This window comes from Mus caroli, unplaced genomic scaffold (assembly GCF_978045245.1).
Source record: "Mus caroli unplaced genomic scaffold, Mus_caroli_1 scaffold_3, whole genome shotgun sequence".
Taxonomy (NCBI): domain Eukaryota; kingdom Metazoa; phylum Chordata; class Mammalia; order Rodentia; family Muridae; genus Mus; species Mus caroli.
This window is the reverse complement of record NW_028227258.1, coordinates 92593327-92665415: the sequence shown is the minus strand read 5'-3', so window position 1 is coordinate 92665415 and position 72089 is coordinate 92593327. Positions and strand designations below refer to the sequence as shown.

At 42.6% G+C, this 72089-nt stretch overlaps 2 protein-coding genes and 1 pseudogene across 4 annotated transcripts; all 3 read right to left on the bottom strand.

Moving 5' to 3' along the window:
- Nucleotides 1–3812, bottom strand: part of LOC110291837 (serine/arginine-rich splicing factor 10-like) — a 7839-nt pseudogene extending 4027 nt beyond the window's left edge.
- Nucleotides 3813–19289: 15477 nt separating this feature from the next.
- On the bottom strand, nt 19290–20897 carry LOC110291437 (splicing factor 3A subunit 2). Its single transcript, XM_085835829.1, has one exon. It carries the CDS (start codon nt 20845–20847, stop codon nt 19390–19392), a length of 1458 nt encoding a protein of 485 aa, XP_085691955.1. The 5' UTR covers nt 20848–20897; the 3' UTR covers nt 19290–19389.
- Nucleotides 20898–35490: 14593 nt separating this feature from the next.
- Sptssb (serine palmitoyltransferase small subunit B) lies at nt 35491–69702 on the bottom strand. Of its 3 annotated transcripts, none has more exons than XM_029474912.2 (4): nt 68850–69702; nt 53748–53842; nt 46896–47081; nt 35491–37008 (listed from the first exon to the last, which is right to left on the bottom strand). In XM_029474912.2, exon 4 carries the CDS (start codon nt 36977–36979, stop codon nt 36749–36751), a length of 231 nt encoding a protein of 76 aa, XP_029330772.1. In that variant the 5' UTR covers nt 36980–37008; nt 46896–47081; nt 53748–53842; nt 68850–69702; the 3' UTR covers nt 35491–36748. The 3 variants fall into 3 exon arrangements, with proteins under 3 accessions (XP_029330772.1, XP_029330773.1, XP_021014549.1); XM_029474913.2 differs by having other exon boundaries at nt 46896–47066; XM_021158890.3 differs by lacking the exon at nt 46896–47081.
- Nucleotides 69703–72089: the final 2387 nt, after the last annotated feature.

Below are 72089 nucleotides of genomic sequence, written 5' to 3'. Positions count from 1 at the left end.
ATGATGGATAGTGCTACCCCTTGGCAAGTAGTCCTGTCCTACTAGGTGGTATTAGAAAATGTTTAAGGGGCTTGGGAGATGGCTCAGAGAACTGGCTGATCTTAACCCCCAGGTTTAGTTCCCATCACCCACATGAGGGCTCACTGTCATCCATAAGTCTAGTTCCTGAGGATCTAATACTCACTTCTGACCTCCATGGGTACTGCCACATGTGATGCATGACATATAATGAAGGTAAAACATCCATACTCATAAAATAAAATTAAATCTTTAAAAGAAAAAAATTAAGAGAGCAAGCCAGTGAGAAAAATTCTTCCATGGTCTTGGTTTGAAGTTTGCCCTCTAGGCTCCTCCATTGACTTCTTCCCGTGACGGTCTATAATTTGGAAGTGTAGGATGCTCTAAGCCCTTTTCTCCCCACGTTGCTTTTCACCAATAGAAAGCAAACTAAGACAGCTGGATTCCGATACTCACAACTTCTCAGGATGGAGCACACCTCTCCCCCCACCCCCCCACCCCCCCCCCGGCAACCCAGCAAACACACACAATAAATAAATAACAGGTAAAGCCCAAATCAGAATGGTTGGTTTTGTTATTAAAAACTTGATATATTTTAGGTCTTAACAGAGAATGTCACTTAATAAATTGTGCTGTATTTTATTTCACATTGCATTTTATTTATGCATGTGTACACACACATTCGAGCATACACCCGTGGAGCTCAGAGGACAACTTTTAGAAGTCAGCTCTCTGCTTTCATTATGTGGGTTCTGGGGATGTTGGCAAGTACTCAGCCATCTCCTTGGCTCTCCAGACTTACATTCTACGTGTTACTTTTTCAACTAGAAAAAGTATCAAATGTAAATAGTACAGTGGAAAACTGGATGGGTGTACATAGTTACCCTGTGCCAATTAGTGAGTCATATTGTTGAACTTCACGTTCTTTAGGCAGGACAGGCTGTGGAATGTCGACATCTGCCATAGATTGCTTTAGTAATGGCTTCATCCACCACATTAGGAGTGGTATTTGGAAAGGCATTAACTGGCCACACAAACAAGTAAAGCTATGGGGACATTTAATCCCCAGTAGGTCTGGGAGTACTTTGGGAACACAGGGGCAGCCCCTACCCTGTGCACATTGTGTCACTCTCAGTTGACACCTTGGAGCTGCAGTGGCAGCTTAACCTTAGGTGACTGCACTGGGCTTTGCCTGTGGTTGTGGTTGTTTGCTTTCGTGGCTATCTATTTTTCATTATGCAAACTTGCCACAATTTACTGTTGGTGAATAGTGAAGCAGTGTTATTTTTTTCCACTGGTCTGTGACTTCATTGGTTGTTTGAAATATTTGTGTTGAGTGAACTGTTATGGAGTAGGGCTAATAAAAGCATTGCATTCAAGAGAATGCTTAAAAAGCAATTGGGTCCATATTGTAGAATATCAAGTGCCATTTTTTTCCCCCAGCAGAGATGTGACACAAATGCATTCTCATCTCAGACTGGGAAAAGATCATAAAGCAAAATAAAGATACTTGGTGATCCAATTAGTTTATTGGGGTCGCTTAAACAGGAGTGTCGGGTGAGAGGTTACTTAGAGAAACATAGATGATCCAAAGGCAACTACATCACTGGAAGCCCCTTCCTGCATGGGTGACAACTCATAAAAGGTAGAATCCTGAATTCATTGCATTGTTTAAAGTCAGCTAGACAGCTCTGAGAGTCTCTTCTAAGCAGCTTAAATGATCCCAGTCTCCTTAGCAGTCCTTATTGCTTACCTAACACTGGGGAGAGAGGAGCCTATGGTTTCTTCAGTTTCAGGGACATCCTGGGACTTCTGAGTTGTTGACTTCCTAAATCTTACCAGCCTCCTTATAGAACTTCTTGAGTTCTAATGAGCTGCTCTCCAGAGTTTGTGTGCTCCCTAAGCTGGGGAAATGAGAACCCCTAGTGAGAACTTAGCAATAATCAGTCAGGAAGTGAAATGTTAGAGTGAAGGGGCCAACACTATGTGGGTTTCAATCACTGCTTCCACTTTCTAGTGGTGTCACCTGGGTTTGATTCATTTAACCTCCCCGTGTTTCTCTTCAACAACCAAAAGAATCAAGATTTGTAAATGTCTTAGAACAGAACCCGATGTTCTCCAGCAGTAGTTGTTAAATCCAGTAGATATCCACAATAGGATTTTGGACAGAAAAGTGGCATTTGGAGGAGAGGTTGTCATCAAGGTGGGGTTGGTGGGTCTGGTCTAGTCTTGTAGCCTGTCCTTCCTGAGCCAAGGGGGTACTGCCCTGTCAGCTGCTGCACAACTTACAGAAACACCCATGAGAAACTGACACCTTTGGAGACCCCCACAGTCTTGAATGGCCACTTTGAAATTATTCCCCACAATTAGAAAACTTTTATCATTAAAACAACGGGCAAGGGCCGGGCGTGGTGGCGCACGCCTTTAATCCCAGCACTTGGGAGGCAGAGGCAGGCAGATTTCTGAGTTCGAGACCAGCCTGGTCTACAGAGTGAGTTCCAGGATAGCCAGGGCTATACAGAGAAACCCTGTCTCGAAAAAAAACCAAAAACCAACCAACCAACCAACCAACCAACCAACCAACCAAACAAACAAACAAACAAAACCCCACGGGCGAATCAGCCATCGTTTTATCTGCGGTAGACTTTTATTTAGGCCAACAGGAGAAAAGGTTTTCTCCATGTCCCTCGGATGACACAACATTACATTCTCACCATGTTGCTGAAACACTCACGAGTCTGTTGAGCTTTGCAGCAAATCCTTGCACTGAGTTGTCACTGCAGAGCTGGTGGTCTTTGTTGGTCCAGTGCTAGTGAACTGTGAGTACTGGGGAGAGACAAATGAGAACTTCAGCTGGGGAACTGGGAGAGTTTGGGAGAATATTCTCGAGTGGGGAGAGATAAGGGTCAGCGCAGAACCCTGAAGCTAGCAACTCTGAGGAGGCCGGGTAACCTAAAGGGGTGACGGGAGGAAGAACTTCCGGAACCCGACAGGATGGTGGACCCAAGCTGTGAGTCTGTTCCAGGGTCAGCCAAGCAGCTGTTTGCTGGTGAGTAGGGAGTTCTGAGAATGCTCACTGACCTTTCTCTTACCCCACCTCTCTTCTTCCTGTGGGCTCACCGGCTCTTTGGCAAGAACAATCTCAAAACAGGGAGTCCCAAGAGCCCGTTTATATCGGTCATCACTGCTCCATTCCCAAGGCATAGATGTAAAGGAGGCTTGAACCTAAGGGAAAAAACACCTTATGATATAAATAGTCATGTGGTAGTGAACACTTGTAATTCCAGGATTACAGAGATGGAGGCCAGAGATGTATGTAGCAAGATCTTTTTATTTTTCTTCAGAAATTTTAAAAAAAGCAAAATAAAAACAAAACCTTATGTACTGGATGTGCCTCTGAAGATGGGGATTACAGTACTTTATTTTATTTTTTTTCCACAGCTACAATCACAACTATCTTTTGCTTGAAAAACCAACATGTGAGAATGTGATGTTTCCAAGGTCTCACAGTGCACAGGAAGCCTGGGAATCAAGAGTCTAGTCTCAAATTCCAGAGGCCACGATGTCATTTCCGCTATTTGAGCAACCTACTGACTTTCCATTTCTTTTCCCTCTTTTTTCTTTCTTTTGTCTTCCTTCCTTCTTTCCCTCCCTCCCTCCTTCCTTCCCTCCCTCCCTCTCTTCTTTCTTTTGTTCTTTTGTGCCAGGGATTGAACCCTGAGCCTTTCAACCCTCAGAAGACTTCTCTACGACTGAGCCACAAACAGCCTCACCTCTCTGATCTCTTTATTCATGCAATCTCCTTAATATTTTACTTTATTAGATAAGTATATTTACATGAAGAGTCAAATAGTTACAGAAAGTAATGGAGTCTAAAGTTCCACTCTGTCCGCCCAGTCTTTGTCTCCCAACACTCCCTTCCTCAGGAGTGGGCTATGGAGTCACCTCTCAGCCTGCAGGCTAGCTTGAGAGGAAGACTCAGCACTCCACAGTGGTGTGAGCCTCCCAGCCTACTCTTCCCTCTGCGTTTACAGACTTACATGTAAAGATGCCCATCCATCCATCTCCTTACAGAAGAGGAACACGAAGGCCCACAGAGGTAACTGATGTTCAAGGCCTGATTCTGCTGGGTATTAATTTAGAGCAGGGTCACAACCTTATAAAATTTCCCTGACTTGCTTTTTTTTTTGTACTTTTTCTTTTACTTTGAACCACTCCTTTTGGAAGAATGTGTATTATTTTATGACCTGCTAGTTTAAATACATGCAGACATGCATAATGCTTCTTGTTTTTTCAGATGGTATACACCCCTAAAACTAAAATAAGTTGTAGGCTACAAAATATCAAAATCAAAACTTAAATTGCTGGTCCTAATGAAAGACAAAGTGTAACTTAAGTAAAATCATCGAGCATTTGGTTTAGTGATAGGAAAGCATTTTATTTTTTACTTGTTGATTTGGTCATAATAAGTTGGAGCACAACAGATCTTCTTGAAGAGAATGCTATTTTTTTCTTTAAAATAATATGCTCATTTAGGGGCCTGTGGTCAATCAATGTAATATGGCACTATATGACAAAATCATATTGAAACAGTTGGAAAAGATCATTTACCAACAACAATGATAACAACAGCCCATTTTCACTGTACATTTATACTTATAGTAACATTCTAGTAATGAACGTTTATGACATGTTTACTGCATAGGTGGATCCACAGCACACATCCACATCTTTCCTGGAAGGTACTATTACATCGTTATATCTGAATTACCATATAGTATAATGACGCACACCTCTTGCAGTCATTTCCTCTTTCTAACTGCTGCTGGACTTTTGTTTGAACAGTCCTAGATGGATGAATTTGTCCTTCTGGTGACTTTGGTGCCTTATTGCTGTTTGAGGTTTGCCCCAATCCTTCTTTCCCTCCTTTGAGTTAGAGCACATGGTCACCAACCAATGACTTCATGATTCCATTTCTAAACTTCTCAGTCAGTTCATTCAACAAATTGAGAAGTGACAGGTTTAGTCCATGAAAATGCCTTTCAGTTCTGTCATTGCAAATCATATTTATTACCATGATTGGTTAAAATGAAACACTTAAACACAGTAGCACACACAACATTTTTGTCATTTGGATTAATAAATAGCTCAAGCCGCTCTAATTAGACTCATTAACATGTAGACATTAAATACCATCCTTTCAAATATTACAATCTAATTACTAGCCACAGTGAAAAAACACTCAGGCACTAGAATTAATGACTATCTGTCAATTACAGATTGGCCAAGAACATGCCTTATATATTTTTCACAAGTACCAATTGTGTGAAAATAAATAATTAAAATAATTCTGAAGATTCTCAAGGTTTTTGTAATATCATCACCCTCATATCCACACCCACCAGACAGGAGTCTAGGTTCAAACCTTTCCAAATATGAAGAGCTGAGGGCACTGTTCTTGCTCAGGGTTGGGCGCAGGCTGGAGGTGCTGTGAGAGAAAGCAGCCTCTCCTTAGCCTTGTGGCAGGGTTTTAATTCATGGCTGGATGCCAAGCATAACTGCGGTCTGCACCTGTTTCTATCTTCCCACTCCCAAGGCAGGAAAAAACCTTCCCCTTCTCAGGCAGGATCATACTAAGTCATTCCTATGGATATCGAGGCCTTGTCTGACTGAAGCCAACCTTCCCTAGTTTGTACTGTGGCCCCTTCTCCTGTTGTAACATGTGCTCCCTGGACAATGTGAGATGGTCACAAAGATGACTGAATTATCCTTCCTCTCATTCTCAGATCTTCACCAAACCCTAGAATTCCTTCCATAGGATTGAAGCTGTTCAAGCTCCTTCCTCTCAGACCCATTGTCTGAACCTTGGAGTCAAATCACAAATGTTCAATAAAACTTTACCATCTCTGTCTAGGCCTGGGAGCTCTGAAGGACATCTTGGCCCTTCCCATTTCTTGGTTATGTGCCTGGGCAGAATCCAAAGATAAATTTCACTCATTTGTCTATAAACAAAGCTTCCTGGCCACTCTTATTGACCCTTTCTTCAGGGTTGCTGGGAGCCTTCCCAAACAAACAGAAAAGGACCCTGGAAGTCATCCAGGTCTCTTATATGATATAACTACCAGACTTAGACTCCTTTCGTCTCTGGATGATGGTCCAGCCTTTGTCTCCCAAATAACTCAAGCATAGGGTGTCACCTTTAAATTCTACTCTATTGTAAATCTTCAGAAAGAAGTAGAAAAGGCTGTTGCACCTTAAAACAACATCCCAGAGAGCTATGCTTTGACTTTCAGCAAGGTTGGTCCCAACTTGTTCCTTTAAGAGCCCCTCCCTAGGTGCCTTTGTATCATGCCCCTTCGAAGTAATGTATACAAGCCTATTCTCTTCTATCCTGGCATCCCTAGTGAAGCTCCTTCTTTGGGAAACTATCTTCCCACTTTAGAGCTTTCTAGAAACCTGGACAGGGAGTGTGCCAATCAGTAAATTCTGTTAACATTCCCATACATAGCCCTAGATCTCTGTGGTTCTTCACTGGGTAGCCATCTTGAAACAGGTCAGAGAGTATATATAAATGGAATGTGTTTCTGTTGGAACTCACCACGATGTGGCATCTTCTCCCCCATATACTCATGGCATTGCCAGCTCATTGCTTTTGATGTCTTGGAATCTGAAACTCTTCTCTGTGACAAGAACCTATTGCTCTCACTCTCTCTTGCACTGAAATAACCATTCCTTTCCTAAACAAGAAATTTCAGGTCACAGTTGTAGCTCAGAGGTAGAGGACATGTTTCACAGGCCCAAGGCACTGTTTCTAGGCCATTTATATTTGTATTAGAAAGCTCCTATTTGGATCCGGCCGGACCAGCACTGGGGTAGCTAGGGCGCAGGGTCGGCTGACACCCGCCAGCTACCCACGACCCCCGCCACAGGATTTTGAGACTGCTGGTGAGTGGAACACAGCTTCTGCTCCAGTCCAATCACGCGTGACCTGAGACTGCTTTGGTTGGGGAGGCAGAAATCCGCCCTCAGTAGGGCCACAAGCCTCTTCCGGTCAGAAAAAGCACCAGGGTAGCTAGGGCGCAGGGTCGGCTAACACCTGCCAGCTACCCACAACACCCGCCACAGGATCTTAAGACTTCTGGAGAGTGGAACACAGCTTCTGCTCCAATCCAATTGCTCGCGGGACCTGAGACTGCATTAGTTAGGGAAGCAGAAAACCGGCCTGAGTAGGACCACAGGCCTCTTCCGGCTGGACCAGCACCGGGGTACCACCAGCTACCCACGAACCCCGCCACAGGATTTTGAGACTGCTGGTGAGTGGAACACAGCTTTTGCTCCAATCTTTAAACAGTGACAACGACAACAACTAACCCCAGAGATTACCAGATGGCGAAAGGTAAACTTAATAATCTTACTAACAGAAACCAAGACCACTCACCATCATCAGAACCCAGCACTCCCACTTTGCCCAGTCCAGGGCACCCCAACACACTGGAAAATCTAGAAACAGATCTAAAAGCATATCTCCTGATGATGGTAGAGGACTTCAAGAAGGACTTTAATAACACACTTAAAGAAATACAAAGGAACACTGGTAAACAGGTAGAAGACAGTAAAGAGGAAGCACAAAAAATCCCTTAAAGAATTGCAGGAGAACAATGCTAAAGAGTTACAAATCCTTAAAGAAAAATAGGATAACATAATCAAACAGGTAGAAGTCCTTAATGAAAAACAGGAAAACACATTCAAACAGATGATGGAAATGAACAAAACCACACTAGACCTAAAAAGGGAAGTAGATACAATAAAGAAAACCCAAAATGAGGCAACACTGGAGATAGAAACCCTAGGAAAGAAATCTGGAACCATAGATACGAGCATCAGCAACAGAATACAAGAGATGGAAGAGAGAATCTCAGGTGCAGAAGATTCCATAGAGAACATCGGCACAACAATCAAGGAAAATGTAAAATGCAAAAAGATCCTAACTCAAAACATCCAAGAAATACAGGACACAATGAGAAGACCAAACCTACGGATAATAGGAGTGGATGAGAATGAAGATTTTCAACTCAAAGGACCAGCAAACATCTTCAACAAAATTATAGAAGAAAACTTCCCAAATCTAAAGAAAGAGATGCCCATGAACATACAAGAAGCCTACAGAACTCCAAATAGGCTGGACCAGAAAAGAAATACCTTCTGACACATAATAATCAGAACAACAAATGCTCTAAATAAAGATAGAATACTAAAAGCAGTAAGAGAAAAAGGCCAAGTAACATATAAAGGCAAGCCTATCAGAATTACACCAGATTTTTCACCAGAGACTATGAAAGCCAGAAGATCCTGGACGGATGTTATACAGACACTAAAAGAACACAAACTCCAGCCCAGGCTACTATACCCAGCCAAACTCTCAATTAACATAGATGGAGAAACCAAAGTATTCCACGACAAAACCAAATTCACACATTATCTCTCCACGAATCCAGCCCTTCAAAGGATAATAACAGAAAAAAAACAATACCAGGACAGGAACCACGCCCTAGAAACAACAAGAAGGTAATCCCTCAACAAACCTAAAAGAAGACAGCCACAAGAACAGAATGCCAACTTTAACAACAAAAATAACAGGAAACAACAAATACTATTCCTTATTATCTCTTAATATCAATGGACTCAACTCCCCGATAAAAAGACATAGACTAACAAACTGGCTACACAAACAAGACCCAACATTTTGCTGCTCACAGGAAACTCATCTCAGAGAAAAAGATAGACACTTCCTCAGAATGAAAGGTTGGAAAACAATTTTCCAAGCAAATGGTATGAAGAAACAAGCTGGAGTAGCCATTCTAATATCTGATAAGATTGACTTCCAACCCAAAGTCATTAAAAAAGACAGGGAGGGACACTTCATACTCATCAAAGGTAAAATCCTCCAAGAGGAACTATCAATCCTGAATATCTATGCTCCAAATACAAAGGCAGCCACATTCATTAAAGAAACTTTAGTAAATCTCAAAGTAAACATTGCACCTCATACAATAATAGTGGGAGACTTCAACACACCACTTTCACCAATGGACAGATCATGGAAGCAGAAACTAAACAGGGACACAGAGAAACTAAGAGAAATAATGAATCAAATGGATCTGGCAGATATCTACAGAACATTCTATCCTAAAACAAAAGGATATACCTTCTTCTCAGCACCTCATAGTACCTTCTCCAAAATTGACCACATAATTGGTCACAAAACAGGCCTCAACAGATACAAAAATATTGAAATTGTCCCATGCATCCTATCAGATCACCTTGGACTAAGGCTGATCTTCAATAACAAAATAAATAATAGAAAGCCAACCTTCACGTGGAAACTGAACAACACTCTTCTCAATGATACCTTGGTCAAGGAAGGAATAAAGAAAGAAATTAAGGACTTTTTAGAGTTCAATGAAAATGAAGCCACAACATACCCAAACTTATGGGACGCAATGAAAGCATTTCTAAGAGGAAAACTCATAGCTCTGAGTGCCTCCAAAAGGAAACTAGAGAGAGCACACATTAGCAGCTTGACAACATACCTAAAAGCACTAGAACAAAAGGAAGCAAATTCACCCAAGAGGAGTAGACGGCAGGAAATAATCAAACTCAGGGGCGAAATCAACCAAGTGGAAACAAGAAGAACTATTCAAAGAATCAACCAATCAAGGAGCTGGTTCTTTGAGAAAATCAACAAGATAGATAAACCCTTAGCCAGACTCACTAGAGGGCACAGGGAAAGCATCCTAATTAACAAAATCAGAAATTAAAAAGGAGACATAACAACAGATCCTGAAGACATCCAAAACACCATCAGATCCTTCTACCAAAGGCTATACTCAACAAAACTGGAGAACCTGGATGAAATGGAGAAGTTCCTAGACAGATACCAGGTACCAAAGTTGAATCAAGATCAGGTTAATGATCTAAACAGCCCTATATCCCCCAAAGAAATAGAAGCAGTCATTAATAGTCTCCCAACTAAAAAAAGCCCAGGACCAGATGGGTTTAGTGCAGAGTTCTATCAGACCTTCAAAGAAGATCTAATCCCAGTTCTTCACAAACTATTCCACAAAATAGAAACAGAAGGTACTCTACCCAACTCATTCTATGAAGCCACAATTACTCTGATACCTAAACCACAAAAAGACCCAACAAAGATAGAAAACTTCAGACCAATATCCCTTATGAATATTGATGCAAAAATCCTCAATAAAGTTCTTGCTAACCGAATCCAAGAACACATCAAAACAATCATCCATCCTGACCAAGTAGGTTTCATCCCAGGGATGCAGGGATGGTTCAATATACGGAAATCCATCAACGTAATCCAGTATATAAACAAACTCAAAGACAAAAACCACATGGTCATCTCATTAGATGCGGAAAAAACATTTGACAAGATCCAACACCCATTCATGATAAAAGTCTTGGAAAGATCAGGAATTCAAGGCCCATACCTAAACATGATAAAAGCAATCTACAGCAAACCAGTAGCCAACATCAAAGTAAATGGTCAGAAGCTTGAAGCAATCCCTCTAAAATCAGGGACTAGACAAGGCTGTCCACTTTCTCCATACCTATTCAACATTGTACTTGAAGTCCTAGCCAGAGCAATTCGACAACAAAAGGAGATCAAAGGGATACAAATTGGAAAAGATGAAGTCAAAATATCACTTTTTGCAGATGATATGATAGTATATATAAGTGACCCTAAAAATTCCACCAGAGAACTCCTAAGCCTGATAAACAGCTTCGGTGAAGTAGCTGGATATAAAATTAACTCAAACAAATCAATGGCCTTTCTCTACACAAAGAATAAACAGGCTGAGAAAGAAATTAGGGAAACAACACCCTTCTCAATAGTCACAAATAATATAAAATATCTTGGCATGACTCTAACTAAGGAAGTGAAAGATCTGTATAATAAAAACTTCAAGTCTCTGAAGAAAGAAATTATAGAAGATCTCAGAAGATGGAAAGATTTCCCATGCTCATGGATTGGCAGGATCAACATTGTAAAAATGGCTATCTTGCCAAAAGCAATCTACAGATTCAATGCAATCCCCATCAAAATTCCAAATCAATTCTTCAACGAATTAGAAAGTGCAATCTGCAAATTCATCTGGAATAACAGAAAACCTAGGATAGCAAAAACTCTTCTCAAGGATAAAAGAACCTCTGGTGGAATCACCATGCCCGACCTAAAGCTCTACTACAGAGCAATTGTGATAAAAACTGCATGGTACTGATATGGTGACAGACAAATAGACCAATGGAATAGAATTGAAGACCCAGAAATGAACCCACACACCTACGGTCACTTGATCTTCGACAAGGGAGCTAAAAACATCCAGTGGAAGAAAGACAGCATTTTCAACAAATGGTGCTGGCACAACTGGTTGTTAACATGTAGAAGAATGCGAATCGATCCATTCCTATCTCCTTGTACTAAGGTCAAGTCTAAGTGGATCAAGGAACTTCACATAAAACCAGAGACACTGAAACTTATAGAGGAGAAAGTGGGGAAAAGCCTTGAAGATATGGGCACAGGGGAAAAATTCCTGAATAGAACAGTAATGGCTTGTGCTGTAAGATCGAGAATTGACAAGTGGGACCTCATGAAACTGCAAAGCTTCTGCAAGGCTAAAGATACCATCAATAAGACAAAAAAACCACCAACAGATTGGGAAAGGATCTTCACCTATCCTAAATCAGATAAGGGACTAATATCCAATATATATAAAGAACTCAAGAAGGTGGACTCTAGAAAGTCAAATAACCCCATTAAAAAATGGGGCTCAGAACTGAACAAAGAATTCTCACCTAAGTAATACCGAATGGCAGAGAAGCACCTGAAAAAATGTTCAACATCCTTAATCATCAGGGAAATGCAAATCAAAACAACCCTGAGATTCCACCTCACACCAGTCAGAATGGCTAAGATCAAAAATTCAGGTGACAGCAGATGCTGGTGAGGATGTGGAGAAAGAGGAACACTCCTCCATTGTTGGTGGGATTGCAAGCTTGTACAACCACTCTGGAAATCAGTCTGGCGGTTCCTCAGAAAATTGGACATAGTACTACCGGAGGATCCAGCAATACCTCTCCTGGGTATATATCCAGAAGATGTCCCAACCGGTAAAAAGGACACATGCTCCACTATGTTCATAGCAGCCCTATTTATAATAGCCAGAAGCTGGAAAGTACCCAGATGTCCCTCAACAGAGGAATGGATACAGAAATTATGGTACATTTACACAATGGAGTACTACTCAGCTATTAAAAAGAATGAATTTATGAAATTCCTAGGCAAATGGATGGACCTGGAGGGCATCATCTTGAGTGAAGTAACACAATCACAAAAGAACTCACACAATATGTATTCACTGATAAGTGGATATTAGCCCAAAACTTAGGAAACCCAAGATATAAGATACAATTTGCTAAACGCATGAAACTCAAGAAGAATGAAGACCAAAGTGTGGACACTGTGCCCCTTCTTAGAATTGGGAACAAAACACCCAGGGAAGGACTTACAGAGACAAAGTTCGTAGCTGTGATGAAAGGATGGACCATTTAGAGACTGCCGTATCCAGGGATCCATCCCTTAATCAGCTTCTAAACGCTGACACCATTGCATACACTAGCAAGATTTTGCTGAAAGGACCCAGATATAGCTGTCTCTTGTGAGACGATGCTGGGGCCTAGCAAACACAGGAGTGGATGTTCACAGTCAGATATTGGATGTATCACAGGGCTCCCAATGGAGAAGCTAGAGAAAGTACCCAAGGAGCTAAAGGGATCTGCAACCCTATTGTCAGAACAACATGATGTACTAACCAGAACCCCGGAGCTCTTGTCTCTAGCTGCATATGTATCGAAAGATGGCCTAGTCGGCCATCAATGGAAAGAGAGGCCCATTGGACTTGCAAACTTTATATGCCCCAATATAGGGGAATGCCAGGGCCAAAAGAATGGGAATGGGTGGGTAGGGAAGTGGGGGGCGCTATGGGGGACTTTTGGGATAGCATTGGAAATGTAATTGAGGAAAATATGTAATAAAAATATTAAAAATTAAAAAAAAGAAAGCTCCTATTTGCATTGACAATAAAATACCTGTTTCATGTGTGTGAAGATCTGTGTCTCCTGTTGACATTAAGTAAATGTCAAACAGGGCCTGATGTGTGGTAGGGACCACATGAATTTTAGGTGTGTATTGCTTTGGCACGTGGCCAGGTGGAAGAAGAAGGATCCAAGCTGAGGCTGATGTGCAAGAGTGACTGGGTGGATGGAGACAAGCTGATAGTAGGCACAGAAGGCATTTTACGTGGCTGTGAGGAGAATCTGGAGCACAGAGAAGAGAAGTGACTGTGTCCAGGACACACAGCTCACCAGAATAAGTTGGTCATACCATTCCCTGGTTCTTACCTTTTCTGTCAGGCACATTATTTGTTCATCTATTAGAATGCGTTTGTCACAAATTACATTGGTACATCTGAACCTATTAAAATGCATGTGTATGTGCCTATGTACACTATACTATACTATACCGTACTATATGTATGTCCATACATATCATGTCAAAGATATCTAGCTACAATGATATATACATAGAAAGGAAACAACATGCCTTCATCCTTCATCCCCAAGGTGCCTATGACAGATTCCTTTTTTCTTTCTTTTCTTTCTTTCTTTCTTTCTTTCTTTCTTTCTTTCTTTCTTTCTTTCTTTCTTTCTTTCTTTCTTTCTTTCTTTTTTTGACAGGGTTTCTCTGTATAGCCCTGGCTGTCCTGGAACTCACTCTGTAGACCAGGCTGGCCTCAAACTCAGAAATCTTCCTGTCTCTGCCTCCCAAGTGCTAGGATTAAAGGTGTGCGCCACCACTGCCCAGTCTATGACAGATTCTTTTATTTTATTTATTTATTTTTTTATTAGGTATTTTCCTCAATTACATTTCCAATGCTATCCAAAAAGTCCCCAATACACCCCCCCCAGTCCCCCACCCACCCACCCCCACCCCTTGGCCCTGGCATTCTCCTGTACTGGGGCATATAAAGTTGGCAAGTCCAATGGGCCTCTCTTTCCAGTGATGGCCGACTAGGCCATCTTTTGATACAAATGCAGCTAGAGTCAAGAGCTCTGGGGTACTGGTTAGTTCATAATAATGTTCCACCTATGGGGTTGCAGTTCCCTTTAGCTCCTTGGGTACTTTCTCTAGCTCCTCCATTGGGGGCCCTGTGATCCATCCAATAGCTGACTGTGAGCATCCACTTCTGTGTTTGCTAGGCCCCGGCATAGTCTCACAAGAGACAGCTATATCTGGGTCCTTTCAGCAAAATCTTGCTAGTGTATGCAATCGTGTCAGCGTTTGGAAGCTGATTATGGGATGGATCCCTGGATATGGCAGTCTTTAGATGGTCCATCCTTTTGTCACAGCTCCAAACTTTATCTCTGTAACTCTTTCCATGGGTGTTTTGTTCCCAATTCTAAGAAGGGGCACAGTGTCCACACTTTGGTCTTCGTTCTTCTTGAGTTTCATGCGTTTAACAAATTGTATCTTATATCTTGGGTATCCTAAGTTTTTGGGCTAATATCCACTTATCAGTGAGTACATATTGTGTGAGTTCCTTTACAGATTCTTAAACCGTGGATCATGACCTCACTTGGGGTCATGTAACTGAATGTGGGATTCATGAAAAATTTGATCAGAGTGAACAGTTTTCAATGTCCATCAAGTAAAGGTTATTTCAATATGAAATGCATAATGAATGTGAGGTGTTCTTGGTAAGCCAACCTGTGTTACATCTTCCAACTTCACAGTAGCCTTGGTTCCAAATAAGTGATGGACACAGTTTGCAGTGTGTATACTGGCTCCCTCCCAGCATCACTGAACCTCACCTGCAGTATCCTGGCTCAGCCTGGAGACCACCACATCATGAACTGAACTGGTTTCTGTTTTCTGCACAAGCAGAGCTTCCACTCTTTTTTTTTTAGAGCTTCCACTCTTACTGAACCATAATAGTTTAATTATGAAGACAAGGGCTTTTAATTTCCAATGGTCAGTCTTTAGTATGTAAGTATCAGATTAACATATTTTTGGATCCTATTGTCGGTAGACTACTTAAATTTAAAAGTTACTTTTTGAGAAGCTGACTTGAATTTCATTTAAAAAAAACTGGTAAAATAATTTTGTCTTGGGCTTAGGATGGAATTTCCAAAGATTTCTGAAATGGCCCCAAATGTACTTCTGCCATTTTGCCCTACATATTCATGCAGAATGACACAGTCGGCGCTAATAGTTGCAGAATGAAGATATCCATCGACTCCAAAAAATGATGAAATGCTGTGTGCCTTGCAGTATCAAATGCTGAGACAATATATAATTCCCCGTGTAAAAGAAATAATATCTATCTCACTGGCATGCAGATTTGTTTTTATCTTTAGTAAATGACAAGACTATTTCTACACTAAAATTTGTTTAAAAGACGTTTCTTCATGGTTTATTGTTAGTAGATGTTTGGTTTTCAGCCCTGCTATATATTTGAGATAGAGCAAAGATTAATTGCACAGAGGTGAAAAAGGTTCAAGAAACCTAGCCCTCGCTGTGAGATGCATGGGGCTTCTCCTTCTCCCAGTCCTAATGGCTCCATCTATCTACTTAACGGAATTATTGTGGCATGATCTTGTTCTCATGCTGCAAGTGAAAAGCCCCTTGAAGCTCAGCAGGAGCAGGCTGAGTGTATGTAACTGCTTCATGCCTGTAAGCATAAAGTGTGGCGTTTTATTACTCTTAAATGATCTGTGATCAAATGATTGAAGACACCATTATGTGGGACATAAACAATCCAGCGAGAGTGTGAGGCCAACATTCTAGAGCTTCAGGCTCTGAGGCAGTGCTGAGAGCATCCTTGACTAACATCAGCTGGCACTGGGCTTCCCAGGTGGCAACGCATGCGTTCTGCGGGGAGCAGCATTCCCTGTGTAGGATAACTCCAAATAAATTTTTAAGTGAAAAAAAAATATTTATTTAGAAGTCTTATAAAATAGTAGTTTTCCATATGGCTTTTCCCATATCTCTTTGGTGTAAGTAATCGCTTTGCCATATCACTTTAATAAAAGAAAGAAAAAATTATTTTAAAACACAAAGCATAGAATCTCAAATGAATCTTATTTTTATGGTTTTTGGAGTTGAAGGGGTTTGCAACCCCTGAGGAAGAACAAGAATATCAACCAACCAGACCCCTCCAGAGCTCCCAGGGACTAAACCATCAACCAAGGAGTACACATGGAGGGACCCATGGTTCCAGCTGCACATGAAGCAGAGGATGGCCTTGTCAAGAACCAATAAGAGGAGAGGTCCTTGGTCCTATGAAGGCTCAATAGATGCCCCAGTGTAGGGGAATCGAAGACAGAAAGGTAGAAGTGGGAGGGTCAGTGGAAGAACAGCCTCATAGAAGCAGGAGGAGGGAGGATGGAATAGGGGGATTCCAGGAGGCGGGGGAGCTGGGAAAGGGGAAAACATTTGCAACATAAATAAAGAAAATATCCAATAAAAAGAAAAAAAGTATTATTCTTTAATCTTTTTCTTTTTTTTTTTTTTACAGTCCAGGCATTATCCCCCTCCCAGTACACCCTCTAACTGTTTCTCATTCCATTCCTCCCTCATCTCCAAGAGGATGTCCCTACACCACCCCCATCCCACTATACCTCTCCACTCCCTGGGGCCTCAAGTCTCTTATGGTTAGGTGCATCTTCTCTCACTGAGGCCAGACCAGGCAGTCCTCTGCTGTATATGTGTCAGGGGCCTCATATCAGCTGGTGTATGTTGCTTAGTTGATGGCTCAGTGTCTGAGAGATCTTGGAGGTCCAGGTTAGACATTGATCTTCATATGGGGTCACCCTCCTCCTCAGCTTCTTTCAGCCTTTCCCTAATTTAACCACAGGGGTCCCTGGCTTCTGTCCATTGGTTGGGTGTACGTATTTGCATCTGACTCTTTCAGCAGCTTGTTGGGCCTCGCAGAGGGCAGTCATGCTAGGCTCCTATCTGTAAGTACACCATAGCATCAGTAATAGTGTCAAGCCTTGGATTGTCCCCTTGAGCTGGATCCCAATTTGGGCTTGTCACTGGACCTCCATTCTCTCAGTTTCTTCTCCATTTTTGCCCCTGAAGTTCTTTTAGATAGGGACTGTTCTAGGTCAGAGATTTTGACTGTGGGATGGGAACCCCATCCCTCCACTTGATGTCCTCTATTTCTACTGGAGGTGGACTCTACAAGTTCTCTCTCCCCACTGTTGGACACTTCATCTAAGGTCCTCCCTCTAAGTCCTGAGCTTCTCTTACCTCCAAGGTCTCTGGTGCATTCTAGAGGGTGCCCCCACTTCCTATCTTCCGAGGTTGCCTTTTTCCATTCTTTCTGCTGGCTCTTAGGGCTTCACTCTTGTTCACCTCTAATACCTGATCATGTTTCCCCCTTCCCCTCCCTGTCCCCTCTCTCATCCAGCCCCCTCCCTCCCTCTCCCCTGCATGATTGCTTTCTTCTCCTTCCTAAGTGGGATTGAGGCATGTTCACTTGGGGCCTTCAGCTTGTTAAAACCTTCTTGAGTTCTGTGGATTGTATCCTGGGTATTCTGTACTTGTTTTTGGCTAATGTCCATCTACTAGTGAGTACATACCATGCATGTCCTTTTGGGTCTGAGTTACCTCACTCAGAATGATATTTTCTACTTCCATCCTCAAATGAATCTTTTAATGAGTAGGCTTTTTGGCAAAATAATAGGACCAAAATGTAAAGATCAAGTTGTAGGTGCAGACTGGGATCTGGCGAAGTATTTCCAGGTTGTTCATATTTGAGTGCAGATAAATCCCTGGATACATATGCTGCTTCTTCTTTTCATGGCTGTACTCCAATTTTTGTTGAGTATGTGACAGGGACCCCAGAAGACAAAGAGTAGGTAGATTCTTGGACCTTATTCTACAGCCTGCTCCCCATCTACTAAAAGTGTGATACCCATCTGTCCCCACACTCCTACTCTTCCAGCATGTGTGGCGTCTTCCCTTCCTGTAATAGCATCTGTATCTTTTCTTAGTTCAACTCTTATAACAGGGACCAGATCAACTACAGAGATTAGAGCAGCCATAATGACCAGGTTTACTTGTGCTTTGAAGATCACAGTGGTTCCACAGTGTCCTAAAGAATAAACCACCCCCTGATTCGTATCTTACACAAAGCATATGGCTTCTTACAAAATAGCATACTTATGACCAGTGAGAAATTACCATTCCCTGTTTGTACCCCAGCAATCCCAATACAACTTCCTCTCTATATGCATTCATAACTATGTATAACTATAACTAACTAACTATATACTATATATTACATATATACATACATATGCATATGCCATGTGAATATATATTTACACTATATATAATATAATGATTTAACACAGTAATATAATATACTGTATAATATATGTAGTATATATTCACATGGGACAATCATATGCATATGTACATGTATGTGCCCATAGAGTCCAGAAGAGGGTGTCTGAGACCCTGTGGGCTGCCTGATCTGGGTTCTGGGAAGGAAACTTGGGTCCTCTGGAAGAGTATTATGTACTCTTAAGCACTAAGCCATCATCTTATCACCCCTCTTCCCTTTTGTGTCAAGGGACAGCCTAACAGCTATCAGTGCAGCAACCCTGCTGTCCCTGAAGAAAAGCTCCCCCGACCCCCATTGTAGCTCTCCTGTGTGTTTAGACTCCCTGGCTCTATTTCTTTTCTGTTGTCATTGTCAGAACTTCCTGTGTTTTGCATCACCTTAAACATTTGTTTTTAATTTAAATAATATCCATGATTTGGGAGAGGTTTTATTTTTTCCATTATCATCACCCAAGTAAAGAGAAGAGTTTGGGCATGAGATTTTATATCAGTGGTATATGCTATACCAGGACCCAACAGTATAGGCAAGAAGCTTATTTAAAACATTACTGTTCCCAAGAATATGTGACAAACTCGGCTAGTGAGACGGTTAGTGGGTAAAGGCACTTATTACATGAATCTGATAACCTGATGATAACCAGGTGTTTGTTCCCAAGAATTCACTCAAAAGGGGAAGGAGAGAGATGGCTCCAGGGTTGTCCTCTGACTTCCACACACATTAGATATTCACAGGTCCACAAAACTTTGCACATACTAAATTTAAAGTGTTTTTTTTTTTTTTCCACGGGGGAGGCTGTTTAATAGGCTCAAGGCAGGACAAATAGAAAACCTTCCAAGGACTGGCCATGCGAAAAGACCACACAGACAACAGAGACTGCTCAGTTGCCTGGGGGAGGGGGAGGCATATTCCCAGGGCCATCTGAGGGGAGTGGGGGCCTCAGCATGGGGGGCATAGGAGCAGGGTGCACCCCAGGATTTGAGGGATGAACCCCTGGAGGCTGAGGGTGGACCCCCGGGGCAGCAGGGTGGACTCCAGGAGGCGGCTGAGGGTGAACCCCTGGTGCCTGAGGGTGGATCCCAGGGGCTGGGGGGTGTACCCCAGGGGCTTGAGGGTGAACTGCAGGAGCAGGTGGGTGTACCCCTGGAGCCTGAGGATGAACTCCAGCTGATGGAGGAGGGTGTACCCCTGGAGCTGGTGGGTGCACCCCTGGAGCTGGTGGGTGTACTCCTGGAGCTGGTGGGTGGACCCCTGGAGTTGGGGGGTGGACACCTGGAGCTGGTGGGTGGACACCTGGAGCTGGTGGGTGCACTCCTGGGGCTGGTGGGTGCACTCCAGGGGTGGGTGGGTGCACTCCAGGGGCTGGGGGATGGACCCCAGATGTTGGTGGGTGTACCACTGGTGCTGGGGGGTGTACCCCAGGAGCTGGGGGATGGACTCCAGATGTTGGTGGGTGTACTACTGGGGCTGGGGGGTGCACCCCAGGAGCTGGTGGGGGCATCTGGGGAGGTCCAGGGGGCCCAGAGGGAGCAGGCCCAGTGGGGGGCATAGGAGGAAGAGGCAGGCCACCAGGTGGAGGTGGGGGCAAGGCATCAGGGAGTGGTGGGCGAGGAGGCAGTCCATTCATGAGTGGGGGCGGTGGCCGCTTGACACCTGGGGGTCCTGCTGGGAGGCTGGGAGGTGCTGGGGGCTTCTCCATCTTAAAGTGGAACTGAAGAAAAAACTGCTTGGTTTCTCTGTTCCAGTGGGTCCAAAACTTGCCCTCAGCCTTGTCAATCTCCCGGCTTGGCACCTTGAAAGCAATGGTCTCATAGGGCTCAGCAGCCATGAGCAGGTACTGCCAGCGGCGGTCTGGGGGCTCAATCCTCTGCTCATAGGCAGACATGAAGCGGTGGCGTGGCATGATGCCCTCTGCGATCTCAGGGTAGTCAATCTGGAAAAGCAGGCTCTGCTGGCCCATCTCTGTGTCCCTCTGCTTGGTCACTTTGTACCCAGGGCGGCCAATCTTCACAAACTTCTTCACCTCCACCTTGACCTTCTCTGGTGCAGGCTGGGCGGGGGCTTCTTTGGCCTCCTTGGCAGCTCGCCGGGCCAAGTTAGTCTGATGTTTCTTCCCTTGGGTATGGGCCAGGTAGCTCCCCTCATTGTTATGCAGAGTCAGGCAGAGTTTGCACTCATAGGATCCCAGGTGGTTCTTCATAAAATACGGGTCCTTGTTGATGTCGATGGTTTCCAGTGCCAGTTGGCGCAGGCGCTCTCTCCGGTCCCGGTTGCTCTCAGAGGAGGAGGCTACGCCACCACTCCCGGTCTTGCCTCCAGGTCTGTGCTGAAAGTCCATGATGCAGGCCTGGGTGCTTCAGGGGACAGGAAGAAACCGTGCAACTCCTCACCAACCCAATTTAAAGTGTTATACGTGAGAACAATCTGTAGTGTAACAGAGAACCACTCCCAGGGAGCTGTGAGAGACTGGCCCCAGTCACCACCATCACAACAAATCATGAGCAGTGAGGTTGGGACCCATTAGTTGCTGTCTGTCCTCAGTACCTACACCACCAAGTCTGGCTCGAGGGGCAGCAGTGAGGTCACTGGCAACCCCCTGCGGCCTCACCAATTCAGTGCTCCACCATTACCTCACTGAGGGGGCAAAAAGGTCATCATGAGGACTGACCGGGGAGCAGTGCAATGGTTCAGAGTAAGGAACAGAATGACACAAAGGAAGATGTATTTGCACACTAGGCTGCCATAAAGAAGAATAATACCAGAAAGTACCATCGTAGAGTAGGGGAGAGAGAGACAGAGGAGTCTGATAATGCAGGAGAAAGGGGTGCTAAGACAGCAGATGTTACAGGCTCTGTGGAGTTCCAGTTAAAGCCAGTATATGTGCAATAGACCATAACCATTATAGATGCTATTCATGTCTGTAGAGGGTGGTTCAGGGGAAGATTTAGAAGTGCCCAGGCACTGAGTTAACAAAGGCATTTTAAGAATAACTGGAGTGTGTGTGTGTGTTTCCTATTCAAGGATCTGAGATCCGGAGTAGGTACGCACATGCGACTCGCAGGGAACTTAAAGCGGTGTAGACAAAACAACATGCTACGCATGTTGTTACAGTCCTCCATGCAATTACAAACAAAATGACCAGAATAGTGAGAGTGGGGAAAAGAATAGGGTATCAGAGAGGGCTCCTGAAGGCCAGTCCCTACTACAGGAAGCAAGCCTTACTACATGCAGAGACTCTAGGGGCGTTAACTACACTGTTCCAACCCTTCTTTTCAAGGAAGATGCTGACAAACAGGGTGCAGGAGAGCAAGGCAGATCATCGAGACAAAATGTACATTGGGATTACAGACGACTTCGTAGGGGCCTTCCTTGTAGACAGTACCGCAATGAAGAGGACAAGAAAAGTCAAGAAGAGGAGACCCAGAGTCAGCATCCTTCTCAGCACTGTGTCATTGGTATCAACACACAGAGAACCCTAAACCACAAAGATGGCAGAGAGCAAAGCAATCCACCCACTAGGGGAGAATTCATCTGCTTCTGGAGATCAGTAGGGCAAAGGTAGTAGATGCTAGTTTACCATCTCAACCATCATCCGATTTGTTCATCCAACAAGAACCCAGCCACTAGGCAGATGCCAACAAGAGCCTGCTGACAGGATTCTGATATAGCTGTCTCCTGCGAGGCTCTGCCAGTGCCGGGCAAATACAGACGTGGATGCTCACAGTCATCTATTGGACGGAGCACAAGGTCCCCAATGCAGGAGCCAGAGAAATACCCAGGGAGCTGAAGGGGTCTGAAGCCCCATAGGAGGAAACATCAATATGAACTAACCAGTACCCCCAGGGCTCCTTGGAACTATACCACCAATCAAAGAAAACACATGGTGGAACTTGTGGCTCTAGCTATATATGTAGCAGAGGATGGCCTAGTCAGTCATCAATGGGAGGAGAGGCCCTTGGTCCTATGAAGGCTCTAGGCCCCAGTATAGGGGAAGGCCAGGACCAGGAATGGTAGTGGGTGGATTGGGGAGCAGGGGGAGGGGGAGAGGATAGGGGATTTTTGGAGGGGAAACTAGGAAAGGGGATAACATTTGAAATGTAAATAATGAAAATGTCTAATAAAAAAAAGGAAGAAATAAAAGATTCCACTAAGAAGAAATCTCTTATGAAAGACGAGAAAGGATTGTGGGCCCTAAAGGGGATAGAAATTCCTCAGGAAGACCAACAGAGTCCACTAACCTGGACTCTTGGGGCTCTCAGAGACTGAGCCACCAACCAGAGAACATACACCGGCTGGCCCTAGGCCTTCCTGTAAATATGGAGCAGATGTGCAGCTTGATCTTCATGTGGGTCCCGAACAACTGGAGTGGGAGCTTGCCTGTACGTGGGTCTTCTAGCTGGGCTGTCTTGTCTGGCCTCAGTGGGAGAGGAAGCGCCTAGCATTGCAGAGACTTGAAGTGCCAGGGTTGGTGGAGGATACTCAGGGGGACCCCACCCTCTCAGAGGAGAAGAGGAGTGGGGATGGAGGGAAGGATTATAAGGGCCGGTGACCTGGAAGGGGGTCAGTGAGTGAGATGTAAAGTGAATAAGTTAAAATTTATAAATTAAATTAAAAAAGAAAAATAGCCAAAGATTGGTGCTGGAGACCATGCTTTTTGTCCTTTTTCCAGATACATTAGAGCTATCTGTATTGTCTACACAGCATGGATTTTTATTATTTTGTTATTTTTACCTAAAGTTATTTCTCTAGGGTAATGACAAACATGTTTAAAAACCTTTAAAGGTTTTTAAATTGTTCTATTACTGATCAAGTTGAGATTTCTTAAAATGCTATTTTTAATTTGAAATAAAAAAAAAGTCAACAAACTGCAAGCACCTGTTAATATGATTCTTAAATTTAAAAAAAGTATCATATGTTATGTGGTGGTTTGAATAAGAATGGCCTCCACAGGCTCATATTTGAATATACTTGAAATAGCTGGTCACTAGTTGGTAGAATGTGTGGGAAGGTTGGAGAGGTGCAGCCTTGTTGGATGAGATGTGTCACTGGGGATGGGCTTTCAAAAGCACAGGTCATTCCTAGTTAGCTCTCTCTGCCTTATGATTTTCAGGAAGCTTTAAAGAGGGGACATAATGTCTTAAAGCAGGGGCTTCTTCATGAGGGATGCTGGGATGGAGGAGAATAGGCCTATGTACATTGCTTCAAAGGGGCATGATACAAAGGCACATAGGGAGGGGCTCTTAAAGGAACAAGTTGGGACCAATCTTGCTGAGAATCAAAACAGGGCTGTCTGCGATGTGAGTACTTAGCTGCTCCTCCAGCCCTATGCCTTCCTGCTTCTATTCTCCCTGGCATGATGGTTATGGACTCAAACTCTGAAACTATTTGCCCACCAAAACAAACACTTTCCTTTATAAGTTGCCTTGGTCACAATATCTTACCACAGCAATAGAAATGTAACTAAGATATTATAAGAACATCTGGGTGTGGGGTGCATGACAGAACTTTAGAGGTTGAAGCAGGACTGCCCCAGTTACAGAGTGGCTGTTGTAGTCAAGGTTACAGTGTGAGATCTTGTCTTATATCCAACATCCTCAAAAACCTCCAAACAAACAAACAATAGAATCTTACAAGAAAACAACAGATTAAAGGGGAGCAATTCTCTTGTAAACAGTGTATAATAAAACAGTAGTTGTTGGCTAGGTTCACTAATTAATTGCTTTTAGTTATCTTTGACTTTTCCTCCTGTCTTCTGTTATGTTCTCTGCAGATTCTTTAACCACACCACTTTACTGGTGAATAGTTGCTTAGGTCTTGCTTCTGCATACAATTTTATCCCGAGAAAGAGCTTACAGATCTGTTTTAGTTAGGGTTTCTCTTGTTCTAATGAAACACCATGACCAAAAACAACTTACGGAGGACAAAGTTGAATCTGCTTTCACTTCCGTACCATAGTCCATCAGTGAAGGGTATCCTGGCAGGAACTCAAGCAGGACGGGAACTTGGAGGCAGGATCTGAAGCAGAGGCCTTGGAGGAGTGCTGCTTGCTTGCTCCTCATGGCTTGCTCATCCTGCTTTCTTAAAGAACCCAGGACCACCAGCTCAGGGCTGGTACCTCTCACAATGGCCTGGGCCCTTCCACATCAATCACTAATTAAAAAAAAATGCCTACAGCCTGATTGTATGGGGGCATTTTGTCAACCGAGACTCCCTCCTCTCAGATGACTCTACCTTGTATTAGGTTGACATAAATGTAGCTAACATATTTTCTTTGGCTTGAGAGCTTTGAGCATTCTTATAGATGATTTATAAAGGTCATCCATTGCTAGGGATGTTCTGTTCAGAACCAGACCCAACAAAGATCTCATCCCTTCCAAATCAGATTGTGGCATTCTGTAAGCAGATTTCTTCAACAGCCACTTATCACTTACAAAGTAAACATTCCCACTCAGTGCAGTGAGGTGAGAACACGCTTGAACACGTCCAGCTAAACCTGTGTGATACTGTGCGGCCTCTGACGAAATCAACAAGAACTTTTAGTCTTCTATACTCTTTTGCAAGTCCAAGTCACTACTGGCAAGTATTTAACAGAGGGTTTTGTACCCCTCAGGGCATTTACTATTCTTAGAACCTTTTAGAGACACAAGTTTCTAAGTACTCAGCTCAGTCCTATGCAGTACATAGTAGTCATACTTCCAACATGTAGGCTGTTGGCAGCCTCTTATTGTGGGCGCTTAACATGAATAAAGATCAATTTGACTTCTTTGAAAAGAACTGTGGTGGCATCTGATCCTTGAATGGCATTGTAGCACTTTCTTTTTATACAATGTATGAGCTTCTCTGGGTACCCTTGGGGCACTTGCCTTTTCAGCTCTTCCTAAGAAGCAGGGCATTCATCTATCATCTGTCTGTCCATCTATCTATCTATCTATCTATCTATCTATCTATCTATCTATCTATCTATCTATCTATCTATCTTCTATCTATCTGTCTATCTATGCATCTATATATCCATCTGTCTGTTTATCCATCTGTCTGTCTATTTTATGTCCTGATTGTAGTCTCCCCTTCCTCCTATTCTTTCCCAACCCCTCCATTTCCCTTCAGAAAAGGGCAGACCTATCATGGATAGTAAGAAAAAATGGCATATCAAGTTGCAGTGAGGTGCCAACAAGAAGCACCTCCTTTCCTATTAAGGCTAGAAAGGCAACACAGTAGGAAGACAAGGGTCCCCCAGATGGGCAGCAGAGTTGGGGATAGCCCCTGTTTCCACTGTTAGGAGTCCCACAGGAACACCAGTCTGCACAACAGTTACATACATGAAGGGGGCCTAGACCAGTGCCATGTATGCTCTCTCATTGGTTGTTTGGTCTCTGTTAGCCCCTATAAGCCCAGGTTAGTTCATTCTGTGTATTTTCTTCTGGTGTCTTGATCCCTCTGGCTTCTACAATCCTTCCTCTCCCTCTTCTAAGCTCTGCTTAGTGTTTGACTGTGGGTCTCTGCATCTGTTTTCATCAGTTGGGATGACGCCTCTCTGATGACAATTGGGCTAGGTACCAACATATGACTATAGTAGAATATCATTAATTTTTGGTTCTCTCCTCTCAAGTACTTTTTGTCTGGGGCTTTAGAACTCAGTCCAAAGATTCTGTTTCTGCAGATATCCAGGTGAATGTATGTGTCCCATGCTCTTAGTATCTGAGAGCCTTTTAAAAAATATATATCTTTTTAATTCTTTGGTGATATCATATTCATATATATGTATATGTATACATCTTTAGCCTATCCTCCTGATTCTCTTCAGACCTCTCTCTCTCTCTCTCTCTCTCTCTCTCTCTCTCTCTCTCTCTCTCTCTCTCTCTCTCTCTCTCTCTCCCCCCAGTTAGTGCTGTCTGTTGGAATGCTTGCTGATCTTGTTGGCTTGATCTTGTGCAGGTAGCACAGCCACAGTGAGCTAACAGGACCAGAGAGATTTCTGATTATGTTGGAGGAAGCTGCTGTGAACATAGTTGAGTAAGTGTCCATATGGTAGAATGGAGCATTCTTTGGGTATAAGCCCAGGAGTGGTATAGCTGGGTCTTGAGGTAGATCGATTCCCAAATTTCTGAGAAACTGCTATATTGATTTCCAAAGTGACTGTACAAATTTATATGCCCACCAGCATCCTTACCACATCCTCATCAGCATCAGCTGTCACTTTTGTTTTTGATCTTAGCTATTCTGACAAGGGTAAGATGGAATCTTAGACTCATTTTGATTTGCATTTCCCTGATGGCTATAGATGTTGAATATTTCTTTTAAGTGTTTCTCAGCCATTTGGGATTCCTCTCTTGAGGATTCTGTTTATTTGTACCCCATTTATAATTGGGTTACTTGGTTTTTTGATGTCTAGACTCTCGAGATGCCCCTCAACTGAAAAGTGGATATAGAAAATGTGGTACGTGTATACAAGGGAGTATTACCCAGCTGTTTAAAAAATAACATCATGAAGTTTTCAGGCAAATGGATGGAGCTCCAAAAAAAAAAAATCATTCTGAGTGAGGTAATCCAGACCCAGAAAGACAAACATGGTGTATACTCATTTTTAGCGGATATTAACTATAAAGTAAAGGAAGTAACGGAAAATCATGCTACAACATAGATCTGGAGAAGCTGTGTAATAACAAAAGATCGAGAGGGGACTCATGAATCTCCCTGGGAAGGGAAAAAAGAATTGATATGGAGGGTGGACTGGGGTTGGTGTGGATGGGAACAGGAGGGATCAGGATGCAGGAGGATGGAGGAGGAGAGATGTGGGAGAGATGAATGGAATTGGGGCATTTTAGGGGTGAGGTAGAAACCTAGGGCAATAGAAACTCCCAGGAATCTATGAGGGTGACCCTAGCAAAGACTCCTAATAAAGGAGGTACAGAACCTCAACCAGCCATCTTCAGTAACCAGGAGGGCTTCCCGTGAAGTGACTGGGACTCTAACCCAGCCATACAATCTTTGACCTAGATACAATTTGTCCAGCCTGTAAGATGTGCTATGGTAAAGGTGGTGAAGAACTTGTGGGAGTAGCCAACCATTGACTGGTCCAGCTTGAGACCTGTGCCAGGAGAGGGAGCCCACCCTGGACACTGCCTGGATGGTCAGGATCCTGAGGATAGCCCAGAGACCTAGGATAGTATCAAACACCACTGGGAAAAAGTCCATGCAACGATTCCTAAAGATATACACTCTGCTACACTCTTACACCAGAGCCTAGCATAGCTGTCATCAAAGAGGCTTCATCTAACAACTGATGGGAGTAGATGTAGAGGCCCACAGCCAAACATTAGGTGGAGTTCTGGGAATCCTTCCTAAGATGGGGAAGAATTGTAGGAGCCAAAGGGGTCAGGGATACGATAAGAAAAACCACAGAATCAACTAACCTTGGCTCATAGGGTCTCACAGAGACTGAACTGACAATCAGGGAGCCTGCATGTCTGACCAAGGTCCTCTGCATATTTGTTATGCTCATTCTTGTGGGACTCTTAACAGTGGGAGTGGGGGCTGTGTCTGAGACCTGTGGCCTGCTCTTGGAGTCCCTTTCTTCCTGCTGGGTTGCCTCATCCAGCCTTGATATGAGTGGAGGTGCCTAGTCTCATTGTCACTATCATGTTCAGTTGATATCCGCTAGAGGCCTGCCCTTTTCTAAATGGAAACACAGGATCTGGGAGAGAGAGGCAGTGAGGTGGAGAGACTGGGAGAAGTGGACAGAGGGGAAATTGTGGTGGGGAATGTAATATATTAGAAAAGAATAAGTAAAAAATAATTTTAAAAAGGACTGGGGAAGGTACATGGTAGATGTGTCACTAAAACGCAGGTGGTATCTCTCCAGACACTGCAGCCATCAATCTTTTGTTTTTTTCTCTCCTAACTCCCACATAAGGTCTGATTGCTCACTCTGGAATTTGTGTATATTTCTGCTGTCATTTGTGATCATTATACAACCCTTTCTGCTAATAATCAGAGTGAGTGGGTTATGAGACAGCCTCGCTTTTCAGGGAAAGGTCAGGGTCTTGCCAACAACTAGGAGAGCTGGAACCAGGACACTAAATGTTAAGAATCACTATAATTACCCCCAGAGATCCCTGGGACTAAACCACCAATCAAGGAAAATACATGGTGGGACTCATGGCTCTAGCTGCATATGTAGCAGAGGATGGCCTAGTTGGTCATCAATGGGAGGAGAGGCCCTTGGTTCTATGAAGGTTCTATGCCCCAGTATAGGGTGATGCCAGGGCCAGGAAGCAGGAGTGGGTGGGTTGGTGAGCAGTGGGACGTGTAGGAGATAGGGGATTTTCAGAGGGGAAACTAGGAAAGGGGATAACATTTGAAATGTAAATAAAGAAAATATCTAATAAAAAAAGAATCACTATCATTTCAAATAATGCAGATTCTTTACATTGGAAGAGGATTTAAATGAACTCCACAGCCAGTCCCATCTTTCTGGGGGTGAGGTTTCTGAGCCTCTGTACGGAGAATTGAAGCAGAGGGAACCTTACCAGACAAGCCTATGGAAAGGAGAGAGATCCACTGTCTGCTTAGTCAGGGCTACTTGAATTTCGGGGAATGTGAATTGTTTTAGAAAAGGGAATTGAAATATTAATATGAACCAGACAGTAAGACGTTTATTTATGGCTTATGTTAGGGAAAAATGCATGCGGTCAAAGGAGGTCTTTGGGGAATGAGGTCAGAGAGTTGCAGTTTGCTTAAGTTAAATAAATGTAATTTAAATAGTTAAATAGTAAAAATAAATTTAACGTGGCTCAGCTCCCTCTGAAGTCATCCACAGGCCAACCAGACCAGAAAGTAATCACTTCTGTTAGGTGCCATTAATCAAAATGAACTTTGAATGAGCCAGTTTAGGGGGTAAGAGTGAAAAAAACCAGACCCACAATCCACAGGAACCAATTAGACTGTGTCCAGCTTGCCTGACCTGGGACAGATGCATCTTCTGTGTCATCCTATAAGGAAAATTACATTTAAACAAACGGACTGTTTTTTGTTCTTATTTGTGCTGTTTTTTTTTTCTCTTTTTTTCTTCAGTCTCTTTCTGTCCATAAAGCCGTCTTCCTCTTTTCAATTCAGTGTTACAGAGTGTCTTAGTCAGGGTTTCTATTCCTGCACAAACATCATGACCAAGAAGCAAGTTGGGGAGGAAAGGGTTTATTCAGCTTACACTTTCCACATTGCTGTTCATCACCAAAGGAAGTCAGGACTGGAACTCAAGCAGGTCAGGAAGCAGGAGCTGATGCAGAGGCCATGGAGGGATGTTCTTTACTGGCTTGCTTCCCCTGGCTTGCTCAGCCTGCTCTCTTATATAACCAAGATTACCAGCCCAGAGATAGTCCCACCCACAAGGGGCCTTTCCCCCTTGACCACTAATTGAGAAAATGCCTTACAATTGGATCTCATGGAGGCATCTCCTCAACTGAAGCTCCTTTCTCTGTGATAACTCCAGCTGTGTCAAGTTGACATACAAAACCAGCCAGTATACATTCATTTCCGGATTTCCTAAAAAAAAAAAAAAAAATACCAGTTTGAATTCTTAGGTAGATCTGATATGATTTTTGTCCTTTGAAACTCACAAGACCTTTATCTTTTGAATACAGAAAACAGAAAGTAATTCCTTTTATTCTCCATCCTTCTTTCTCCCATTTCCCCGTGTTCTTTCTCTTGCCCACCCCTTCCCCACCCTGCCCCTTTTCTCTGTTGTCCTTTGTCCTTTACTCTGAGTGTAAGCAGTTTGAGCATGGATGTATAGGATGTGTGAGCAACCTAGGACACAGAGCTCTTGCTACAGCTACATCCCTAACCATCAGAATTATGACATCTGGGAAATCTACCTGCCTCGGGTGTGCTGTGGGTGTTCCAGACTGAGGGTGTGGGGGTAGGTGGGTGGAAACATCTGGTCCTATTTTGTAGTCTATGTTGATACTCTTTCAATCAAACACCCTGGTCAAGGTGTGGCCTCAGAACTTTCCACTGGTGAGAAAAGTAATGATGGAAAAAGAAATTTGAATCTTGAATTCATATAAAGGGGATTAGGCGTGTGAATATTGTCATTGGGATGCGTCTGGATTGCATACAAAGGGTCACAAGAAAGCTCTGGAAATAAGCTAGTTGGCTGGCTCACCAGGAAACAGTCCCACTGTTGATGCCTTCACTGTCATCTGAAGAACAAAGCAGGAACAGCTAAGAGAGGCCCAGCCCTGAAACTTGATCTTGCAGAATGAATGTTAAACTCTCTAATGAATGCTAACATAATTAAAAATATTCTCCTTGCATTTTCTTGTATGTGCGCACATGCATCTACTCGTGAGCGGTCAGGGACAATGTGTGGGAACTGTTTGTCTTCTTCCAGCGTGTGTGTCCGCAGGAATAGACCTCAGAGCTGCTCTGATGGCAAATGCCTTTACCTACTGAGCCATCTGATTGATGGGCCCAGGGGTGACCACGCTGTTGATGTGTTAGTCAGTTTTATAATGCAAAGTGCTGAGACAATTAGTTTGTCTCATGATGAAAAGTCTGATTTTTTTCTTCAAACCAGACAAAGCTTTAAAAACTAGACAGGTAGTAGAGAACTATGATTTCGTTTTCTCTTCAACCTCTGGAAAATATCCTATTCTCTTTTCATAACCAGCTCTCAATGTAACTTGTCAGGATGAAGAGGGGCTTCTCTCTTCTGGCTGCACTAGAAGCATTTTCTTCTTGCTTATGTTTTAGAATATTTTATAATTAAAAGCAAAATTAGTGTTTTGTTTCTGATTTTATTCTTGCAATAATAAGGGTCTTGCTTTGTTTCCATCCCCAGCTGTCCTCAAATCCTCAATCCTTCTGTTTTTATCTCTTTAAAAATTGCTTAAAAACTATTTTATGCATATTGTTATTTTTCCTGCATGAATGTCTGTCACATGTAAGTGTTGAGCTATCTATTATGTCCCTGAGTTCACCTTCTAAATGCTGGGATTGTAAGCATGTGTCACAGTGCCTTGCTGATATATGTATGTGTATGTGTATGTGTATGTGTATGTGTATGTGTATGTGTATGGGTATGGGTATGGGTATGGGTATGGGTATGGGTATGGGTATGGGTATGGGTATGGGTATGGATATGGATATTTTTTGAGACAGGGTTTCTCTGTGTAACCCTGGCTGTCCTGAAACTCTCTCTATATACTAGGCTAGCCTTGAACTCCCAGAGATCCACCTGTCTCTGCTTCCCAAGTGCTGGGATTAAAGGTGTGGACCACCACGCCCAGCTCAGGAGATGCATGTTTAACAGTTACTGCACTGCATTGGCCAACAGCCTCAACTTTCTAGCTCCAGTTGTCCGTCATCTCAGATGGTCTGACTGCAAACATTGCCTCCATCCGGCTCCTGTCTGCAAAGCTGTGTGTGGTACCCTGTCCCAACCCATCAGCCCCTGCTGCTCCCAGGATCATTTGTTGAGTCTGTCCTCACTAGCTTCATGGTCCCTGGATCTGTGTCTCATCAGTCACAAGAGAAGTGCTGGAGGCCTTCACCCCATGTTCTGTAAGTCTCCAACTGTCCGCTGCTTCCTCCTCAGAACCCTGCTGGTTTTTCGCAAGAGCTGATCAAAATTTGTGAGTATGTTTAATATTTTGTTTGTTTTTTTTTTAGTTGTAATCTTGCCAACCATCAGATTTATTTATGTACAAGTTCAGAGATTTTTTTATTTTGTGAAAAAAAAATTCTGGAAAGAAGTGTGCAGGAGAGCTAATGGGCTAAAACATTAATGCATTGTGGGGAGGTTGTAACGTTGCTGGTTCAGAGGCCAGATGCTATTAATCTTGAGCAGTCTTCACCCTACTTACTGAATTCCTTGGCTACCTCCGTATCAGACCCAACGTCCTGATAAACAGATTCAAACATTCACAATGTATTATCTTAAAGCCCTCTTCTTCACCAATCAAAGAGCTAAGAATACAGTCAGATAACTTCCCAGGCTCACCTGCCTGGCTGCAACCTGCTCTTCTGATGGCCCTACCAGTATGTTTTCAGATTGCTTTGATTTATGTCTTTCTTTGTTCTATTATTATAAAGCTGTTTCCACTTTGGAAGACAGGCAAGTGGGGTGACCCAAATACGTGCTTTTCCAGGCCATGGTCAGTCAAATTTGGCTGCAGGGTAAGCTACATTTCATTTCCTTTGAGGTGAGAACTATGGGGTTTTGCATGTGTGTTTGTTGACAATTCCAATTTTTGTCTCATTAGTTTTCTTCCTTATCAAATCTGACTGCTGGCATACAGTAGGATAATTTTATTTTCCAAATGTTCAAAGATAAGAGAATTTTACAAACAACCCCAGAATGCCTGTCACCGAATCTGTTATAATTTTCATCCGCTATTTGGTCATTTCTCTTTATTCACTTTACCTATGTGTGTTAATGCCTGGTTAGCCTTCCACGAATCTGCCATGTGGATGAAGGTTACTCCTTAGGCCCACAGTCAGAAGCTCCTCATGTTGAGGTGCCTGATACACAGGCCAAGCTTGCTTGTCCAGAGCTTGGCGAGCTGAATCATACTCTGTGTGATGGCTGCCTGTTAATACTTGTACCAACTACCTGGCCAGACACTGGGCCTTCAGAAACAAGGATGAAGGATGATGCTGACTTCTGGAAGCACACTACTTATAGGACCCACGTGAGTTAGTGAAAGAAAAGGGAGAAATAGAAAATGTGTTAGTGATTTATCTTTTATATGAAATGTAGACTAATCAGTGATGCTATGTTAAACTCTGTGTCTTCTTGGCATTTTGTGTTGTTGTTATACAATTAGGTAAAGCAGGTTTGGATATATATATATATATATATATATATATATATATATATATATATATATATCCCCTCAGCCAATACCAAGGACAGAACATTTTATGAGTCCTAGTTTACTCAGTGACCAACACTATGATCCCCTGGAACCTTGAACTCTTTGGATTTCCTTGTTTCAAAGTTCTAAGCACACCATTGAACTAATCATATAGTGGAAGCAAAGGAAAAGCACACAGAAAGTGTTTCTGGTCCAGGCTGTTTGTGCTCAAAGTGGGAACAATGCTGTCAGGTCTGGAGCATCAGCAGTCAGGCAGGTGTGGCTTTCTTCTTCCCACCATACACTGGTAGCTTTTAAAACCCAAACGAAACAAAACCAACCAACCCAACCCAAAATTCCAAACCTGTTGCTTCTATTTTTTGACTCTGTATTTACTATTTTTGATTGTTCAGAAACAAAGGTTACCTTTGATGTGACACCCAGGATGATTTTTTAAAATAATTCTTATCACGTTCTCCTCTGTCTATTGATGTTTGTTTTAAGTCTTAGTTTTAGAAGGAGCTCTTAAACTGGAAGAAGGTCAGAGCAGTATCTTTGTGACTGAATTCTAAGAATATGGAAAGGTGTTGAATCACTGTGAACTCTGAATGCATTCAAGGGCATCCTTAACTGTTAACTAAATGTGAAAGCAATGGTTCCAAGAAGGCAAGAGGGCTGGGTAAACAGAGCCCCCCATGTAGGGCAATAAAGCAGCAGCTAGGATGTGAGTTTCATGTATTTCTGACGAGGTTCCTGTCCTGGAACACATGACCATGACACCGCATAGAAAGGTCTGTGACAATCAGTCACATAGGGACAGTGCCCGAAGCCCCTTCACATGCAAATAAGGCATCCTTAACATCCCAGACCAAGCCAATAGAAAGCATTTCTGCTCTTAGATCCCAACTCACCCCAAAATGTATATAAGACCCTGTCCACAAGGAATGAAACACACACAAGTTATCTCATCAAAGACCATTTGAGAGCATCTGTCGTATAGAGAGCCTTAGCATTTTGGGGAGGAGAAATTCTCTCTGGAAGCTATTGCCACTGTCATTTCCTGCTCGGTGGCCCCAACCTGGGATCCTAGCTGCCTACTCTGGAGCAGCAGCTGCCTTGGAAGAAGAGACCTGGCAGCTCACCTAGATCCCGCCCCTTCAGAGAGTGCAAGTCTTTGGCCTCTTCAACAGGGCTAGAGCCCCACAGATCTCTGCAGACCATGTCTGCAACTGGTGCTCAATGTGGGGTCCTTGACTTCCTTTAGGGTTACATAGATAGCATATTCCTTATGTTGGTGATATGACAGCTATATCATACTCCTGTCAGCAGGCCCTTGTTGGTATCTGCCTAGTGACTGGGTTTGGTGGTTGTTTATGGGGTGGATTCCCCAAGCGGGGCAGTCTCTGGTTAATCTTCATGGTCTTGTTTTGTTTTGTTTTGGTTTGGTTTTTCAAGACAGGGTTTCTCTGTTCAGTCCTGGCTGTTCTGGAACTCACTCTGTAGACCAGGCTGGCCTCAAACTCAGAAATCCACCTGCCTCTGCCTCCCGAGTGCTGGGATCAAAGGAGTGTACCACCCCTGCCCAGCTATTCATTGTCAACTTAATTTGATTTAGAGCCACCATAGAGACATCTCTGAGTATGTCTATAAGGATGTTAATAGAACGTTCTAACTGAATTTGAAAGGCCCACCTTGAAATGGACAACGCTATTCCTTGGAGTAGGGTCCTGGGTTGAATAAGAAGGAGACAACGGACCAATCACCAGCATCCAATGCCCTCTGCCTCCTGACTGTGGCTTCAGTGTAACTAGCTGCAGTATGCTCCTGCTGCCATACCTTCTCTACCACCATGTGCTGGGCCTCCCAACAGGGAGCCTGGAGAAGCTCTGCCTTCCTGAAGCTGGTCCTGTCACATGTCCCATCACATCAATAAGAAAAGTCATGAGTTTTATTCTATCATTGTGAGATTCATTTCCCTGTCAGATTAGGAAGGAGGCACCTGGGGAGTGTGCGCTGTAGTGTACCGTGAAAAAAGGAAAAGCATGTCCAAACTGGGCATTATAAAAGTAAACTTCATTTTATTTTGCAAAAATCAGTAAGTATATATTTCATATCTGGTTTCTCTTTAAAATGTACATTTTGTGTTTTTTTTTAAACAGACATGCTGGTTGATTTTTGCCAAATATCTTTCTTTGGCTGTCTCCTTGGAATATTTCTCTCCTAAAACAAAGGTGCCAATATTGTCCAAAGCCGGTTTATTTATTTATTTATTTTACCAGAATCACTAATGTTAATATTTATTGAGAGGAAAGAAACGCTGCAAGGCTTGGTCTTTGGCTCTTATGTTTGACTCAGCACTATAATTAAAATCTTACATCTGCTTTGAAGATAAACATTTTGAGAGAAATTTAATAAGTCTTGTTTCTGCTGTGCAAAGGAGCTGCTGTATCAAAGCCTTTAACTGGAGCTCCCGACTCCCCGCTGTCTGGCTATTACTTCCAGCCTATTTATTAGCTTTTCTTCCTGTAGCCTAGGACACACAGCTTCCCTTCCTTTCACCGAAGGCACAGCAAAACAACAATCTCTCTTTTTCTGTCTCCAGCATCATGGAAAGTGGGGCGTGATCAAAAGTCACAGTATCGGAATTTGCTTTGATTATCCTTTGTTTCTTAAACTTAAATTATTCTCTAGTATAATAGTTATTTGTTTACCTAGAAAAAAAATCATTCCTTTAAAGCTGTAATAAAGCCAGATTTCAGGAGCATTTGAAACGATGCTGAAACAAAATCTGAAGAAAAGATAACTGACTCTGGCCTGTTACTTTAAACTAAAAGAATTTTAGCTAAAGCAAAGAAAAAATTTAAAAAAGAAGAAGAAACGAATTTTAGGTATTAGCTATTTCCCAGAAAATAAGACTTTAAAGGTTCATCTATTTATTCCCATCTTTTAATAAATTGTAAACAAGTACAGGGTACTTTTGACGGTAGCCTATGAAGAATACTTTTGTAACATGTCCTTTAGTATAGAATAATATGAACAGCGTAGTGTAAGTATGACCTTGTCATGTCTCTTATAAGCCTATTTTTCCAGAAAAGTTTTATTTCAAAGCATCCTGATTTCAAAAGAAATCTAAAGCCATAGAGTTGAGCAAATGTGGGCTAGGGGGTTAAAGTCATTGCCTTTTCTATCACCTGATGCACAATGTTGCATGTACAAAAGCAAGTGGGGGAAAAACCTATCTCATACTCCAGGCAGGATGTGCGGGACAGTGCATAGAGAGAGTGCTGGTCAGGTCAGAGGTGAAAGATGATACAGTCACCCAAGTCAGTAAGTTGTAAGCAACGTGAATACATTATGCCATTTCACAGAATTCAGATGAGATCAGTTAGAAATGGAACTGTCATATCCACATATTTTGGAGAAAAATTCCCAAGCCAGGCGGATGTGGATGGGGATGAAGACATAGGCAGTGTATACCACCATAGCCACAATGGTTAGTATGATGGTGTTGAACATCGATTGTTCCCAAGGCTCCATGACAGCACAGCAGGTGATGATTTGGTATTGATAATAGAGCCAGGCAAAATACTCCTTCACACGCTTGAAATCCATGGTTCTTCCTTAAGCCGTGAAAAGTCTGCCTGTTAAAGAGAACAACAAGACAGAAGACGAAGTAAGAAACCCAACATATAGCCTTCTGGTAATTCACAGCAAAAACCTACTGTCTCATAACCTGGAAATTTGGCCATTTTCAGGCAACAGGTATCCATGTCAGTAGTCCTAATATGAACTTTGAGTGCTAAGTTTTTAATAGGTTTACTGTGGCTTTAAAAACATCATATGAATTGCCCCCCTTCCCTCCCCTCCTCTCTCCCTCCTAGATTCCTCTCTCCATCTACTTCCCAGAGATTATTCGCTTCCTCTACTGAGCATCCACACTTTGGTGTGCTTTTCTTTTTTTCTTGGGTTTCATGTGGTATGAGTTGTATCATGGGTATTCCGAACTTCTTTTTGGCTAATATGCACTTACATACCATGTGTGGGGTTTTTTTTTGTGTGTGTGTGTGACAGGGTTACCTCACCCACAATGATATTCTCAAGTTCCATCCATTTGCCTGTGAATTTCATGAAATCATTGTTTTTAATGGCTGAGTAGTACTCCATTGTGTAAATGTACCTCATTTTCTGTATCCATTCCTCTGTTGAGGGACATATGCATTGTTTCCAGCTTCTGGCTATTATAAATAAGACTGCTATGAACATAGTGGAGCATGTGTCCTTGTTATATGTTGGAGCATCTTTTGGGTATATGCCCAGGAGTGGTATAGCTGGGTCCTCAGGTAGAACTATTTCCAGTTTTCTGAGGAACCACCAGACTCATTTCCAGAGTGGTTGTACCAGCTTGCAAATCACACCAGCAATGGAGGAGTGTTCCCCTTTTTCCACATCCTCACCAGCATCTTCTGTCAGCTGAGTTTTTGATCTTAGCCATTCTGACTGGTGTGAGTTGGAATCTCAGGGTTGTTTTGATTTGCATTTCCCTGATGACTAAGTATGTTGAACATTTCTTTAAATGGTTCTCAGCCATTTGGGAGTCTTCAGTTGAGAATTCTCTGTTTTACTCTGTACTGCATTTTTAATAGGGTTATTTGGTTCTCTGGAGTATAACTTTTTGAGTTCTCTGTATATTTTGGATATTGGGCCTCTATCGGATGTAGGTTTGGTAAAGATCCCAATCTGTGGGTTGCTATTTTGTCCTATTGACAGCGTCCTTTGCCTTTCAAAAGCTTTTCAATTTTATGAGGTCCTATTTGTCAATTCTTGATCTTAGAGCATAAGCCATTGGTGTTCTGTTCAGGAAAATTTCCCCTTTGACAATGTATTTGAGGTTCTTTCCCATTTATATGGGAGGAGATGGGGGAGAAGTACAGAGGGTCAGGAATTTGAAAGTAGGCATGTAGCAGTGGGGGAAAGGGAACTGGGGGTAGCTACTAGAAAGTTCCAGATGCCAGGGACCCAAGAGGTTCCCAGGACCCAACAGGGAGGACTTAGCCGAAATACCCAACAAAGGGGAGATAGAACCAGTAGAGACCATATCCAGTGGATAGGCATGGTCCCCATTGAGGGATGGGGCCACCCACCCACCCACTGAAAAATATTAATCCAGAATTCCTTCTGTCAAAAGGAAATGCAGGGACAAAGAGTGAAGCAGAAACTGAAGGAAAGGCCATCCAGAGACTACCCCACCTAAGGATCCATTCCATCTGCTGACACTAAACCAGACACTATTGCTGATGCCAAGAAGTGCTTACTGACACAGGCTGGTATAGCTGTCCCCTGAGAGGTTCTGTCAAATACAGAGGCAGATGCTCACAGTCAAATATTGGATTGAGCACGGGGACTGCAATGGAGGAGTTAGGGGAAGGACTAAAGGAGCTGAAGGAATTTGCAACCACATAGGAAAAACAACAATACCAACCAACCAGACCCTGCAAAGCTCCCAGGGACTAAACCACCAACCAAAGAGTACACATGGAGAAACCCATGGCTCCAGTTGGATGTGTAGCAGAGGATTGCCTTATCTGGCATCAAAGGGAGGGGAGCCCCTTGATATTGTGGAGGAGGCTTGATGACCCAGGACAGGGGAATGCTAGGCTACTGAGGCAGGAGTGGGAGGGTGGGTGGGGAGCAACCCTTATAGAGGCAGCAGGGAGGGAGGAGGGGATATGGGCTAATAATGGAGATGCATCCCTAAAAGCACAGAATGAGTTCAAAGTAACAGACAGACACACACAGACACACAGACATACACACACACACACACACGCACACCACTTAGTATACTTAACCTATTGAACACCAAGATTTAGCCACATAGTTCTTGAAACAGTAGCACAGAACTGCCTGGAAACTGTGGCTCATTGCTGCTATCAGGGTCACCAGAGTGTTACATGATATAGTAAAGGCCAGAAAAGGATCAAGATTCAAAATAGGGAGTATGGTTTATACTGGTCATGTACCACAATAAACACTGAAATATCACTTTGAGACTTCAGTTAGTTGAGTACTGTAGATACATGACCGCATGTTTTGATGGTAAAGAGCATACTCAGTCTGTCCCCTGAGGGAGCATCAGAAACCTTTGAATGGACTGATCTAGATTTCTCTGGGTCTTCATTTCCTACTGATCCTGTTGTATACAGTTTTGATGTAGTATGTCTTGGCTTTGATCACAGATCTGTGTCAAGTCTCATGAGGCCTTCCAGTGAATCACTGGGCATGTGAGTAGTTTGGGGGACTTCCAAAAACAAGTGAGAAGCCCAGATCAGCCTCTTAACCTTTCCATTCTTTCCACATGGAAGGATACAGTCTTCAAGGCATGTACCATTTTGGATGCACAGACAGACTCTCAAAAGCTGCCAATCTGATAGCACCTTGGTTTTGGACTTTTCAGTCATAGAACCGTGAAAAAATTGTTATTTAAGTTCAATACTCTTAAGAACTTTGTTAGAACAGCCCAAAATGAACCAAGGAATATACTCCTGTCAAAAATCCAACATCTATTCACAAAGTCCTGGGAAGACTAGAGAAACATGGGCTATATCTCAACATAATAAAGACAACCTACAGGTAGCTTATATCCTATCACCCCAAATAAAGAAAAACTCACAAGTATTTCCACTAAAATCAAGAACAAAACAGAATGGTTCATTTTCTCCATTCCTATTCAACATAGTACTTGAAGTCTTTGCTAGCACAGTAAGACAAGAGGAGATAAAGAGGATACATGTAGGAAAGGAAAAAGTCAAAGTAGTGTAGTTTGCAGATGATAAGATTGTATGCATAAAACATCCTAATGTTTGCCAGAAATCTGCCACTACTAATAAACACACTCAGCAAATATCAGCAGGATATAGAATGGACACACAAAACCAGTGGCTTCATTTGCACAAATGACAAATGAAGCAAGAAAGAATGACTCACAATGACCTCAACAACAGCAACAAACCACAACTGAGCTGAGAGAGAGAGAGAGAGAGAGAGAGAGAGAGAAATTTCAAGTGGAAGTGAAAAACTTGTGCACTGAGAATCCTGAGACAACAAAGAAAAAGAAATTGAAGATGAGGCAAAGATTTCCCATTGGCAGGGTTAACAGGGAAAATTGCCATCCTACCAAAAGCTTTCTACAGATCCAATACATTCCCCACCAAAACTCTAATGTGGTTCCTCCCAGAAATTGAAAACACTCATCATAAATTTCATATGGAAATACAAAAGACCCATGATACATAAAACAATCCGGAACAACCAATAACTGCTGGGGCTAGCAGTACCCCATATTTCAAATTATATTACAGAGTTATAGTAATAAAAGCAGCCTGGTACTGACATAAAAACATAAAAATAAAATGAAAATGTAATGATCGAGGACCTAATAAAAGATTAAGGAAAAGAAACAACCTTAGTCCCATCCATGAGAGAAGCCTTCGTGATCACCTTGTTTTCAAGGAAGCCTCCCCTGTCTCTGCAGTGCTAGCTGGCCTGTGAAATTCCAGGAGAGACTCCTGTCTCCATCTCCCATCTGGCCATAGGACTGCTGAGATTACAGATGCCCGTGATCACATCTGGCTTCACATGTGGATTCCAGGGATCAGCCTGAGGTCACCAGGCTTGTATAGAAAGTGCTTTTACCCACTCTCTGGTCCCTAACTGAACCTCTTAGTACTACCACACTGCAGATTAGGTTTGACATGCAGTTTAGAAGGGATGGGAGCGTTCAAACTGCAACACAATGATAATTTCAATGGGCAAGACTATCTCAGAAACCGAGCTTTCCCGGAATAGAAACAGCAACAGGGTGAGCACCAATACCTGAGGTCTGGCAGTCATGCTAGACAACCTAATATCTAAAACATCTTACTCTTAGCTAGCCATAGTTGCTTCCCTCTAACTACTTAGAATTTGAGATATGGCTAGGCGATTGGTGGAGGGTCCTAGGGTTTACTTATTAGGGATTTAGTGGCAGATGGTGCTGGGTGAAGGCAAATGGCTTAGCCAGATACACCTCTTCTCCTTAAGGAGTGTAGACTAGTTGGAAAGACAGATCTTAAACAGTTAGTACAAACCAATACATAATTGTCAATCATATTAAGTGCCCTGAAGGGAAAGTATAGTGTTCAAGGAGCATTTGTAAACCTGATCCAGTGTGAAGAAGAGATTAAATGTCAGGGATGATTAAAGCCCTACCAGAGAGTAAGGGAAATGAGGAAGGGAGAACAGGGAGGCAGGGGAGAGGACTCACAGAAAGGTCAGAGGTGGGAGGTAGCTTGGGAAGCCAAGCATCCAGGGAAGAGGATGGGTAAAATCGATGAGACTAAAGCAACGCCTGATGCGAGTACAAGGCCAACAGTGGGAGAATGGAGTTAGACAGGCTAATTATTTGTCCTTTAACCTATGATCCCGAGGTGTCCCAGAGGTTATTGACAGGAAGGAGGGTGCACTGTTAGGAGGGAGGGGCTAAACTCACATACAGGGCACAGTACATCCTAAAGCCAAGGTGAAGTGGGCTTGCACAGCGACCACTTTGGAAGCTCTACACCTCAGTTCTCCTTGAGGGTAGTGCCTATTCAGAAGCACCCATATATTGAATATTTCTAAAAATCTGTAAATCTCTTTTCAGCTTTATTAATGAGATAATATTGTTCATTCAGGAATATCATTGACTTTTCTTCCTACTATTGTGGTTCTTACAAAATGCACTAATCAATCTCCTAGCTGATTTTTTTTCCTTTAAAATTAACTTTGTACTTGGGAAGCCATAGCAGACAATAATGACAGCCTTTTGGGAAACCCTGAGCCTTGGAAAGTATGGTATAGTAGGTGTCTAGCATTTAAAGCTGCTGAAAGCCAAACAATCATTAGAGAATTATCAGATAAAAATCATATGAACATATATGGGAAAATCATATAGCATATCTGTTACATCAGAGACAGACATTTTGACCAAAAATGCCACAATGGCTTAGAAATGGAAATTTAAATTTTACTTTCATGCTAAGAACAAAACATTAAATTTATTGACTACTTCCAAAATATCTCATTTCTCAGTCCTCTAAATTGCCAGTTTGACCTGTGAAAATGCTTTTATAGAATTGTTTTCTTGGTGTTTGTGTATTTGTGTGCGTGCGTGCGTGCATGCACGGGCATGCAAGGGTACCTATGGAGGCCAGAAGAAGGTGCTCAGTCCCCTGAAGCGAGTTATAGGCAGCTGTAAGTTGCTTGACATGGTCCTGGGGATGGAACCTCAGTCCTCTCTCTGCAAGATCAGCAAATGCTTACTCACTGAGCCACCTCTCCAGCCCCAGTGAACTCTGTTTGTATCATCCTGTCTCATTTTAATCTCAAGAGGTCTAACAGTTCACAAAAGGTATTGATTCTTTGATTTTTCTTTTCTCTGGATTCTTCTTTTTCATTTATTGATGAGAAGAAAATTGAAAGATTGTTTATTCACCATTTCCTATTATTAAAAGGTGAGAAGAAAGAGCCATCTGCTGCAATTTATTGTAGAATATGCACTATTTTTAGGGTCTAGATTTATTTTGGTAATCTATTTCTCCTTCCTTGTGAGTCTATTTTGTATCTCCTAAGAGACAATATGTACAGTGAGAGAGAGAGAGAGAGAGAGAGAGAGAGAGAGAGAGAGGGCGCAAGCCACCACCACTCTAGACAATGTGCTGAGTCATATCGTGGGAGAATTCATTAACTCATGGAACAGAGTAATTTAAGTAGAGCTATATGGCCTCTGATTAGCAGTGGCCTCAGGAGGACATGCTCTGTTCCAGAAGGTACTGCAGGCCAGACAGGGAAATTCTTTTGGACCATGTAGCAGCCATGCCATGCATGAGGGGCTGGGAATGAACATGATGGAGACAAAAGGGGTATGGAAAAAACCACCAGGAAGAATGCTGAAAAAGATGCTGAATTTGGGGGAAACCATGACACAAATACAGTGAAATAGTTATCTGTAGTCACCTAGAACTAGATTTTACACACACACACACATGCACACACAGAGACACACACAGACATATATACAGGCACACAGACACACACACACACACACACACACACACACAGACAGATACACCCACATACACACAGAGACACACAGAGACACACACAGAGACATGCACAGACAGACACAAAAACACAGACAGACAGACAGACAGACAGACAAACACACACACACACACACACACACACACACACACACACACACACACACACACACACACACACTAGACAATAGCCAGAAGCTGATGTTGAGTATCTTCTTCAAGCTGCTCTCCATGTTTTTTTGGGGGTAGGGTTTCTCACTGAACCTGGAGGTGGTTGACTCGGCTAGATTGGCTGGCCAGTGAGCTCCAGGGCTCTGTTTCCCTTCACTTCCTCTGCACGGGGCTTATAAGTGTGTGCCCATGCTTAGCTTTTATTTGAGTTCTAGGGATCTGAACTCTGTTCCTTGTGCTTATACGGGGCGTACTTTGCTGACTGTGCCACCTTTCCAGCTCCTCCAGTAGACATCTTAAAGCCTTAAAGGTTCACAATAAGATTCAAAATTAACATGATAACGTATATTACCTAATGCCGTTTCCTAGAGATGATTAAAAAGCAGGACTGGGAATGTCTGCTTTGTCCGTGCCTGCTGTGAATATACTTCTTTCGACTTGCATGCCTTTCTAATGATGGCTACCCATACTTGGGAAAAGGGAGAGTTTTTTGTTTTTATGTTTAAAAAAAAAAAACATTTCCATCTACCACTGTGTGATGCTGCCTGCCACTGAGTGAGTGTTGGGAGGTTCTGGGCTCTGGGGGAAGGGGGATGATTAGCTCATGATGGCAGAGCCCAGGAAATTGCACCCCGATGAAAGAGACCCCAAAGAATCCTTGTTCCACTGCTATGTGAAGACAAGGTAAAAGGACAGCCATGAATGTTCTCCTCATATGACACTGTGTCAAATGGAGACTCAGCCTTGGACTTCCCAGCCTTGAAAACTAGAGGAGTGGATTTCTGTTGCTGATAATCTCCAGTCTACACTGTTACTGCAGCCTGTGCTGTGAGGCTACCTGGTCTCAGCACCATCCCGTTTCCTGAGACCGTATTCACCCCTTCCTTACGTAAGATTTTTTTTCCTGACAATCTATAGTTCAGGTTCTTGTCTGACAACAGAAGGTTTCTAAGCACATTTGTTACAAGTCTTACTGGGAACTGGTAAAATCTAAGGTTCTCATCGGTAATGTGTATCTTAGTATGGCTGACAGCTCCAACACAGAGTTTTTGCCAGGTTAAGGTTGAGGATTATTAGGGATTTGGGAACCAGGGGGAAACACTACATCTAATCTAGTTCTAGGGGCTGGCGAGATGGCTCAGTGGTTAAGAGTGCCAACTGCTCTTCCAAAGGTACTGAGTTCAAATCCCAGCAACCACATGGTGGCTCACAACCATCTGTAACGAAATCTGATGCCTTCTTCTGGAGTGCCTGAAGATAGCTACAGTGTACTTACATATACTAAAAAACAAAATCTTAAAAAAAAGAAAGAAAACAGTCACTACAACAGTGGAAACATAGTATTGATGGCTTAGACGTCTCCAGAGTGCGATTGCGTAATAGAATGGCCAGTGAGTTGTTATTTTCTATTCCTCAATGCTTTTCAACCAACAGGTGAAGATTCACACTACATTTAGAGGCAGTGGGAAAGAAATGAAAGTGCTTTCTCCCAGATGAAGGGAGAAGACCAACACTTCTGACCCACATTAGTCAAGGGCGCAACTTCCTTCTGCCTTAAGTGGATAAGAAATTGAGTAAGTGCAGCAATTAAGATGTACATGTCCCAACACGGTGCATTTAGTCAGGAAGAGGATGCTGTGAGAGGAGCACGCAGGACCTGCCGGGCTTGCAGAGGAACTATTGTCTAATTGTATTGTCTAATCTGTGCAATAGGAGTGGTAGAGAGTTACCCAACTGCAACGAAAGACGATTCCCATGTGATTTGGGACTGCGACCTTCACCTTGGGAATATTGCAGAAGGCACAGTCTTAGGTGTCCTTTTCTGATCAAGCAAAACATGACAGCAAAATGAACTTCAACAAAAAGGCCTTTCTTAATGAGGAATCTCCTTTTCTGCAACTCGGCTGCCCTCTTGAGTAACAGCTACGTTTCTCCTTGAACCTAAGAATCAAGGGCTGAAAGGTCAGAAGGGCCCAAACTGATTAAGGCAGACTCCTTCCTGAGTCATTTTGGAATTCCATAGCAGTCATTGCTTTGTGTGTGTGTGTGTGTGTGTGTGTGTGTGTGTGAGACAGAGAGAGAGAGAGAGAGAGAGAGAGAGAGAGAGAGAGAGAGTCCTTCATAATTAGAATCTGATAAAAGGTGTCTTGTCTGTGGTAGAGAAAGAGATCTGAATTGACTGTGTCTGTACTTAGAAGTAGCTTTCTTTAAAAGAGTTCAATGTGATTTATGCCAACACAACCCTTCCTTTCAGTAATTCATTTATTAAATGAATTGGGAGTGCAGTATTTCCTTCCAAATGGTATAATACAGAAAAGACAGGCAGGGGAGTCGGGTGCAGGAAGTGGGAGAAGAGAGAATGTGACTTCACAGTTGATAAGACTACTAATCCAGATCAATACAAACAATAGCCAATGTTGACCGTGTGTGTCTATGATACAATGCTGGACAATGGGACTTTGTCTCTGTTGTCTTCTCAATAACTAGTAAGTCACACAATTAAGCAAAATATTAGATAAACTCTACTAGATTGGCACACTACAAGAGACCCAACTAATTTTTCTTAAACCTATTAAAATTGCCCAACTCCTCCAAACCACAAACATACATACATACATACATACATACAAACACCAAAGAACAAGCAAAGTGTACAAAATCGTCACAGCCCAGAGGAGCTCACGGAGACATGATGGCTAAGTGAGGTATGAAGCCCCAGATAGAATCCTGGGCCAGAAAAAGGATGGTAGGTATGAAAATGAGGGAAATCTGAACAAAGGATTTTTCTTAATGCTATACCAATACTGTCTCATTAATTATAATGAACATGTTCCTACCAGTGTGAGCATTCATAGGGTAAACTGGGTATAAGTCTCATGAGACTGCTGTAATGACTTCTTGATTTTTAAGCACATCAAAAAATCTTGTTCTAAAAAAATGTCCATTTAAAAATTTCCAAGGAAAAATAATAACCAAGGAACTGCTGGAAAGTTCAGCTGACTTTTAAAAAGTTGTTTATTTATTTTATGCATATGACTGTTCTGCCTGCATGCATGCCTACACCCCTTGTGTGATCCCAATGCCCAAGGAAGCCAAAAGAGGCCATCAGATCCTCTGAGACTGGAGTTTCAGACTGTTGGGAGTCCCATGTGGGTGCTGGAAATTTAAGCCAGGTCCTCTGGAAGGGTAGCCAGTATTCTAGAACACTGAGACAACTCTACAACCCCCTTCCTGGTCACCTTTTTCTTCTTGTTGTCTTCTTTTTGAGACACTCTTGCCATGCCACCCAGGCTGTCCTGAGAACCGCGATGCTCATACTCCAGTGCTGGGTTATAGGTGAGTGACATCATACGTTGACAATCGGGTAGCTTCTGGTAGCTTTGCTTATCCTGTCCTTCCTTTCTGGAAACCTTTTCAAAGCAATTCTGGTATCAAAGATAAAAACTACTACTACTAAAAAGCAAAGTAACTAGAAATGAGAATATAAAAACAATAGTATTCTATGAAGTGCTGACATTACCAAGTGCAATAGAGAAGTTAAAAAGTTTGTGCTGTGATCCAGGGTAGACACAGAAACATGAATGAATGAATGAATGAATGAACTATCCCACGATAAACTAAGGACTACTCCTGGCCCCATGAATGCTATAAAAAAAGCCACTCACTATCAGTTCCACCAAATAAGTTTCTTAACAAAACGAAACAAAACAAGACAAACAAAAACAAAACTGACTTAACTCCTGTGCTAACATGTTTCTTTTTAATTATTATTAAAAAAAAAAAACTTTTCTTGAGACTAGGTCTCATGTAACTCAGCCTTAAACTCATTTTTGTAGCCAACGATGGCCTTGAACTCTTGATCCTCTTACAACATCTATTTTCCACGTACTAGAATTACAGGTGTGTACAATCGTGTCATTTATTTATTTACTGAGAATAGATCTCAGGACACTTTACCAACTGAGCTTCCTCCCCACAATTCCACTCTACCTTCCTTTCCCTTTAAGGTGTTTCTGTACTCTCAGCAGGAGAGTGCTTAGCCTTTCATGAAGATTTGAAATCTTGGTTCCCAGTAGTCACATATGGCAGTGGGCTTCTACACTGAACAGCACGGATGTAGACAATATTGAGCAGCAAGGGTGTAGGATATCCTGTCATTGCAGGAGAGTTTTGTGGACAGAGCTGAGGAAGCTCATGATACTTTTCTTAGATGAGTAAGACAATTTACCAACTTGTCTTTCTTCCAGTTTATACTTTTCATCGTTCCTAACTTTAACTTTCAAAACCTACAGACTCTCTGCTTGAAAACCTCCAGTGAGTGGTCCTTCCTTTCCTAAGACATGAAAGGACTCGTTCACAGCTCTGTATGGTTTGATTGCTCCACTGCTCCAGAGTCATCTCTGACCTCTCATGCTAAGAGACGTTGACATCAAAGTATTAATATTTTAATCCCCATTCGTCTGTCTCCTATTCTGTTACTCCTTTTCTCTGCCAGATAAAATCCAAGTTATTTTCATGACCTAATTTCTATAACCTTCTTCATATTAAACAACCTCAGACAACCTTCTCTTTCAAGGAACACACATTGTTTTCTTCTATGTATTAATCATGGCACTAACATTTTAGCACGTCATAGTCACACACAATCCCTTTCCGCACTGGATGGAAGGCATATGTGGTAGTCACACCATTATGTCCAGAACCTGTCTGGGAAGACAGTTGGCCAAATGACCCACAAACCATGTGGGTTCCTCTGACCGGAAGACATTCTCAGATGTGTTTCCCAAGTAAACCTAAGTAGTATGGTTTCCCCAGTAAGATGTAGAGCCTCAAAGAGATGTTTAGGAACTCATAGTCTGCTTTAGGCAATGGCTTTACGCAAATTGTTAATTCAGTATTTGCTAATTCAGTACCGCCTGTCTTTTTGAGGAATAGAAAAGAGAAAGCCATTTACACACACACACACACACACACACACTGACACAATGCCTTTTTAGTTTCTCATGTTAAAGTTCCACCAGCAAGCAGTAAAGAACACTTGTAAACTGGATGTAAATCCCACAATTGCTTATACAGTACTTGTTCTAGGTGACTAAAACTTTAAGATGAATTAAAAAGTGGCTCTGATGGGGAAACTATCCCAGACTGGGAACCCCTGGAGAGTCATTTGCTACTGTAACCTTCCTCCCTTTGTTCTTCCCTTCCATTCCCTGTTCTCCCTCCCTTCTCCCTCTTCATGTCCCCTTCTTTCTTATCTTGTCTATCTGTCTGTTTTCCTTTGTGCCACAAGGTGTTTATATTACAAAACAAAAATAATCGATAGTTTCTTTTAGTGATGAGGTGGAAGTAAGAATAACATAGCGTGTGTTGTTACTTGCAGTCATATGACCTTACACTGTTTGTGAAAGACACGGTGGAGTATTCTAACTACTTCAACAGTGGAGTGGCTGGTGTGTTTTATAGGAAGACATTCTTACCTATTATTTATGTGTGCTAATTGAATAGCCTATTGCAGTAAGAACCAATCAACCAATTTATCTATGTGGTCATCGCTCCAAACTTCACTTAGAAAGGCATCACAGTTTCTGAACAAGATGGGTGTGTGCCTTGGGCAGGGCCGCCTTCTCTTCTTGTGCATGCTGAGCAAACTGTGACTTCCCAAGCTTGTCACAGGCACCAAATCCTAAGCTGTATCTTCCCTGAGCACAGTTCAAATCACAGAGATGTGCAATGTAGTTTACTTTGTGTGGGTGTATGTTCCGAGGCTAGAACATCTTCAGTTTTTCTCTACCTTATATTATTAGACAAGGCCTCTTACTGAAGCTGGAGTTCACCATTTTGGCGGGATTGACTAGGCAACAAGCTCTTGGGATCCATCCGTCTCTGCCCCACCTCACTCTAAATATGTGCTACAGCACCTGGCTTTTTCCATGGATTCTGGGGATTGGAACTCAGGCTCTCAGGTTCACACAGCAAGTGCTCTACCCATTGAGCCTTCTCCTCAGCTCTGCAGCATGTAATGTTTTTTATATCATCAGCAACATGGACATGGCTTAAGTCTTTATAATTAATGGCACAACTCATACAGTGTCTGTGTGAAAATAAAGCATGGTTAGTTTATGGGTTATGATTTATTGAGTATCTTGCTTTAGGATTTGGGGGTGACTGCAATGCCTTCTGTGCACTATGGAAACTTCCAACCTTGCTTAATATCTCCCAGGGTAGGAACTGCCTTTTCATCCTGCTAAGTTTCCATCAGCAACCAGTTCTCCACTCTGACAGCAGAAGAGAGAATATTAGAAGTCAGACTGGAAACCCAAGTCTTTAGTGGAATGTAAAAAGAAACCAGGGAGTTTGTGATGAATGAAAGGCAGGGAGAAAATTAAATGACCATAGAGCAATTAATGGATTTTCTTTCTGCATTCATGACACCTGGGTTGACTCTATAGATGCCCCAGGAGGAAGAATCAAACAATGGTGATGAACACAGGTCTTTAAAGCAACTGAGTTAACTCGAGTTACATTGTGTAACTTGTACTTGGGAGCGAGTTACTTAAAGGAGAGTCAGTGACAGTACTGCCAAGTAGTTAGGGCAGAGTGTTATGTGGTTTCACCAACTCTAGTGTGTCTAATTTCTATGAATAAGAACAAAAGCAGAATACCACAAAATATGTTCTACTAGCCCAATTATCAACTGACGCCATTGGGCAACATGGTGTACACTGAATAAATGATTTCAAAGTAGTTCTTTTTTTTATGTTTTGTTTTGTTTTGAGGGTACTCAGTTCAGACTCCAGATGAATTAATGAATGAAGAACTCACAGCTGAGAGAAAAAAATCAGAATTCAACTTCAGTGAAAGTATTCAGTGAAATTTAGGGTATATAAAATTCAGATGTTTAGCCGGGCGTGGTGGCGCACGCCTTTAATCCCAGCACTCGGGAGGCAGAGACAGGCGGATTTCTGAGTTCGAGGCCAGCCTAGGCTACAGAGTGAGTTCCAGGACAGCCACGACTACACAGAGAAACCCTGTCTCGAAAAACCAAAACCAAAAAAAAAAAAAAAAAAAAAAAAAAATTCAGATGTTTATTCAAATTCAATGTTGGGGGACTATCAAAAAGATGTTATTTCAAAACCAGAAATTGAGGAAGCATATTAATATGGAAATGGATAGGAAGAGAGTTTATAATGGTATGGCAGATGACAAGCTGTGTGTTCTTCTACTGATGTCTCATCATTACTGATCTAGAGACAAGGCAAGTGTCCCTATGCATTTTGGGAAGTCCTTCAATGGAGGCATGGGCTTCTGAGCCTAGGCTTGACTTTGTGGTTCTTAGGTTGGGTGTGCTCTTTATTACCACTTTATTAAAAATAAAACCCCTCTACTCTATGATGACAGAAAGGAAAGCATCTAGTCTTCTGGGCTATTACTGCCAAAGGCTGCTAACTTGATTTTAGAAGTAAAACACAAACAAATCTTCAAAATGAAGTGGCTTTAAAGTTATTAGAAGTTTCTTTAAAAAGTCATTAAAAGTACAGCTATTTGTAGGACAGCATGGTTTGATACTCAAATGGGAACCATCCATATGTCTGTTGTCAAATGTGCACATCTCTTCTGTGTGTGTGTGTGTGTGTGTGAGAGAGAGAGAGAGAGAGAGAGAGAGAGAGAGAGAGAGAGAGAGAGAGAGAGAGAGAGGAAGGGAGGGGGAAGAGGAGGGGGAGGTGGGCAAAGTACATGTGTAGGGATAGGGGACAGGCAAAGGAGGAGGCCAGGGTGTGTGAATGTGTATGTGTGTAGTGTGTGTATTCATGTGTATAAAGTGCATATTAGGGGACAGGGAAGGGCAGGTTGCATGTCTGTATGTATGTGTGCATGTATATGTGTGTGTGTTTATGTACATGTGCATGTATGTGTGTGTGTTCATGTATATGTGTGTGTGTGTGTGTGTGTGTGTATTTAGCATGTGCATTTATGGGTGGCCAGGGAGGGCAGGCTGCGTGTTCCTGCCAACACTTTCATTCAAGACTTTTTGTTTGTTTGTTTGTTTGTTTGTTTTTTTAAGACAGGGTTTTTCTGTATAGCTCTGGCTGTCCTGGAACTCATTTTGTAGACCAGGCTGGCCTTGAACTCAGAAATCCTCCTGCCTCTGCCTCCCGAGTGCTGGAATTAAAGGCATGTGCCACCAAGCCCAGCACATTCAAGATTTTTTACCTCCAGCTTTATCAGTAGATACAGTTCTGTCAAAAGCCAGCACACCTGTGGTGATTTGTTAGAGCAGCTTCAACAGGTATCCTTGAGGACAGTGGGATTGTCACATACAATTCCCTCCTCTGAGCAGAGTCAGCATCTCCCAGTGCCAGTGTTGTGGGCCATGACTGGGTCAGGGGCTTAAATTATCCTTATGAAGATGAACACATTGAGGCCTCACAGCCTACAGTGAGCATGTGGAGCTGGGAGAGACTGAAGGTTGGGGTGATCATATGGGTGAATTGTGGGTCCTGCCTGGGGTTGAACTCAGCCCTATGTGTGTGACTCACTCTGAGTAACTTAGCCACTCCTTCCCTAAGTTTCTTCAGCTGGGGAGTAAGAATGGTATCAGATGCTCAAGCCCATATCTGCCAGGAGGATTAGAGAGATGAAGTCTTACAGCAATATTCTGGAAGGGCTCAGTTGTATTAGCTAATATAATAACTATTCTATACTGGCATACTCTCATCAGATTCTCAAGACCAGGCAAAGAGTGGAAGAAATCAGTACTACCTTTTACACCGAGCAGGTGATTTTTCCCAGTTACTAACCGAGAAATTATGTTCAGGAAGACTGTCATTTGGAATTTTTATTTGGGTCACAGGTGGCTACCATAATGGAGGTAAAAGTCACAGCCTGCTCTGTACTGCTTTCTGCAGAGTACATCGCACGCACACAGCCCTGTGCGAAGCCCTTTTCCTCTATCAGCTCATTTCCCAAGATGAAGAAGTTGAGGCTTCAGGGTTTATGTAATTTTTGCATACTTGGGTATCTAGCTAGAGTAGATCTTGGGGTTTGGCCTGGGATGCTGTAATATTGAAGCCCAGCATCTTCTGACACAACACGGTGCCTCTGATAGTAACTAATGCTGTGTAAGCATCCAAAGAGGATGTTTGGAACCGGCAAAACCTATACTCATCATTGCCATCAATAAATTAAAGTATGTTGAGATAAAGAAACTAGTGCCAGCTACTCTAGAACTATAAATCTTTGGAAACACTGCTACAGAAAGGAAAGTATGGATAGATATCTTTCACCCACAGTTTCCCATGAGGTAGTAGGCACTTTTATAAAAAAATTAGAGAAGGAGCAGTCAGTCTAGTTTTTTTTTTTAGCCTGCTTCCGTTTCTTTGTAATAATAAATAATAATAATGATAATGATAATTATCTTAAAACCGAAAATAAAATGTTTGCCGTTCTGTGAATAGTGGGCATTTTCACTTTCATTATGAATATTTTTATTTTGGAAGACAATGTCTTCATTTTTCCATATTTGTTATTTTAATTTATCCCACTTGGTTAACTAAATGTTTATTAAAAAACATTCTTCTCAGACCAAAGGCCTTCTAGAATAAACTGCTGCATCACATAAATTAAAGATGAAGGACACTGAAACAGAAGCAGTCTTCAACCAGAGACCCATAAATAAGGCAGGAGTTCGTGTTCTGCTGTTGCACCCGTGACACTTATCCTGCCACTGGCTTTTTCTCGGCCAGGGGTTTGTAACCTACAGTCAAAGGTTATGGGAGGGTGGCATCTATGTAACCCTTGCAAATTAAGCATATTTTGTACAGATGGAGCATTTTGCTGTTTATATCTCAAAGGTGCCTCGCATGAATTAAAGCCAGGAATCACTGTTTTTATGGCATAATAAGCCAATGGCTACAGTTTCCTCCTTTGTCCAATCTCCAATGTCAAAACAATATTTGCTCTCCATGTTTTCTGGTAGCTTGACAGAGCACTAGAACTTTGTTTTAGTAAAGATGTAGTTTTACCATGAGAAAGGTCATGTTTCTAAAAGGTTTCTAAAGGTGCGAGTCCAAGATGGAAGTGGAGGAAGTCACCTGTGCAGGAGAATCCAGGCTTGGTACTCGGTGATGCTTTTCCTCTGAACAATCTGGTGTAGATTATTTCTCCTCTCTGGGCTCTATTTCTTCGTCTGTGAAAAAAAAGATTTCAGAGAAGTTAAACCCCAAATGCCTTCAAACTTTAAAACAATCTTATCCCCTGTGAAACATCATCCAACCATCCCGACTTCCACAGATTGTATGAAAAACAAGAGCGTACTAAGTTAGCTTAAATATTATTTTGGGGAAAAAGCCAGAGGTTAAGAACATGCCGTTGACTGCGACTTTGTGGTTGTCTTCTGAGAATTAGACAGTGCTGTAGGGACTGTGGTTGACAATGGAGGACTATGGCGGGCTCTCCTCCAACTGCTACTAAAGCAGCCTGCTCTGATACATCCCAAGGACTGGAGTTCTGGGTACGTTTGTTTGTAGAAAATGTTTCTTGACTTCAAATAGTTAATATCATGTGAGGTGTGCAGAGAGGAAAAAGAAATTGGTTTAATTGTCGAATTTAAAAATCTGCCCTTGGCCTGATACTATTACTGATGCTATGGTGTGCTTACAGACAGAAGCCTAGCATGGCTGTGCTCTGAGAGGAACAGCAAGCAGCTGACTGAGACAAATGCAAATACTGACACCCAACCATTGGACAGAAGCTGGGGACCCCTGTGGTTGAGTTAGGGAAATGTTGGAAGAAGCTGAGGAGGAGGGCAACCCCATAGGGAGTCCAGCAGTCTCAACTAACCTGGACCCCTGAGATCTCTCAGATACTGAGTCAACAACCAGGCAGCATACACCAGCTGATAGGAGGCCCCTGACACACATACAGCAGAGGACTGCCTGGTCTGGCCTCAGTGGGAGAAGAGGAGTCTAACCCTCAAGAGACTTGAGGTCCCAGAAAAGGGGGAAACCTGGCAGGGGTGGGATGGGGTGGGGACATCCTCTTGGAGACAGAGAGGGGGAGGAATGGGATGAGGAACTGTCAGAGGGCAGACCAGGAGGAGATAACAATTGGATTGTAAAAAAATAAACATAATTAAAAAAAACTGCCCTTGAGCATAGTGGTCGACTGTGTGTGATAAATAAATAATTTAATATTCCTCTATATCCACAAAGTATGACACCACGGTTGAGGAAAGGGGGCTCTGATTCTTCTTCTAGCTCTTCCAAACAACCATGCCAGTCTGCTGGGCATACCCTCAGGGTCTGGAAGATCCCGGGAGAGGAAGGGGTTCTTGGTCCTGGAAGGACACCACAAGCTACCACTGAGAAGCCTTGGAACCGCTTTGTTTGCCGAGGTGCAAGCACCTTTGTTTGCGGAGGTGAATCTCAGAAGCCAGTTGAGAGTGGGAGCTGTATAAAGGTGAAGGGGCGGAGTTGGAGGCACGATTAGTGACAGGGCACTTTTCTGGCATGCAAAATAAGTACAGATAAATAAAACATGAAGCGTTTCATAGTGAGATATTGAGGACTCCATTAAGAAAATAGTTCAAGCACAGACTGCTCAACACCTTCTATAGGCTGCCATGAACCATGAACCAGGAGGGAGGGAGGGAAGATTTCAGATGAGGTTACAAGAGTGGGCATGGTGGCTTGTGCCTGTAATCTTAGCAACTGAGAAGTGGAGCTAGAAATTCAAGGTGAGTGGTGGTTGAAATATGAGCTTGGTCATATGTCAGCTGTCTCAAAGGACCATGGCGGGAGAAATAGAGACAGACTTACTAAGTTCACCAATTCTAAGATCCAATCCGAAAAGTAGGACAAATGGCATAGAAGGATGTGTTGATCTGTTAATATTCTACTTTGGGCATCTTGAACATTTTTTTTTGTTGTTGTGATGTTCTAGAGCAGAGGCCCTCAACCTTCCTAAGGCTGCGACCCTTCACACAGCTCCTCATGTTGAGTTGAGCCCCAACCATAAAATTCTTTTCATTGTTGCTTCACAATTATAATCACCCTACTGTTATGAATCATAATATATACATCTGATATGCAGGATATCTGATCTGTGCAACCCCCAAGTGGTTGCAACTCCCAGGTTGAGAAATGCTGTAGTATGGGTTGCCAAACATCAATAAGCATCAGCTACATGAATAAGATGTGTGATTTGTGACCCAAGCTTGTTGTAGAGATTACTCCACACAACGTAGTGAAAAGTAGCTCCGATGTAATGGTAAATTTTTCCCAATTATTATTTGTTTCTTACGTTTTCTATGTATTTTGCCCCTTTTATCTGAGTGATTCTTTTTTTTTTTTTTTCCTGCTCACTCTCTTGAGCCCTTCAGAGACAAGCTGGGCAGGTAGGCAGGCAGGCAGGCTGGTGAGGGGACTGTTCTGTGAACTGGGGACTTACCAGAAGGAATGTGGGGGAGTGTGGTGGTGTATTGTGTTCCATGCGTAGCCTGGTCTGTTTGCTCCACAGTGGAGGAAACTGTGGGACAGCTTTGCCCTTTGTTTTCTCTTGGCCCTAAATTACATGATTTTTTTTTTCTGCCAGCCAAATCCAGAATGAGGCCGACTTGACTGCTTTTTGTTGTTGTTTGTTCAGACTTTTAGGCAATGAAATAATGGATTAAGATATGAAGGCTAGCTGGGTGTGGTGGTATAGGCCTCGACAAGCCTTTTAATCCCAACACTCACAGGTTGGTGGATCTTTGTTAGACATCAGCCTGGTCTACATAGTGAGCTTTTGGCCAACAAGAACTACTACAGGATTTATCACTCTCTAGACCAGGCTGGCCTCAAACTCAGAGATCCGCCTGCCTCTGCCTCTGGAGTGCTGGGATTAAAAGTGTGTAACACCACCCCTGCCCCCCCTTTTTGTTGTTAATTAAATAAGGAAATATGTGAACGCCCAACCTCTCCAGGGTGGGGGCATTCTGTCTGTAGCCTTAGTTTTCATTTCTGCCTAACCTATCTAGTAAAGAGCTACCCCCAAATAACAAATCTATTTTCAACTGTTGAGTAAAACTGGGAGAAGTAGTTTACTGTTCTTAGCGTATGTGCACACAATCCCATTCTTTTGGGCATCCTGCTAAATAAAGTGAGTATGTATCTCGTGCTTGTGGGAAATGAAGGTGTACTCCCCACCTCTCCCTGACCCCGCTCCATGAAGGCTTCACATCAAATTGTGGGTTCTCACTCCCTTCTATGACTACTTTTTCCTTTTCCCCCTAAAAATCAAATCTGTGTCCTGTAGCATCAGCTTCATAAAGTCAAGGCTCTTTCCAAGAACTCACTCCTATCAGAATGGACTTTTAAGTAATTATGTAAACAGGAAACAATTAGACTCCAGTTAATCAAAAGCGATGTGATAGTGTGGAGAATTAGCATAGTGATAAGGGACGCCTCCTATAGCCTAGAGCTGTCATGTCGATGAATGCCGATGTTAAGCAGGTCATATAACCTGTTTGCGAGAGACTCTACTTAAAGCTTCCTAAAGAAAACTGGTAGTTTAACATAAGCTATTCACAAGGTCTATGGCAATCGAATTATCACTTTCTGTAGCATTTAGCTCCACAATGACTTGGAGTGATTATTACATTTAGAATTTGAGACACGTTTGCAAGAAGTCAATTTTTTTTTTACTTATACTAATAGATTGCATGCCTTTCTGTCATATGTCTTTGTTACTTACACATACACACACACACACACACACACACACATACTGATAGGATAGACTTAACATGCCTTTAGCAATGACACACAAGTAAGTCTCTGATATGTGACAGCTTTTCCCTCAGTTGTACATTATTGAAAAATAGCTCAGGCAATCAGACTGTCATAATATTACAAATCTCAATGTCACAAACACTGATCTTTGTATACTAGTTCAGTTTCAGAGAAGGCATATAGTGAGGGTCTAGCTTAGCAGAATTTGTAACTTTAAGGGAAACATTGTTGCTTTGTGGCTTTGCAAACTGCCCTTGGTTTTAAAACCTGCTTCCTTTTAGTGCTAGTCTTGGGTACATAGGGTAGGCTAGTCTCAAACTCACCATCCTTTGTCAGCCTTTTGAGCTGAAACCACAGATGTGGGCCACATAAAGATTTCTTTGTTATCTATTTGGTTGACTGTTAAGCTTGCACTAGCTGTGAAAAAAAATAAAGTGCTGAAATGTAACAGTAAGAATTTCAGAGTAGCCAAGAAACAGATGCACACATAATTACCATGTTAGATATATATTGCTTACTCTTTGATATGTATTGTTTTCTTTTAAACCCCCTTGTGATTGTTGTGGTATGTTCTGGTTGGTTTTGTCAACTTGACACAAACCTGGATGCATCTGGGAAGAGGAAATTTGAACTGAGAAATCATCTCCATCGGATGGCTCTGTAGGCAAGTCTGTGGGGCATGGTTTTTTTTTTTTTTTTTTTTTGATTGGTGATTAATGTGAGAGGTCCACCTCACTGGTGGCTGTGCCACCTCTGGGTGGTCCAGGTGGTAGAAGGCAGGCTGAGCAAGCCATGAGGAGCAAACCAATAAGCAGCGCTCCTCCATGGCCTTGGCTTCCGTTTTTTGCCTCTGGGTTCCTGTTCTTTCCTTCGGGAAACAAACTGTGACTCAGGAAATGCAAACTAAATAAATCCTTTCCTCCCAAGTTGCCTTTCCTCATGGCATCTTACCTCAGAAATGAAGACTCCAGTAAGGCGTACTTAATATTGAATCTTGAGTTTTTCAATTCCTTTTCCCAGAAGAACTTTTTTCCCCCATTTAATACTACATAGATTTGAAAATCACTTTTCTATTGATTACATTAAACTAAAATTTAAGTTAACATACATTTGCTCAATTCATACCATAAATATTTATTGAGTGATTTGTATGAACCTAACACTGTTTTGAGTTCTATGGGAGGGTGGCAGAGGATACATATGTAACTTATGAAAGACATCCATAATATTTTAAATTGTATATTAATTTCTTTTATGGTGCCAGGCCTCAAACCTAGGGCTTTGTGCTTGCCATTCTACTTCTGAGATTCCCTTCCCACTCTTATTTTGGCTCCCTAGTGTCAGGTTCTTAAGTTGCCATTTAGTTGCAGATAATGAACCAAGTCAAGCAGGAAATATGTATATATGTTTGCATAAGCACCTTGCCTAGTTTAAAACTATTACACATTTAAAAGCTTTAAAAATTTTCTCCCTTCAAAGTATACAGCAGTCATGTCTTAATGACAACTGAAAGTTGAGACAAGTTCTGTTGACTAGAATAGCTGCCCTTCCCTTAGTGTGGCCTGGATATGCGTGTGGTCATGTTTACTTATTTGTGTGTGTGTGTGTGTGTGTGTGTGTGTGTCTGTGTAAGACAGGTCAAATGTGGAAGTCAGAGGCCAGTCTGCAGGAATTGGTTCTATTCATTCCCACCTGGTTCCCAGGGATTGTTTTCAGATGGTCAGGCTTGGTGGTGGATGCCTTTACTTGCTGAGCCATGCCACTGCCCCACTCATGCTTTCTGCCACAGGGGCCACTCTTTCTATCAGTTGTGTGATCCAAGGGCCTTCAGAGGCTCCAGCCAGTAATTAAAATGTTTCTTTGTAAAATTTGAGATTCTCTGTGGCTTCTCCCATTGGAGAAGAGCCCGAGGGTATTCCAGTCCTTTACCAGAAGAAAAGTTAATTATTAGAATTTCTAGGTTTTCACGGATTAGTCCAGTTAGCTCTTTCTTCAGTTCATTCCAAGTAATATAGATAGCTTGATGTGGTACTGTGATGATAATGGACTAAAGGTCTGACAAATGGCGCCACCCCCCCCCCAATTATTAGATTTGTAAACTATGCTAAAAAGGACTATCTAAAGCCCTAAGGACAGGTAAAAGTCAGTTCAAGTAGGATTTCTTTCACTTTTTCTTATTGTACATCAGTGACTACTCCCTGACCCTGGGCATGGTGTGCCGTGAGGCACAGTAAGCCTGGATCAGAACTGGTGTTTTACTCAGCCAGAGGGAATATCTGCCATCTTGAGCCTTTCTTTCCCTTCTTTCTTCTTCTGGTCATTTTTATTTTCTTGTTCAATGTGCGACTTACATTCCTTTCCAAATTTACTCTTTAGTATTTTCACTGATCTTGACATCAGCAGGCTAGCTCCGGCTTGACATTACGGACAGCCTTTGATCTTATAATGGAGCTGTCAGCTTGAAAGTTGTCTTAGTTTGATAATAATAGTAGATATTTATTGTGCAATTTATATTCCAGAATTTTGCTAAGTGCTTTGTAGGTAAGGCCTTATAGGTTTCACTTAAAACTGTTCAGGGTGGATAGGAATCTTGGTGCTTACTTTACAAACATGGAAATGGAGATTTAAAATTTTAAAATTGACCCAACATTTTATTTATTTAAGAAAGAAATTGCAGAGCACATACCCCAAACTCCTCTGCCACACTGCCTTGCTATGTAAAGAACTTTGACTACAGGCCAGCAAATCATTCATAATGATTGTAGGCCCGTCCGTCTGTCTGTCTGTCTGTCCGCCATCCATCCATCCATCCATCCATTCTATTTGTCGCAAAGACATAAGAAGGGATACGTTCATTAAGACCGACATGGTTACTGTCTCCAGACCATATCCTGAGAGCAGGGATAATTAGGCAAGTATCTCCCCACAGTGTGGCAAATGTTATGACTATGGGAAGTAGTGGGTAAACTGAGGCACAGGGAGGGATGAAGAAAGGCTGTCAGGGCCTGGGTGGCAGGGCTGGATGCTCTTGAGGATCTTATCCTATGTTCTTCATCCATTTTGTAGCGAATAGAGTATTGGGTTGGAGATATTGTTCAGTTGGCAGGATGTTTGCTTAACGCGAATGAAGTTCTGTGCTCAGTTTCTAGTAAAACAGGCGCACACACACACACAAACACACGCATGCACAAACATGTGCACACATACACAGACATGCAGGCACACTCACAGCAGTCTAGAAAAAAGAGGTTTGAATAATGTCTTCCGTTGTCTCATCTTTTCCTCCACGATTAGCATACACTAGCTGTTTAATTAAACCATGTTAAATAAATGAGTAAACATTGTAATGTCCCAGTATAATAGATCTTATTTTTAAAAACCTTGTTTTTAGTTCTACTCTTACCGTTCTTACACACTTCTCAGTTGAGATTAAAATAAATGCTCTCTTTGACTTACAAAATCTCATCCCTGCTCCTTTTAAACCAGACCTAAAAAAACTCCATTCCAGAAATATTGCTGCACCTCGTATATATTATTAGAGCAAGGTGTCCTCGGGTACCTTTGAAATCAGGTACTGTGTAGAAATTCTAGAACGGTGGAGTGATGGCCTCCCCCCCACCCCCACCAGCTGACCTGTGGGATGTCGTGTTCTGCTCACCCTCTGTAGTCCTCGAAGAGGCACTCTTCCATTTCCTTCCTAGGATGCCTCTCAATGTTTCCTTCCCCTTAAACTCTCTTTGGCTCTCCAAAAGGTGCTATATTTGGGGAACCAGATTTGCATTATGTACATACAACCCCTCGGAACACTACGTGTATCCATGGAACAGCGAAACACAAGGGGCCAAAAAGGAAATGACAGCCCAGGCTGACAATTTCTTTGAGTGAGGATTTTTGTTTTAAGACACTGTTTGGGAGGGAAAAGTCAGCTTTCTTTAAGGGTGTGAGTCCAGGTAGGTTGACCACACTCTAGTGGATGCCCCTGTCTCCATAAGTCAGCACAAACTAGACACAGTGGATCATAAGGAAAAGGGGTGAGTGTGGCTCTGGGAGGACCTATGAGGAAGAGTGGGGAATTGAATATGATTAAAATACATTGTATGTGTGTATGGACTTTTTACAAAAGTCACAAAATACTATTTTAAAAGACACTGTTTTATTAATAGTTCAGTTGTAATTCTCCAAGCAGGTGTTGGAGAGCTCTTCTTTGTACATACTTGGTATGTGTTGGGGATAATTTTTCCTTTAGGAAATAATGGAATATTTTGGTTAAAATAATATAATAATAAGAATGATAATGCTTATGGGTGAGGAGGAAAGTATGAAGGGGGAATAAACCCCAGCATGGGGAACAGAAACCTATCTGAAGAAACCTATTGGAAATTCTTGAATTTCTTCTGGATTCACAGAGCGGGTTGTCCTTGCTTTCTACAGCATGGAATTATACAAGCATACTTTCCAGCTTGAATCCACAGCTTAAAACTGTACCTTATTCCATCCTTTACTCCAAGAGCTCTTTTCTTTTTATATATTTATATTTACCTATTGTTTTTGCTATTAATATATGAGATGTCCACCAGAATATAAGCACTTTAGAGGCAAGCTGTTTTATCTGTGTGTTTATTACTTATCTAAGGCCCGAGTGTCCTGGTACGGTACAGTTGTGTAGTAATAGTTACTGAATCAATATCTGCATTATCAATCCTAAATAAAAGTGACATTAAAAGCCATACATGGTACTGCATATCTATAACTGTAGCATTGGTAGACTTAGGCAGGTGTATCATGAGTTCAAGGCCAGCCTAAGCTATGTAGAAATGTGTGCTGTCTCAAGAACCTTCCCTCCAAGAGATGGAGAAAAAGAAAAGGCATGACCAACTTATCCTACACGTGTTTAATGTATAGACAAATGATTAGACCTTAAACCCATTCTTTATCACAGCTGGGAAGATTGATCAGTTTGTAAAAGAGCAACCACGAGAATGAGAACTGCCGTTAGATTCCAAGAATCCAAGCAAGAAAGGGCATGAAGGTGCATGCTTGTGATCAAAGTTTTGGGAGCTCAGGGACAGGCAGATTCCCTGGGGTTGACTGGTCAGCCAGCCCAGCATGGGCCAGCCAGCCGAGCCTATTTGGCAAGTTTCAAGTAAGTGAAATATGCTGCCTCTAGAAGAAAAATAAAAGATGGCCTGCCCCTGAGGAATAGCATCCAAGGTTGTCTGCTGACACTCTATGTGTACACAGACACACATAGACACAGGCACAGATAGAAATGAAAACACACACACACACAAAACACAGTCATAACCACACACACACACACACAATTTTTTTCAAAGGAAGTCTTCTAATTGGACAAAATTTGACACTAGTCATTGCAGTTAAAGACTGGGTAGAAGGGAGGGAACTGGATGGAAGAGGGAGTGGGGATGGGAACAAGAGGGATCAGGCTAGGGGAGAACAGAGGGAGAGACAACTGGAATGGGGGCTGGTGGCATCTCTGGGACGAGCTAGAAACTTAGGACAATGAAACTCTCAGGTATCTATGAGGGTGACGCTAGCTAAGACTCCTAGAAATGGAGGATACAGAGCCTGAACTGCTCATCTTCTGTAACCAGGCAAAGCTTCCAGTGGAGAGACTGGGATACCAACCTAGCCACGAAACCTTTGGCCCACAATTTGTCCTGCCTAGAAGATGTGCATGGGTAAAGATGAAGCAGAAATGTCTGACAGTACACTGAGGGACTGGTCAGCCAATGACTGGTCCAGCTTGAGGCCTATGCCATGAGATGGAGCCCACCCCTATTAATGATATTCTGTTATGCTTGCAGACAAGAGCCTAGCATAACTGTCATCAGAGAATCCTCACCCAGAATCTGATGGAAACTGATACAGAGACCCATATCTAAACGTTAGGTGGAGCTTGGAGAATCTTAGGAAAGATGGAGAAAGATTTTTGGAACCAGATGGATCAAGGACACCACAAAAAAACCCAACAGAGTCAACTAACGGGGGTCATAGGTGCTCAGAGACTGATTTGTCAGCAGAGAACATGCATGGGACTCACCTAGGCCTTCTACATCTATGTGACAGTTGTGTTGCTTGGTTTTCATGTGGGACTCCTAACAGAGGGAGCAGGACTTGTCATGACTCTGTTGCTTGCCTTTGGGACCGTTTTCTCTAACTGGGCTGTCTCCGTGTCTAGCCTTAGTAGAAATTGTGCCTAGTCTTATTGCAACTTGATATGTCAAGGCTAGTTGATATCCATGGGAGGTCTCCCCTTTTCCGAGTAGAAAGAGAGGAGGGATGGATTGGGGAGGAGAGGGGAGGTACTGGGAGGAGAAGGGGGAAGGGAAGCTATGATTGGGATATAAAGTAAATAAATAATTTTAATAATAATTAATAATAATAATAATAATAATAATAATAATATGGCTGGGCAGAATTTATTTCCATCAGCTTGACACATTCTTAAAAACCTGCACATGGAAGGAGAAGCCTGTGTCGCTGAATAGGAGTCTTGCTGAGTCTTCCTGAAGCAGGAAGACTAATTCACACAGCTTAGAGTATGCATAACTGTCCTGCCAACTGTCCTGGTGCTTTCTACCTCACATGGTTACAAGGCACTTGAACTATACACTTGTTCTGGACAAAACATTGCCATCCCATCCCACGGTTCTTTGCACAGGCTCAGGAAGCTGTGGGAACTCAAAACACAGGAGACAGATAGAGGAATGAATTAATTATTTAGGGGCCTGTGCATTGGGGATTGGCATAATTACAGTCACTGCTTTCCAGCAAGGACATATCAGTGTGCTATGGGGATGCCAGTGGCTACTTCCTCAGCTTTTCCACGTCTCTTGCCTTCAGAGCTGACCTAGGGTAAGTGGAAGTGTTTTAAACTGAGCAGAAATTCAGGTTTTGCTGAGATTCCGGCACCTTTCTCTCTAAGCCAGTGTGGGGCATAGCAAATTTAAAATTAACCCCAAGAACCGATCAAGGGGCTGGTGAGATGGTTCAGTGGGTAAGAGCACCCGACTGCTCTTCCGAAGGTCAAATCCCAGCAACCACATGGTGGCTCACAATCACCCAAAATGAGATCTGACGCCCTCTTCTGGTGTGTCTGAAGACAGCTACAGTGTACTTACATATAATAAATAAATAAATGAATTAAAAATAAAAGAACCGATCAAGACTACATTTACCTAGAAGCAAGAAGAGTAACTGTCCTCCACAGCTCCTGGGTGGGTGCTGTATTGCATGTAAATCCCCTATGATAAGGAGCTGAATGGCATCTGATTGATTTATGAACAGAAGAAAAGCTCGGGCAGGTATGAAAAATGATGTAAACCATACAGCTCTCCAGCTCCCGTGCCGTCCTTAGTGATTCTGCATATTTCCACACGGCCATTGGGCAAAAAAAACTTCATAGTGGCTTAATGGCACAGGGGATTTTTACAAACTCCAAAGTTTTAAATTCATTAGTTCTTTCAATGCTTTACATATTTTTTTTTCTTTTCTGGTCCTGGGGCAAATGCTCTAAGATTGAGTCCCACCTCTAGCCCCTTGCCTTTTGTGTTTTAAGACAAGAGTCTTGCTAAAAATTTTCTGGCTAATCTCAAAGCTTGCAATTCTCTTTCATCAGCTTCCCACAGGCTGGGGTTATTGGTAAGTCACTACATCTGCCTGCCTACGGTTCTTAATAATATGCCTTAGAAATGTCATTTGTGTATCATACAATTAACCTAGTTTAAGTATACACTTTAATGTCTTTCAGTAGTACTACATCCATAGCTACAAGTCCTTCCCATGGCCTAAGATTTGCCATCTCCCAAAGACACTGTACCCTTTAGCAGTCACTTCCCATCTCTTCCCACCTTATCTCCCACACCAGCTCTCAGCAACAACTGATCTGATTTCTCTCTCTACAGATTTGCTGCTTTGAGATGTGTTACATAAAGGGAACCACACAATGTGGGCTGTTCTTCACTTAACATAATCTTTTCAATGCCCATCCGTGCTGAAGCATGTTGGGTAGTATCTGCTGATCGGTTCCACTCACCCACCTCTCAATACTAGGACTGTTTCTGGGTTGCTTGTTTGGTTTTGCCTGTTATGTATACTACTGTGATGAGGATTTGGGTACTAGTTCTTTTGTGGACATAAACTTTCAGTTCTCTAGAATATATGTCTAAGAGTGGAATTGTATTATTTGGGTAACTTTTTGAGGAATTACCAAATTTTCCACTACATCATTTACATCCCCATTGGTAATACATGACAGATCTAACACTTCTATTTCTTCCTCCTCCCCCTCTCCCTCCTCCCCTTCCTTCTCCTCCTCCTTCCCTTTCTCTTCCTTCCCTTCCTCCCCACTCTCCTTGTGATACAAAAAATCAACCCCAGGGCCTTGGGTAAACTAGGCAAGCACTGACTTGTGCTGCAACTATTCTACCTTATCTTCCAACCCCCAACTTTCTTCTCTGAGCATGGATTAGGTTGAAATGTAAATATGGATCTCTTTGTTTATAACCATTGTGGTTGGTGTTAAGAAGTATTTCATTATGATTTTGATTTTGATTTTCCTATTAAGTAAAGATAAACACCTTTCTTATGTATATCTTCTTTGGAGAAATGTGTGTTCAAACCTTTGCTCCCTTTAAAATGGGCTGTTTGTCTCTTTGTTAATATGTTCTTCATCTTTGGCCATGTGGGCGTTGTACATTGTCTGTAGGAAGAATGATGTCTCTGTTGGTCCTCCCTGAACTAAAGCTTCTTTAACACAAAGTTGAGGAAGGTGATGGCCTATTTCTCTTTCGAAGAGGCTGTTGCTCTGGACTGGATTCTAGGTTGAGAGGGATCTCTGCAAATTACCTTGAGCAAAGCACCACCCAGTCAGAGTGGATCACCACCATTCCCAAGCTCAGGGAAGCTGGGAAGATGAATTTCACTCAAATACCATGCACCTTTGTTGTTCTTACAACGAAGTTGTTGTGTTACAGATTATTTTGCATAAGTACTTCTTCATTTGCTGTATTCCCTCAGGATTAAATCCAGAGATAATTTTTCACTGATTGTTGTTTTGAAAAGGGGTGTGTTTATAGACTTAATTCTAGAGGTTCAGTTTTATCTGGATGATGTGCTCATGTGTGTGGGGTATCTATATGCATAGCTGTGTGTGTGTGTGTATGTGTGTGTGTGATGTGTCCATACTTGTGCATGTGTGTGGAAGTCAGAAGTCAATGTTTGGTGTCTTCTGTGGCTCTATATTTTATGTTTGGGGCATGTTCTCTCTCACTGAACCAGGAACTTGTCCATTTGGCTAGAATGGACACCAGGAAAAGACTCCAGGATTCTCCTGTCTCTACCTTCCAGTTCTGGGATTACAGACACATTTTGTTATGTCTTTTTAGGTAGTTGCTGGGGATTTGACTTGGGTCCTCATGCTTGCGTGTACTTTACTCTTTGAAACATCTATACAGTCCCAATCCTTAAAAATGAAGATACACACACACACACACACACACACACACACACACAAACATATTTGCCTGCAAAACTTTTTTTTACTGTCTTTGTTAATTGGTCATGGACTTATAAAGAGTAGTTTTTATTTAAAAATGACGGAAGTTGTAAGCAGTAGGGAGTTACAGACTGGTTAATTTCTACTTGACGCACAGTAAAATTCTAAATGTGCATTTGCCTTAACTTGACATTTTTAATTTAACTTAATTTAATTACATTTGAATTAATTATTTAGTTGTTTAGAAAGATTTGAAAAGTGAAGTTGTGTGTCTTACACAAAAGTTTGTTGTTGGTCTAAGCCAGTGGTTCTCAACCTTTGGGTCTCGACCTCTTTGGGGATCCAAAAGGACCTTTTCACAGGGGTCCCTTAAAACCATCTGTACATCAGATATTTAAATTATGATTCATAACAGTAGCAAAGTTACAGTTATGAAGTAGCAGCAAAAATAACGATGGTTATTTGAATACGAGGGACTGTATTAAAGGGCTGCAGCATTAAGAAGGTTGAAAAGTACTGGTCTAAGTGATCCATGTACAAAGTCATCACAGCGATTAAAATTCATGTAAATAGTGGTTACGTTAAGAGGCACAGGAACAAACCAAATGTGGAAAGCAAGTGATGAAGCTCTCCCCCCAGTTATCTGCACACATCAATTTTAAAGGTTCTCTGGCAAAAAATGGCTGTGTATTTCTTAGTATCATTTGATTAAAAATAACAATTGCTGTCATAAAGTCTTTTACAAAAAAAACCCTGTTTTAGTCAGGGTTTCTATTCCTGGACAAAACATCATGACCAAGAAGCAAGTTGGGGAGGAAAGGGTTTATTCAGCTTACACTTCCACATTGCTGTTCATCACTAAAAGAAGTCAGGACTGGAACTCAAGCAGGTCAGGAAGCAGGAGCTGGTGCAGAGGCCATGGAGGGATGTTACTTACTGGCTTGCTTCCTCTGGCTTGCTCAGCCTGCTCTCTTATAGAACTCAAGACTACCAGTCCAGGGATGGTCCCGCCCACAAGGGGCTTTTGCCTCTTGATCACTAATTGAGAAAATGCCTTACAGTTGGATCTCATGGAGGCATTTCCTCAACTGAAGCTTCTTTCTCTGTGATAACTCCGGCTTGTGTCAAGTTGACACAAAACTAGCCAGTACAAACCCCAAACATCCCAATTCCCCTGATTCATTTATTTGGATTTGGGGGGTCTAAAGTTTAGATTTAACAAATCTTCTAATTCTGTATTGGCACATGGGCTGAGCTGATGCGAAGACTGGCAACCAGTTGAATGCCCTTCCAATTGAAACAAGTCAGGACTAACACTTGTAACCCCTGCTCCCCACAGACATGCATGACATGCATTCCTCCAGGGACACATATTCCTCTGCAGGCTGAGGATTTTGACTGCCGTGACAATCTCATAAGCATCCCTGAGAAAACACACTGTGCTTAATAATCAGGAGAAAAATACTAACACACATTCTTTGCTGGCTATGGCTTACCTGCTGGCAGCTGACGCCTGTGTGCCGCTGCCTAAAGTAACCCGAAGAGAGAGAACTAATGAATATTACCACCTAAAGAAGGAAGCCACGCGCATCTCAAGATATCTCCTTGAATATTAACAAACCGTACAAATGAATGAATGAATAATGAAAATAATGTAAAACATTTTTTTCTTCTGGCTGAAAAAGTTCCAACAATAAAGTTTGGCTTCTGTTGAGAAAAGTATCTTAGTTTCCAACATAGTAAATGCCAAGAGGAACCGTTCAATTCTTAGAGTTGTAATATAGTTAAATAAGAAGCAGATAAATTGCATTAAAGCTCAGTTCTAGTTTCCCCCCATGCAGACAGAAACTCTGTGCTATGGAAGCTCCTTTAGATTGGACGTAGGTATTTTGAAAGATGCTTACCTCCTGCCTTAGAGTGGGCTTAGATGCTCTGGCTTCTCCCCAGCTTCTGTTAGCTTGTCACTGTGTTGGGCACAGCTGAGGCTCCCAGAGTTAGGTGTTCGGCCCCGCCCTCTGCACTACTGCTAAAACTCCAGTTCTGCCAAACTGATTCCGGTGATTAATAATTGACAAAAGGAAAACACTCTTACGCAAACTTATGTCCAACCGCAGGGCTTGCAGTGACTCCTTCCAGAAGAGAATGCCGGCTGCACCACTCCCCTCCCCCTTCACTCTAAGGTCCCAACTTCCTATGCGCTGATACTCAGTTCTGGGAGACTGGGTTGTTCTCCGAGGAATGCAGCCTAGTGACTTCTACATTTTTAAAATTCGGTTTGTTTTGTTTTGTTTTTCTGTAGCCTGTTCGCACTTCTTCAGAGATTAGCCTCTCAAGAGAGGGCGCCTTCCGTGTTACTGGGGGGAGCAGGGGCTCTGAGAGCTACGGAGGAGACCGAGGTGGCGCTGTCACCTCACCTCCAATTGCTGCAGTAAAACCGGGAGCCTAGGCAGAGATAGGAGGGGGGATGGGTGTTGCCCTCCCCATCGCTTCAGGGGGAGTTTTGACTCTACCAGAGGGGCGCGTATTTTGGTGGTGGTGCAAATGATGATAGGGTGGGGATGGGGAAGAAAAGGAGGGAGGAGGCGAGGGGGAGATGGAGGAGGCAGCGGCGGCGACAGTAGATAAACCAGAGGTGCAAAGGTGAATACTGTAGGGCTTTAACCAATGCTCAGAGGATGCCTGTCAGCATACATCCGTCGCAGACTTGGATGAGGGGCGAAGAGGCCCGGGTCTACGCGGAGCAAGGCTGCAGTCTGAAACTCGGCGCCCGGCTGCAAAGTGAGCCCCCGGGTTGAGCCCAAGCAGCTGTCATCTCACCGGATGTCAAAAGGCAAAGGAAGAAAACAAGCCACTTTGGCACTGACATCTAATTCTGACGCCTTGGAACCTGTAAAACAATCCCTCTCCCTCCCTGTACAGTCACCTTCCTCCAGGTAGCAGGGAGGTTAAGGTTGAAAAACTACCCCCACCCTTCCCTGGTGGAAAGAGTAGGAGAACCGTGCCTAGAGAACTTGTGTGGGTTCACTCACAAGTGCAGGGAATTCTTTTGCAGACGAATGGCTGGAGGGCAAATTGGGAAAGGGGGCCGGCAGTCGGCTGGGTGCCGCAGAGACGCACAGAGCCGCTCTGGGGCTGGCGTGCCTTGCGCACAGCATCTTCGCTGGAAACCCGCAGCCAGACCTTGATCGATCTCTTTCGTCTTCATCCTGGGCAATGCTTGCATTTGACTCTGTGGTTGGGCGCTAAGGGCGCACAGGGTCTGGAGACTCCTCATCCTGCATATTCGACCGAGATTTTTTTTTTTTTCTGTCCAAGATCCAGGGGCGTCCGGGGACGGAAGCCTCTCGATTAATGAACATTTGGGCAGCATCTGCCATTCAGCTTCCACTCCAGGAGGGGGAGGCATCGTAGGCTCCACTGGGCCGATTGTGCTGAAGCGCGAATTTGAGCTACTGGCAGCTTTCTGCTCTTTCTCACAACACACTTTCAGCAGGATGGGAGCGCCAGCATTACGCAGAGGGAGCCTTACGCTATTGGGCCCGTGGTGTCTCCATGCAGGAAGCAGGGTGTCCCCCAAAGCTGAAGGTGGTTGGGGGGCTGGGAATGAGCCAGTGGAACACATGCCCATGCTTGGTGCTTTTTACAGCTCTCTTTCCTTTCAGCTTTTGTATTTAGTGCTTTTATTTCATAACCACTTTATGTTGGTCACATTTCTTATCTCTTGGCTTCTCCTGACACAAGTTGCAGTGTTTGCCAGGCAGACATGATCACTTACAGCTTTAGAGGGGGAAATAGAAGCCCTGCGAAATGACCGAGGGATGACCAATGTTTTTCGTACTAGTTTCTGGATCTCCTACTAGACTGACACCATCTCCCACATCACTGTGCATCGGTGGAAAAGGAGCCGTAGTTCTTCCCGCCATGAGCTTGTGAAATGGGTACCTTTTGCAACTACTTTACTGTCTGGAGTGGTGGTATATATCTGTAATTCCAGCATTCAGAGATAGAGGCAGGGCACTTAGGAGGTCAAGCTCATCTTCAGGTACACGGCAAGTTCAAGGCCAGCCTGGACTACAAGAGACACAGGATCAGCAGCATCAGTCTCCCTCTTCTGGCTCATCTCTACTGTATATAAACTGTGAAGCAGTTTCCAAGACACTGTCAGTTTTACTGAATGGTTTGAAGGGCCTATCATATTATATTCAGATATCACTTCACATTATGTTATGTTGAGCAATTATAGTTATATTGCAGGATATTCACACATTTATTCGATTATTAGTTTTTCTCACCTCTCTCTCTCTCTCTCTCTCTCTCTCTCTCTCTCTCTCTCTCTCTCTCTCTCTCTCTCTCTCTCTCTCTCGACAGGTTTTTTATGTAGCCAACGCTGGTCTTGAACTCTGGTCTTCCTGCATCCAGTGACTGATTGCTGGGATCACAGGCATGAACCATCATGCTCGTTGTCATTCGTTGTCATTCTAGACAGATTGTCTTTGCACCTTTTACATACCAGATAGATATATTTCTAAATTCTTTAATAAAGTATAAATACCATAATTTTCATGAAAAATGAGAACGTGAAAGCTTACTTGGCAGGAGAAGGCTCCTTCCCTATCCAAATGAAAACCTTTACTCAATCAATGAAAATGCCAATGGTGGGGTACTGAGGCTGTAGGATGGCACAGTATATAGTTTCTTACTTCAGCACAGACTCTTCTTTTAATTTGTATTTGGAATACTGGTTTTTTTTCCATAAATTTTATTTGCATAGTAATTATTAATATTTTCTCTTTTTTTTATTGGATATGTTCTTTATTTATATTTTGTGTCTGGATTCAAGGTATAGGTTTAATTTCTATTTCACCCCATACACTCTTTAGTGCTTAGTTGACTTGAGAGGATTTATGGTTGAAGTTCCCAAGCTTGGAAATAAAAATGGAATATTTTGTCACTGATTTGAAATTTCTTTTCAAGAATTGACATATTGAAAAAAAAGGACTATAAAATACTGATCTTGGCAACAGAAAAGTGTTACAACCATAGCATATACATAAATAGATGATGATGGGGGTGATGATGGTGATACCATCTAACGGTGACTTAACTACTAAGAGCTTTACAAATCCTCTCTCTCTCGTGAGTTT

Coding starts and splice junctions, on each gene's coding strand:
- LOC110291437 (XM_085835829.1), bottom strand. CDS start 20,847: ATGGACTTTCAGCACAGACCTGGAGGCAAGACCGGGAGTGGTGGCGTA.
- Sptssb (XM_029474912.2), bottom strand. CDS start 36,979: ATGGATTTCAAGCGTGTGAAGGAGTATTTTGCCTGGCTCTATTATCAA.